Here is a 60,948-nt window from a genome sequence, read left to right on the forward strand (position 1 = left end):
GGCAGCAGCTAGAGAGAAGGGAGATAGCTCAAAATACTCAGGGGGACTTGGTGAGTAAGAAAAGCCAGGTTTGGGAGATTTCTTTTTTTTTAGCTCTTGGGGGCCGGAATACCCCTTTAACCCTTTAGTGACCACCAATATGGCTTTCTACAGCGGTCACTAATGGGCTCTATTTTGCTGCCATCAGCTTTTTATGGCGATGGCAGAGAATAGAGCAGGGGCACCAGTGAGACCCCACCCCCTCCCCCTAGCTACCGGAGGTAGCTGAGGGGTCGGGGAAGTGTATGGGGTCCATCCCGGCTGCCCCCCGCACCAGCGATCACCGCTGCAGACTTTCATCTCCTCTCACCGTGAATCCACGGTGAGAGGAGATGAAAAAATGTCTCCCCCCACCCCCCAGATTAACTCCCTAGTGGCCCAGTAACTAACCCTCCCCGGGCGGCCATCACATCCAAGATGGCCGCCGCCATCACTGTGAACAGAGTATGTCTGTTCACAGTGATGGAAAAGTAAAATCAATCAAAGCCCCATTGTCCCATGTGGCAGTGATAGGGGACCACCCTGTGTGGCCCTGACACAAGCGATCAGCAGTATATACTATATACCACTGATCGCTTGTTCCATGTACTGAACGTCACTTTTTATCCCCTGTCACCATAAATCATCGGTGACAGGAAATAAAAAGTGACAGTGTGCCCCCACCCAAGTCGCCTCCACCCTCTAGTCGCCCCTGTCACCATAAATCATTGGTGACAGGGAATAAAAAGTGACAGTGTGCCCCCCCCTAGTTGCCACCTTTAACCACCTGTTAGACATAACCACCCCAGATTACCCGTAACTGCCCCAGATTACCTGTAACCGCCCCATATTACCCGTAACCACTCCAGATGCCTGCAACCACCTCAGATAGCCATAACCACCACAGGTTGCTCGTAACCAGCCCATATAGCCCGTAACCATCTCAGATTGTCCATAACCACCGCAGGTTGCCTGTGAGCGCCGCAAGTTTCCCGTAACCACCGCATGTTGCCCGTAACCACCACAGGTTGCCAATAACCACCCCAGATAGCCCGTCACCACCCCAGATAGCCATAACCACCACAGCTTGCTTGTAACCACCCCAGATAGCTTGTAACCACCTTAGATTGTCTGCAACCACAGCAGGTTGCCTGTGAGCACCCCATGTTGCCCGTAACCACCACAGCTTGCCCATAACAACTGCAGGTTGCCCGTGAGCGCCACAAGTTGCCTGTAACCACAGCAGGTTGCTTGTAACCACTGCAGGTTGCCTGTAACCACAGCATATTACTTGTAACCACAGCAGGTTGCTCACAACCACAGCAGGTTGCCTGTAACCACCCCAGGTTACCCGTAACCACCCCAGGTTGCTTGTGACCACAGCAGGTTGCCTGTAACCACCCCAGATTGTCTGTAACCACCACAGGTTGCCTGTAACCACCTCCAGATTGCCTGTAATCTCAATTTTTTTTTACAACTGCGCCATTCTAATAACAGTTACTAGCTGCGGTTTTGCTTCAGCAAAATGACACTCCTTCCCTTCTTAGCCCTGCTGTGTGCCCATACAGTGGCTTATGCCCACATATGGGGTACCATTGTACCCAGGAGAACCTGCAATACAGATTTTGGGGTGCCATCTCTCTTCTGTTCCGTGTGAAATTGAGAAATTTCAAACTAAACAAACATATTATTGGAAAAATTCTTGTTCTTGATTTTTACTGTCCAATTATGAATACTTTCCCCTAATATTCGTGGGGTCAAAATGCTCACCGCACCCCAAGATGAATTCATTGAGTGGTAAACTTTCCAAAATGGGATGACTTTTGGTGGGTTTCTAATCTATTGACACTACAGGGGCACTGCAAGCGCCCCTGGCGCTCGGAAACGTTTTCAGAAAAATCTGCACTGAAAATGCTAATTGGCGCTCCTTCTCTTCTGAGTCCCCCTGTGTGCCCATACAGTGGCTTATGCCCACATATGGGGTACTGTTGTACTTGGGAGTACCTGTGTTACAAATTTTGGGGTAATTTTTCTCTCATGTTCCTTGTGATAATTAGGAACTTTAATCTAAACAGATATATTATTGGAAAATTAAAATTTTCCAATTTTTTACGGCCTAATGGCAAATACTTTCCTCAAGCACATGTAGGTTCAAAATGCTCAGTATACCCCTAGATTAATTCTTTAAAGTGTCTAGATTCCAAAATGGGGTCACTTATGGTGGTTTCCAGTATACAAGCCTCCTAAATCAATTTAAAAAATGAACTGGTCCTTAAAAAAATCAGTTTTGGAAACTTTCATGAAATTTTTATAATTTGCTCTTACATTTCTAAGCTCTGAAACACCCTAAAAGTAAAATATGTTTATGAAATGAAGCCACAATAAAGAAGACATATTGTTAATGTGACTTAGTAACTAATTTATGTGCTATGACTTTTTTTTTTAAAGCAGAGAATTTCAGTTCAGAATTTCAGTTCGTAAAATGCAAATTTTTCATGATATTTTGATGTTTTTCACACACACAAAAAAACTAAAAACTAGCAAATTTTGCCAGTAACATAAAGTACTACATGTTATGAAAAAAAATATCAGAATCACTAGCATACGTTAAAGCATCACTGAGCTATAATCGCATAAAGTGAGACAGGTCAGATTTTAAAAACTAGCTGTAGCACTAAGGGGTTAAGGTTCTAAACTTGTATAGTCTGGAGAAAAAGCAGAAAAAGCAGGAAAAGGAGGGGCACATTAATAAAACCCTCAAACATTTGAAAGGGCTAAAAAAGGTTTAGAAGGGAAATGTTTTTTGTTTTTTTTTTTTTCATTACGAAACTGAACACTAGAGGACACTAAAAGAGTGCAATTGAGGTTGCAGACTGCTGACATTGCTAGATAGCTTTGAGGACAAGGAGACATGCATTTCATATATTCAGTTGTGCTCCCAGGATGTAGAGAAATGCTCCTCATCTGCAAGCTGGAAGGCCTCCTTATTCCTCCCTGCTCGATTGACACCTGGAAGCTTAGGGCCCTTTTACACAGAAAGATTATCTGACAGATTATCTGCCAAAGATTTGAAGCCAAAGCCAGGACTGGATTTGAAAAGGGGAGAAATCTCAGGCTTTCATGTATGACTTGATCTCTGTTTATAGTCTGTTCCTGGTTTTGACTTCAAATCTTTGGCAGATAATCTGTCAGATAATCTTTCTGTGTAAAAGGGCCCTAATGCTAAGTTTACACGAGGCGATTATTGGCCCGATCGTACGATTAACGATTTCGAAGTAACGATTTTTTTTTTTATAACGATCAGCGTTTAGACGGTACAATATATCGTACGGAAAAATCGTTTTGCGATCGTACGCCCGCAGCCCGGCCCGCCCGCAGCCGGCCCCCCCCACCCCGCTTAACCGCAGCCCCTGCGCAACCCCCGCCGCTCCGATCGCCCCCCGCCGCTCCGATCGCCCGCCCGCCGCCGCTCCGATCGCCCCCACCGCCACCGCTCCGATCGCCCCCACCGCCAAGAACATACGTTACCTGCTCCGCACAGCAGGTCTTCAGACACCCCCGACTCCCCTCTTCAGCGCACTGATTGGCTGAAGAGATGAGCCGGGAATTTCAAACGGCTCCCCTTCAGCCAATCAGTGCTGAAGAGGTGATTCTTTCTCTGCCAACAGTCTGCTAAAACCTATGCCTGTTTACAGGTGTACATTTTGGTAAATTCATCAGGGGCGGGATGTCACGCCCCCTATCCAATAAGCCCCACCTACTTGCACAAAATGACACTTGAGCAAAATTGTGTGACTTTTTTATATGCCAAACCACTGGCATACTTAGTTAATAAATCTCTCCTTATGTTTGCAAATACATGTTCATACACTGACTATCGGCCATATGGAGAAGAAGCAGTAATGTGAACGCATCCGTTCAAGGAAGACTTCACCTGTAAGTCAGTGAATCATATATTTTTGTATTTTGTAGAACATTATTTGGTAGGGGTGCCTCAAGGAAAATAAAATTTATCCAAGGGGTGCCCCAAAGTGGATAAGATTGAGTGAGACACCTGTCCATTCTTTCAACTCCTGTTGTATAGTGAGAAGAATGATCTAGCCTAAATGGAGCTGAAAACGTTATTGGAGACATAACTTTTACCCAAGGTTATAATAAATATACCCAAGGCTATAATTTTATGTTGTGACAAGTACATATAAATTATGACATGTAATAAAAGATTTAAGCATTCAACAAACATATAACTTTGTGAGAAAAAGTTACGTTGATCAAAATTTAAAAAGAAAAAATATTTCAAGCTAGTTTCACTTGTCTGTGAACCTGTTAAGTCAACTTCTCTGAAGGTGTGGCCTCTATTAAACATTGACACACCTCAGAATCATATGTGCTCTGTGTCTTCTGTTTCTTGCTATATAACCTGCAGTCATGTTCCTTATATTTGCTGCAAGAAAGTGCCCTTCTTTCCACTATCCACTATCTCTGGGGCCTTAGACCATTTTTTCTCGATCTTATCCACCTTGGGGCACCCCTTGGATAAATTTTATTTACCTTGGGACACCCCTACCAAATAATGTTCTACAAAATACAAAAATATATGATTCACTGACTTACAGGTGAAGTCTTCCTTGATCGGATGCATTCACATTACAGCTTCTTCTCCATATGGTCCAGACCACCATGCCAATTTTTTCCAGCTTCCATTCATCTCTTCAAACAAACATCTTAGGCTCCACCGTTTTTGGGCAACTTCCGTCATTTTTTCCTACCTATAGGGTCTTACAAAGTAGTAATTCTGCTGTTTGGTGTCATATGCAGTAAAGTGAGTAAGTATGTAGGATCCCCTGCTGTGCCTCCATATAATAGAAACATAGAAGATTGTAGAAAAAGACCACTGGGTCCATCTAGTCTGCCCTTTTAGTATTTTCTTTCTTATTATCTTAGGATAGATATATGTCTATCCAAGGCGTGTTTAAATTCTGTTATTGTAGATTTACCAACCACCTCTGCTGGAAGTTTGTTCCAGGTATCTACTACTCTTTCAGTAAAATAATATTTTCTCACATTGCTTCTGATCTTTCCCCCAACTAACCTCTCAGTGTGTCCTCTTGTTCTTGAGCTCAGTTTTTTTACTAAAAACACTCCCCTCTTGAACCTTATTTAGTCCTTTTAACATACTTAAAGGGAACCAATCACACAAAAATAGGCTATAAAGCTAAGGAAACGTGCTGGTAGATCAGCCAGCACGCTTCCTAACCATCCCCCTGTCCCCTCCGTCCCCTGTACATAGAGCCCGCAAAGTTAGTTTATTAGCTTAGCTTAGTAAAGACGTCGGCCAGGCCGACGTGCAATGCCCCCCCCCCCATGACGTCACCATGCGACGCTTTCTACACACGCCCAGAGGGGCGTGATTACAGCGCTGGAGCCGGCCCAGGACACGGACTACTTGAAGAAGATACCCGCCCACCGTGACTACTTGAAGAAGCCGCCCGCCCACCGTGACTACTTACATGGTACTTACAAGTCTTTCCTGATATGGTTTATGCCTCATACCCTCCACCATTTTTGTAGCCCGTCTTTGGACCTATTCTATTTTATCAATGTCCTTTTTTAGGTGAGGTCTCCAGAACTGAACACAGTATTCCAGATGTGGCCTCACCAGAGCTCTATACAGCGGGATCACAATCTCTCTCTTCCTACTGGTTATACCTCTAGCTATACACCCCAGCATACGATTTGCTTTCCCCACCGCCTGGTTGCACTGGTGATTCATTTTAAGGCTGTCTGATATCACTACCCCTAAATCCTTCTCTTCTGAAGTCTTTTCCAACACAGTACTGCCGATGTCATACTCGGATAGAGGATTCCTCCTCCCCAAGTGCATTATTTTACATTTGGAAACGTTGAACTTCAATTTCCACTGTTTGGACCACTTATCTAGCAAAGCTAAATCGTTTTCCATATTACTGACACCTCCAGGAATATCAACCCTATTGCACACTTTTGTGTCGTCAGCAAACAGACAAACTTTACCTACCAACCCTTCTCCTATGTCACTTACAAACATATTAAAAAGAATAGGACCCAGAACAGACCAATGCTCCCTGCTGTGCCCTTCCACATAATAATAATGGCCCTGCTGGGCCCTCCACATACTAGTAATGGCCCTACTGAGCCTTCCACATAGTAATAATGCACCCTGCTGTGCACCAACCCCACATAGTGATAATGCTCTCTGTTGTGCCCAACCCCACACACAGTGATTATTCAAAAAAAAAAAAAAAAAGATCCGTTTTGGTCCGTTTCTTTTTTACAATGGAAGTCAATGGAAAAATGGATCAAAACGGATGCACACAAATGCATCCATTTTTTTCATCCATTTTTTGCAAAAAAAAAAAAAAAGATTGCAAAAACGCAGTGTGAACCTAGCCTCAGGATGCTTAAAGGGAACATGCCCGCCAGAATGCAGTGGCAGCCCTGGAGAGTTCTCACTTTACCCAGTGTGCCATGGCACCCTATTTGGGAACCGTTGTCTTAGACAATGTCCCCTGGACCTGACAGGGGAGGAGAACAGCATTCTTGTACTGTTCTTACCCCCTTTTTTATGTTTGTTGAAAACATAAAGCTGAGAAGTACAGCATTGAAATGATGTTTTCCTCACCTGTCAGGACCTGGAGCTTCTGAGTGACGTGTTCTTATTAAAGATGCAAAGACACAAAAAAACATAAAAACACCCCCTAAGGGTTGGTTCATACTAAGGAATTCTCACGGATAATGTCCGCGGAATTCTGTCTGTCCGCACGCACGGCCGTGCGCCTATTCTATGGGCCGACGTATTCCACTACCCCCTTGTCTGTTGGCTCACCCCTAGATCAATTTGAACACAATGTACTGCGTGAGATCAAATCTTTGATCTATCCGCAGGCCGACAAAAATCTTACAGACGCTGAATATACAGCACTTAAAGTGACACTGTCACCCCCTTTGTGCATTCTGACATCTCTACACAGGTGTAATGGGTAAATTTAGCGTTTTTCATACCTTATTTCATATCATACGTCATGGCGCTTGTTCAAGTAAAAAGTGTCCTTTTATCAACTGCAGATTGTATTAAGTGGGCGTGGCCTCGCGGCATTAGCGCCACTTAGCCACAACTGCACCTTGACGCCCATTGGTTGGTCGCCTTAAAGGGGGTGGGGTCTGGACCTTTTGGCCAGCCTGTTTAAATGGGCTGTGAGGGGGCGGAGCCAACTGTGGCGTTGTGGGCGGGGCTAAGTGGCGCTAACGTCGCGAGGACCCGCCCACTTAACACAGAGGATGCGTGGTGATTAGACACGCGAAACAGGCTGTCGCCCATTCACTCATCTGTATCTATGTACCTGCATTTATGTGAAAAGCTATTTATTTTATGAAGGCGCGGTGTTGAGTGCCTCAACTTTCCAAACTCTTACAGTTTAGTATTCCGCTATCCGCCTAAAGAAGTGACATGTCAAAGCTGACAGCTGCATCTAATGGTGCGTTTACACAGAGAGATTTATCTGACAGATTTTTTAAGCCAGTCTTTCCTTTATGACTTGTTACCTGTTTATAGTCTGTTCCTGGCTTTGGCTTCAAAGATCTGTCAGATAAATCTCTCTGTGTAAACGCACCATTACTAGCTGTTTCAGCCCCATCCCTGGTGTCTAGTGGGGGAGATCGCCCCCACACGCGATGCAATCAGGGAGGTACGGTCCCTTCTGCCTAGTTGGCCCGGGCCGCAGTGTCTAAATGATGCCGATCCCGACTCGGTAATAGATTGCTTCTGGCTCCAGCAGCCTTAAAGGGGAGCTCCGGATAAGAAAAACTTGTTTTCTATTAAAAGTACATTAAAAGTTAAATATATGTGTCTATACAATGTATTACCGTATCTGTACGGTTCTGCCACACTGGTAGCTGATAGAAATAGGAAGTGAAGAATAATGGCATCTGTGCAAATCCACATTGTCCCCTGCTCCTTCTGCTATCCCCCCTTAGGAGACAAAAATTCCATGCCTCTGTCTCACATTGTGTGTGTTTACTGAGATCAGGCTGATGATGCAGACAGGGGGCAGGGCGGGATGTCCCAGGAGGCTTGGCTGGATCCCCCAATCCCCTGAGTTATTCACCATCTCTGACAAGCCAGAAGCAGGTGTTGCACTGATTTCTCTAACTGTGCAGAAGTGTGCAGTGAAATTAGGGCTGTGTTCACACATGTTAAAGTGTCATTGCAGTACTGCAGCGTATTCACAAAGATGATGCAGTAACACAAGTAAATGATGCTAAACGACAGAGAGGATCAGAGCCTTATTGTGGGGTTCAACTTCAAAGATAACAGATGCTTGATCATAATATGTGCGTGGAAATAAAAAGAAAAAAAAATTCTAAAAGTTATTTACTTTATTCCAATATCAGCGTTACAGGTCAAGAATACAGCGTGATGTGTGGTGTTACAGGTAGAGAATACAGTGCTGTGTGGTGTTACAGGTAGAGAATACAGCGTGCTGTGTGGTGGTACAGGTAGAGAATACAGTGCGCTGTGTGGTGTTACAGGTAGAGAATACAGCGTGGTGTGTGGTGTTACAGGTAGAGAATACAGCCTGCTGTGTGGTGTTACAGGTAGAGAATACAGCATGCTGTGTGGTGTTACAGGTAGAGAATAGAGCGCGCTGTGTGGTATTACAGGTAGAGAATACAGCGCGCTGTGTGGTGTTACAGGTAGAGAATACAGTGCTGTGTGGTGTTACAGGTAGAGAATACAGTGCTGTGTGGTGTTACAGGTAGAGAATACAGTGCTGTGTGGTGTTACAGGTAGAGAATACAGTGCTGTGTGGTGTTACAGGTAGAGAATACAGCGTGCTGTGTGGTGGTACAGGTAGAGAATACAGTGCGCTGTGTGGTGTTACAGGTAGAGAATGCAGCCTGCTGTGTGGCGTTACAGGTAGAGAATACAGCATGCTGTGTGGTGTTACAGGTAGAGAATACAGCGCGCTGTGTGGTGTTACAGGTAAAGAATACAGTGTGCTGTGTGGTGTTACAGGTAGAGAATACAGCGTGCTGTGTGGTGTCACAGGTAGAGAATACAGTGTGCTGTGTGGTGTTACAGGTAGAGAATACAGCATGCTATGTGGTGTTACAGGTAGAGAATACAGTGCTGTGTGGTGTTACAGGTAGAGAATACAGCGTGCTGTGTGGTGGTACAGGTAGAGAATACAGCGCGCTGTGTGGTGTTACAGGTAGAGAATACAGCCTGCTGTGTGGTGTTACAGGTAGAGAATACAGCATGCTGTGTGGTGTTACAGGTAGAGAATACAGCGCGCTGTGTGGTGTTACAGGTAGAGAATACAGTGCTGTGTGGTGTTACAGGTAGAGAATACAGCGTGCTGTGTGGTGTTACAAGTAGAGAATACAACACACTGTGTGGTGTTACAGGTAGAAAATACAGTGTGCTGTGTGGTGTTACAGGTAGAAAATACAGTGTGCTGTGTGGTGTTACAGGTAGAGAATACAGCGTGCTGTGTGGTGTTACAGGTACAGAATACAGCGTGCTGTGTGGTGTTACAGGTAGAGAATACAGCATGCTGTGTGGTGTTACAGGTAGAGAATACAGTGCGCTGTGCGGGTGGTACCACAATGAAATCATAAATTACTGCAAATAATTCAGTAAAACAATGAAACTGCAATGTGTGAACACAGCCTAGATGTTCTGCAACAGCTTTGGGTGGGGAATAGGCAGGGTGGGAGACTGTGATGAACAGCTGAGGGAAAGCATTGCATTCTGGAACCTTTAGTACTGTGTACAACTGATAAACCAGGAAGTGCAGAAACACAAAACAGAACAAAACCCCCCAAAACAAATTGATTTTTGGTAGTTTCAAAACTGGAATAGATAGGTAAGCAATGCTTTCTGCTTCTGCAGAAGTTTCATTTTTTTAACCTCTACCTGGAGTTCCCCTTTAAACAATCACTGATCTTAATGGGAGATCACTGCAGTGATAATAAAAGTCCCCCAGGGGGACAAAAAGTTAAATTAGGAAATTTTTTTCTTTAATAAAAAAAATCCCCTCCCCTAATAAAAAAAAAAATAAAAATAAAAATAAATAACAAAAAATTATATTTGGTATTGCCGCGTGCGTAATCACCCGAACTATTAAATTATCACATTCCTGATCTTGCAAGGTAAATGGCGTAAGCGCAAAACCCACCAAAATTCTAAATTGCTGGGTTTTTTTCACATAAAATCCAGAAAAATTGTAATAAAAAGTGATCAAAAAGTTGCATATATGCAGTCAAGGTACCGATAAAAAGTACAGATCCTAGCATAAAAAAATTACACCTCACACAGCCCCATAGACCAAAGGATAAGAGCATTATAAGCATAGTAATAGAGCAATTTGAAGAACTTTTTTTTTTTTTAAGGTTTTAATTTTTTAAAAGCCATCAAATAAAATAAAAGTTATACAAGTAACCTATTTTTGTAATTGTACCAACTTGAGGAACATAAATAACATGTTACTTTTACAATGGGGCAAAAGGTGTCAACACAACCTTTTGTGTTTTTTTTTTTCAATTTTACTGCATAAACACTTTTTTCCACTTGTGCAGCATATTTTATGAAAAAAGAAGTCAGAATGCAAAGTACAATTAGGGCTCATGTGGGTCTGGAGGTGTAATAATGGAAACGCCATGGCTTTTTAAACACAAGGAGGAGAAAATGAAATGGCAAAAAACGAAAATTGGCTCCATCCTTAAAGGGTTAATGTTCCCATTTAGAAGGGAAAAAATGATGAAAAAACAGTTGTAAGTCATCATTCAGCATCAGTTTTCCATAGACTTATATTATTAAAATGTGGTTGTTTTTCTGCATGTTAAAATTAAATGTTCTGAAACATATACAGTTAAACGGATGTAAAAACACATTGTGAACCTAGCCTTAGCTGGCAATTGAGAATGTGCAGAGCATTTATGTTTATGTTGCCAGACAATCTGACAGCTACCTGAATTCTTAAAGTTTACCATCAGAAGTAATATCCTATGACATTGGTACAAAAACTTTGCAAGTAGGAGTAAGAACTTGGTATGGAGATGTCATCACATGTTCTGATCTGCAGCTATGTGGCAGGTGTTAGGTGTGTCTGGTGTAACAATGGATCATATCACTAAAGGGCACTTGCTTATTATTGATTAATAACCATGAAAGGTTAAAGGTTACACATTAAAGAAAATATACAAATAAACCATTTGTCACACACACTTAACTATCAGGTGCCTTCAAGTGTCAAATGACGTCAATGTGCAGACAGACAGTATAGAGACAATTTACTAAGACCAGCATTTCACATACCAGTCTGAAGTAAAGCTGTGCTGAACAAAGATGTACCAAATGTGTTAAGAAAGACATGCCTTGGAAAATATTTGGTATATCTTTTTCTGCCCCTGCACCTTCAGATTGAAATTTACAACATGCAAACAAGGCTTGTGTAATACTATGCAACCTTTGTACACCATAAATCTGACATAGAAGCCTTTATACATTCCCCTCTATGTGCTCTCAGAGGAGGAAAGGCAAGGTGGCAAAGAAGATGATAAATGCTGCTAGAAGCCTCAGGAGAGGAAGAAATGGCAAAAAAGAGGAATAAAATCTTAAGATATACTGGTGAGAAGAAAAACTGCAGCATTACAAAAATAAGTAATGAGGAGAATACATTTATTGATAGAGATAAGGCGGTCACTGACCATCTCAGTGCCTACTTCTGCTCAGTATTTTCACAAGGAGTCCTCGGTAGGCTACGTTCACACAGAGCAAAAGGAGCGGATTACGCAAGGAAATATTTCCGCCTGAAATCAACTGACGCTGAATTCCGAGCAGAATATAAGCAGAATGCAAGCAGAATCCCTGCGTATTCTGCTAGGAAAGTGTTCAGCTCGTAATCAGCTCTTGACAAATTCAGCGCGGAATACTCGAGTAATCCGCGCTGAATCCGCATGCATTCAGCGCTGAAATTCAGCGAGTATTTGGTGAGTAAACTAGACTATACCAGAACATATACTAGAATCCTCCTCCCCCCCCTTTTCCCCATTTCCGCGCTGATTCAGCGAGTAATTTCCGCTTGTATTACGCTTGTATTCCGCGCTGAATCCGCGCTGAATCCGCGCTGAAACAGAAAATCAGAGCCCCATTGATTTGTATAGGCTTCCGCTAGCGGAAGAATGAACATGTTCATTCTTCTGGCGGAAAGCGGATTAGTTCAGTGCGGAAATTCCACTGTGTGAACTGCAGAGCAGAATTTCCATTCAACACAATGGAAATTAGCTCTGCACCTATTTTAACGGCTGAAATTTCAGCGCTGATTCAGCGCAGAAATTCAGCTGCTTTTGCTCAGTGGGAACGAGCCCGTAGGAAGAAACGCCCTTTATGAAGTGCATGGCTGAATAAAAAAGCCTCAATCCTGCAGATTCGGTGAGTGCCTTGTGGTCTGTGTGTCACATCACTATTTTCATAAGAAGGCTTTCACAATGACAACATGGGTGGACATTGCCCCCAGCTGTGAGGATTCAGTCTCAGTGTTTTCAAAGGCCAATGTTTCAGAGGAAGGTAACCATTTAAGTGCAAGGCTAAAAGGAGGTAGCCACACCTCCACATGTGACACATTGTTAGCCACGGCAGCGTGAAAACTGAATAGTGTGAACAAGTGCTAGTGTAATGCTCTTTGGGACTTCAAAACAAAGATAAGAGCTACTGCGGCTATCTTCGGAGGTTCCATAGAGAGTAAAAAGCGCAGTGGCTAAGCATGTATCCTGCCACTCTATTCACTCTGAAGACAACGGACCCATGGTCAACCCCTCATTGATTAGCCAGTTATCAATTATTCTGTGGATAGGTGAGAACTTTAAATGGGTACTCCGGCGCCGATAAAAAAAAACCCCAATGAATCATAAACATTGTTTTTACATTTACCATCTCTCCTGAGTCTGTCTCCGTTTGAATTTCCCGCTGTTTGCAGGTCCCTGAAACTCCAACAGATTTTTTTTGCACAAATTTCTGTTACTTAAAACAATTCTATTCACCTGAATGGCAGCAAACACATAGATTTCTTTAATCCCTATTAAAGATTGAAGAAATTAGCTATTTGAACCTAAATTATAATGCATGACTTTTGCCAAACTCTTGTTGCTGATCATAAGGAAAAAGTCTAGCCCTTTTCCATTTGTTTTGTCATGACTACCTTCTGTGATAAGGCAGTCTACTTTTTGACTACTTTACTTAAATTATAAGTTTTCGTCTTTGTACAGTTTGTCAATTCATGTTTTTTTTTCTTGGTAAGTAGCAACAAAGAGTATGTTAACAACAGTGCTATACAATGTTTGCAATGATCTAACTTGGCAACACAAAAGTAAAGAGTATATACAGTAGGAGAAAACTATCTACAGTCCACTTCAATGTCCATGCATGAAAATTGCTCTTGAATACCTGATGAACAGGTCTAGCTGCTTTGAAAAAAACACCTTGATTTAGTGTAATATTTTCCATTTCTTGCACCTTATATATATATACAGTATGTAAATATGCACAAATATGTGTTTTATTGTATATTATAATAATCCAAAAGAAAATAGCAATCTCAACATTTCTGAAAATTCACATGACATAAAGTATAAGTAATATAACAAAAATATATTTATTCTATGTAGAAATATATAAAACAAAGTGTAATAAAGTATAAATGTACCACAAAGTCAGCTAGAATAGCTAAAGAGCAAGAATCTATTAGTCATTTTTCCTTTCTTCCTAATCCTAAAGCGATGTAAAAGTATACCAAACACAACTCTAGGGGGAGATTTATGAAAGGGTGTAAATATACACCTGGTGTAAATTGCTCACAGCAACCAATCACAGCTCAGCTTTCTTAGTGGTGCTACTAGCTGCTGGAAAGAGAATACAACATGACTTAACTTTCTTTTGCACTTAGAATTACTAAACCCACAGGACTAGGTGAGTACAGAATTGTTAAACAGTAAAGAGGGGTATACACCTTCAATATCTCTCATGTCCTCCCCACATACATGAATGTTCCTCATGACTGCTCTGGTGGTGTCTTAGCTCTCCAAGAATAAAGGAGTCGAGCAGTGATTTTCTATCAAGCCCAACGTCTATCATCACCGACATCATCTGCCGGAGGAGTTTTGGGAGACCCACATACACTATATACTGATGGCCAAACCCATCAGTGGAGTAAGTGCATAGATTTTCAACCCACTATATATAATGCACAGTGGTCAATTTTGGGTGGTCTTCTCAAACCTTTTCTGTTTTATCTTGGGGACAATATTACATAAAAAGACTAAATGAAAATGTACAACAAAGGAAAACATACACATATCAAAAAAATCTCTGAGTAACCTACTATATACCACACATTTTTGGCACAGACAGAATTTTTCATCGAAAAATTGTCTTTCAAGCTCTTTCAGATAAAGAGCCCAATGGGTTGCTACTGGGACTCAGATCTTCTCAGCAACCCTTAAGGCACTATTACACTAAACGATTATTGGCAATGGCCACATTTGGACAATATCTGCCATATTCGGACAATATCAGCCGTTGTGGACGATAGTCGTCTTGTGTAATAGAAGGCAACAATCAGCCAACATGAATGATGACGCTGTCATTTGTCTTTCAACATGTTGAAAGACAAACGACTAAATTAACAACGATCTGCTGCCATCGCTCCGTGGAACAGGAGTGGCAGCAGCAGACCGCTGTTAAATGCTATGGGCTGCCCAGACGATCTAGCGATCACCTGGGCATCCCATCCCGGAGCTCCCTGCCTGCCCTGTACTCACCTGCTCACTGCCGACACGTGTGATAGCGCCGGCAGAGAGCAGGGAACAAAGAGCAAGTGAGTGCTGACAGTGCTCGTTTTCTTCTCTCCGTCGTCCCATGTAATAGGGGCCTTATATTTATTTAAATGGGTTCTAAGAAATCCTACAAGGATCAGAAAAAACACTAATGTGAGTGGTATATTATTATTTTCTTTGAGGAATGTGCTAAGTATTTATTTTTGGGTGGAGCACAAAATCTTCACAACAAAGAAAGAACAATTTACCTTCTACACAAGACCTTTGTTTTTAACTAGTTCATCCCAAACACAGCAGTTCTGTGCTACCAAACACATTCATTTTCAGGTCAGTTTGTGTCAGAAGCTTTTCTCATTCACTGTTCCGTCATCTAGCTGGACAACTGTCCTTTTTCTGCTTGATCCAGCCAAGTGTTTGGTATTAGGTTTTGCGCAGGTCCTTTGGTTTTCTCTTAACTCATTTTATCTAGTCTATCACAAGATCTGTGCTTTTTCTCTGTGTGTGAAATAGCTGTTGGCACAGTGTTCACACCCTTACTTGTGCCCTGAAACCTTGGACTGTGTATCCATGAATCGTTTACCGAGATGACGCTCCAATATCTGCCACGTGCTTGATTGACTTTTTCACCAGGATGCACTTTCCTTTTCTCCAATGCTGGTTTGCCCTCCTGGCTATATGCATTTGTTTCATTGTTTTTATACCTAGGTTGTGACAGATCAAGGAAGTACCTATGTTTGAATTGAGCTGAAGAGCTTGGACCTTCCACTGGACATAAAATATTGTTTCTCCCATGTATTTGGGAATTTTCATTCACATTATTACCTTCCTTACTTTGGCCACTCATGTAGTGGTTCTTCAGCTGCTTTTCTTCAGCACTGGAATATGTAGTCCCCACACAATCCATCACCACAGGCTTACGCTGACAAGGAATATCAGATACAGATTTTCCATTATTATAAAGAATAGGTACGTCCGTAAATTTCTTCTTTTCCAAGTCTTTCATTTTCCATTCAGAAGTTGAATCACAGTCAAATTGTTCAGTTGACCTCTGTTTTAATTTTAGTTTTTCTTGTAACCTCATATCTGTGTGCTGCATGGTAGTAAAGGAAGATGAGAAGACATCAGAGTCCAAAGCCCCCTCTGCATCATCCCATAATAATGTTTTATCTGGAGCTGTCGATGCTGATGAGGAAACAGAAGAAAAAACAGTGGATACTGACCACAAAGGAACCATCTTATCCGATAGACCTACAGTCTCATTTATAAGTCCAGCTTCACTTTTTGCAGGTGAGGTCACATTTAAAGAAGGTTTCAGAAGAGACACATCTTCACTGTATATTCGGGTGCCATTATCTAGGAGGTCTTTTTCCTCAGGATAGTATCTGTTTTTTACCCAAATACCACTTGAGCAGAGAAAAAGTATGGTTGCAAAGTACAAAACACAGCCTCCTCCTAGTATTCCAAGTCCGACTGTACCAAAAGGATTGAGATATCCAATGGTGATCATCGCAACTGATGCAATGAGTGACAAGGTTGACCCGATGACAATGACTGCAATGAGGACATGCTTCAATTCTATCCTGGTCTGCTTACTGTCTCCTGGTGATGCCATGGCGGCAATAAGCTAATGTGTCCTCTAACTGAGAAAGTCTGTTACTTTATACACAAACCCAGAGAACTGCCTGACTCACACTGGTTTCACCGCCGTCTCCTCCTCCAATATGTAAAACAGTCTAAGCAAATATCAGGAAGGTCAGTACACGTAGAACAAGAAAGACAACTATGCACACTGTCTGCATATCTCTGACAAATGCATTCTTTACTTCTTTTTGTGTTTACCGGTATCCTTGTATTCGGGAAATCATATCTGAAGTATCTGTAATGTTTATCTCAAGGTTATCGATCGACAAATATATCTAACCACATTTATAATCGAACAATAACGCAGTCAATAGCTTGTATTTAATTTATTTAACATACTTTACTAACTGATTAAACAAAAATGAAAAATAAGCTCCTATATAATCACCAAAGACAATAGTTATTGTGATCTGTATTGTATCACGTGTGCTCCAATCACAAATAAAGGAATAATGGTAAATGAAAACCTTAGTGCACACTCATCTGTACACCAAAGATCACTAAAACATATTATGTTATCCATGATATCAAACAAAAACATATCTGCTTACTTTCAGAAATAGTACTTCTCTTCTCCTCTTCTCCACCATTCTTCTCCACTTCTCTACTTTCCATTTTACATGAATGGAGCAGAGTTGTAATACCATACACAATCTAAGAAGCAGCTATGTCAAGGGAAAACCCCTTTAGGTTATGTTCACACAGCGATTTCACAGCTCTGTTTTATGTCTAAAATGACAGACATCATTTAGCTGTCTGGCCTCCCCTTATGGTGTGTTTACATAGAGAGATTTATCTGACAGATTTGTGAAGCCAAAGCCAGATACAGACTATATACAGAGAACAGGTCATAAAGGAAAGACTGAGATTTTTCATCTTTGCAAATCCATTCCTGGCTTTGGCTTCAATAATCTGTCAGATAAATCTCTCTGTGTAAACGCACCCTTAGTGCTGGTACACTATTCTACTTTATGCTGAGTTTACACAAAGCGATAATTTGCCCAATCGAACGATTAAAGATTTCGAAATAACGGTGTGTTTTTTATAACGATCAGCGTTAGATTGAACGATATATCGTTTGGAAAAATCGTTATTGTGATCGTTTTAAGATCGCTTAAGCCTATCTCACACATAGGGTGAATCGGTGAAAGACTGTTTACAGAAATCGATCTGCAAATTTTTAGCGAACGATTTGAGAACATGTTGGAAGATCAAAATGAATGATTCTAGCCATTGCTGTAACATAACGACCTTTATTTGCCATTGAACAACAGCCATCCAACCTATTTCAACAGTCTGAGAACATAGCCTTTCTGTGTGTTCAATCTACTCCTGGTTTTGGTTGCAAAATACTGACCAAAATACTGAGCAAAAATATTGTATGAGAACATAGCCCTATAGTGTAGTGCTTGGGCTAAATAGAAAATAACAGACATGCTACTCTTACCTAACAACGTTCATCTGCGGTCCTACTGTGGCAGCTTCAAGGAGCTTGCTGAACCCTCATGCTAGAACGCTCAGAGGTAGGACAGCTCTGCAGTTAGTGATTAACTTAATGGGCTTTGACTGCCACAATTCTTTTTTGATAATGATAATCAATTGGAAACAGATTCTGCAGTATGGCATAAAGAAGAATCAATTTTTTAACATATATGTTAAACTAACACCAAAAAAGTGTGAACCTAGCCTTAGAGAAAAAAAATAATGTTCGCTTGACCCGCAGCTTTCTGTGTGAGGATCTCAGTGGTTCTAACCGATAACGCTTGGATGCTTATAAAACCAGGTTAAGAATCCCTTTAATTGTACGGGCCTGTTCACACTACGGAAGAAAGGCGGAAATTCTGAGCATAATACCTGTCGCAGACTCCACTTGGAATCCCACCTGCCTCACTGTTTCAATGTTGTGTATAGGTCGCATGGCCTGACTGCCGGAGGTCTCTTACCTTCCTCTGTGCAGTCAGGTCTTCAGTCTGCTAATAGAGTCTGCCACAGGCCACAGGCAGGCTCTATCAGAAGATCACAGATAACACTGATCCCTGCTATGCAGTACAGTGTCATAGCAGTGATCAGTGTATGGAATCAAATGTTTATATGTAAAAGTCCCCTAAAGAAACTTAAATAGAGTAAAAAAAAAGAAGGAAAATCAATTCTTTTTAAAAAATTACCCAAAGCCCCTCCCCCAATAAAAGTGAAAATTACCCCACTTTCCCATTTTATACATAAAACACAAAAAATAATAAAGTTATTTAACATATAATATACCGTAGCATGCGTAATCGTCCGCTCTATTAAATTAAAACATTATTATTCCCGCACAATGAACGACGTGAACAAAAAGCAGTTAAAAAAAGCGATCAATATGTCTGATCCAGAAAAAATCTTTACTAATTAAAACTAGAGATCATGGTGCAAAAACTGATGCCCCATATGACCCCGTAGGTGAAAAAATAAAAGCCATATAAGAGTCACAATAGGGCCATATTAAATATTCCTATTTGCAAAAAAAAGTTTTACTGCTAATAATCTATGGCAGATTGAAAGATGTCATTACAAAGTACACCTGCTCCTGAAAAAAAAGCCCTCACATGGACCTGTAGGTGAAAAAATAAAAAAGTTATGGGTCTTAGAAGGCGAGGAGGGTTGCGTATATATGATGTACATTTATGGTGGTGTCCATGTTGCTATGATTTGCTAAGTCACTTGATAAAAATCTTTTGACAAATGTTGCAGTTTAATGCAACATTTATGTTGCAATTAATGTTTTTTCTTCAAAATTTGAGTGTCCCTTTAATCCAGGGATACGCACATACATTCTCCATCCTGCTCCATCCTACTTGGGCGCATTGTGCAAGTGATGGATCTGAGTAGCAGTCAGACGTCCAACTTTATGACTCTGCAATATGTAACGGACTCCCAACTCCCAAGCATAATAAGTTAAACCAAAGAACTCAAAATAAAGACACAACACATAGTAATCAGGTGTCAAAGGGTCCAAATTTTATTTAAAATTACATGTCACCGAAAATGGTAGTCCCCCGACTCACGAAGAGTCACCCTCCAGCACTCAGGCGAGGAAAAAACCCCTGTGGGGGAAACCTCGAGGGAGCCATGGCTGGAGAGTTGCCCCTCCCCTGGGCTTAGAGGGTAATAACATAATATAAGTATAATAAACTGGTTGTGAGAGAGATGTGGCTGCAGTATCTGTCACCTTATGGATGGCTAGGCGGATGTATCTCTTCTCTCACAGATCCAGGTCCACTTCTCAGGAAGGTGGAGACTCGATGAAGGGATAGTCTAAAGAAGACCACCCCTTTTCCCCTGCTAGAACCTCCAAATTACATCAAGGGTAGGGGGCAGTAGTCAAGCTCAAGGTCCTCTGGCGCATCCAAGATGGCACTGATCAGGGCGCGGTGCATTGCTTTATGGAACCTTCTTTATGACATAAGCGCTTGTCATCACAGTGCACGGTTGCCATGGTTACTGCAGGAAAACACATCTGAAGTATTAACCCCTTAATGACTGACAATGTGCTTTACTGCAGAGGTCACTAAACACACTTGTGGCCAAGCAAACAGCTAATGGTTAGGCCACACTAAAAAGACTAAATAATATGGTTTGATGTGGCCCATAGCAACCAATGACAGGTCAGCTTTTGTTTCTCAAATTACTCTGGTCAAATAAAAGCTCAACTGTGATTGGTTGCCATGCGCAACTAATTGTGTGTCTACACAGAGAGATTTATCTGACAGATTTTTTAAGCCAAAGCCAGGAATGGATTAGAGAAATCTCAGTCTTTCCTATATGATCTGTTCCTTGTCTACAGCCTGTACCTTGCTTTGGCTTGAAAAATCTGTCAGATAAATCTCTTTGTCTAAACTTTAGACAGTCTAACTTGCTCATAGTAACCAATGAAAGCTCAGCTTTAATTTTATAAGAGCTTGTTAAGATATGAAAGGTGAGCTGTGATTGGTTGCTATGAGCTGTCTCTGGCAGATTAAAAAAGCTGCTCCATTGCTGTAAAGCTTATGATGATGATGATGATGGTGATGACTGAAAACACATGACAGCTTCCCCATAATGCTTTGCAGTTAGCCCTTCCTCCAAACCTCCCAACTTTTTGGAGGGATACTTGTGGTTCACAGACATTTCTATACACTACAATTCCCAGCATTTCCTGTCACTGTTTAGAATCCTCTGGTATACGGTTATATACGGCGGATTTGATAAGATGAAGGACACTGCTGACAATCTCATGTAATGGTATGTTAAAAGGGCGGCCAAAGAGTATTATTAATAAAGCTGTTGAAATCAATATAAAAGGAGGGGATCCCTACCTGGGTATGTTCACATTCAATAAATCAGGCGGAATTCTGACAGCCTCAGCGTGCCATAGCCTGTCTATGGGAGAGCGCGTGATCCTCCGCTGCGGCCACTCTCTGCTCAAAGAAGTGACATGTCACTTCTTTGAGCACCGGAATTCCACCTGATTTACTGAGTGTGAACATAACCTTTCATAGGAAATCGGTGATCACCCAATTAGTTGATCACTGGAGAAACTGCATTGATTGTAAGTAAAATAGTCCACAGTATCAAAGAGATACTCCAGCAAAAAGAAAAAATCTTTTAAATCAACTGGTGCCAGAAATTTGTAATTTGCTATAAAAAAAAAAAATCTCTAGACTTGTGTTGTGGGTCAGGGAACTACAGCAAATAATACGAGTTAACATATCAATAAACACCTCCGGGATAGCCATCGTTCTTTTTTAATGTTAGGTTTTTTCTCTTTTTATGAATTGTTTTAAAATACATGTATTTAATAAAGATTGAATTTTCTTGCTACGTAAGTTCAGCATTTTTTTCTTTTTGGTGTAAATTGTAAGCAAAGCTGTAGTAGCAGCAGAGAGGCTGCATGCAAACAGTTGACCACAAGGTATATGATAGGATATAGGATGTTGCATTAAGACAAAAGTGTGTATGATTCCCATAACTGTAGGGCTGTCTGAGAGTCATTTTTGTGCAGCTTTGTGTGATCTGCAGCTTTGATTGGTACCATGTTTGCATATATGACTTTGGCTTTTCTTTTTTTGGTGCAAACACTGTATACTGTGCGAGCTCGGGAAGGTGATAATTCCTTTTTTTTGTTTTATTATAGTAGTTGGAGATAGTAGTTGTATGGCTGCCATACAGTATAGTATGTTGGGGGTAGTAGTTGTATGGCTGACATACAGTATAGTATGTTGGGGATAGTAGTATGGCTGACATACAGTATAGTATGTTGGGGATAGTAGTATGGCTGACATACAGTATAGTATGTTGGGGATAGTAGTATGGCTGACATACAGTATAGTATGTTGGGGATAGTAGTATGGCTGACATACAGTATAGTATGTTGGGGATAGTAGTATGGCTGGCATACAGTATAGTATGTTGCGGGTAGTAGTTGTATGGCTGACACACAGTATAGTATGTTGGGGATAGTAGTTGTATGGCTGACATACAGTATAGTATGTTAGGGATAGTAGTATGGCTGACATACAGTATAATATGTTGGGGGTAGTAGTTGTATGGCTGACACACAGTATAGTATGTTGGGGGTAGTAGTTGTATGGCTGACATACAGTATAGTATGTTGGGGATAGTAGTATGGCTGACATACAGTATAGTATGTTGGGGGTAGTAGTTGTATGGCTGACACACAGTATAGTATGTTGGGGGTAGTAGTTCTATGGCTGACACACAGTATAGTATGTTGGGGATAGTAGTATGGCTGACATACAGTATAGTATGTTGGGGGTAGTAGTTGTATGGCTGACACACAGTATAGTATGTTGGGGGTATTAGTTGTATGGCTGACACACAGTATAGTATGTTGGGGATAGTAGTATGGCTGACATACAGTATAGTATGTTGGGGGTAGTAGTTGTATGGCTGACACACAGTATAGTATGTTGGGGATAGTAGTTGTATGGCTGACACACAGTATAGTATGTTGGGGGTAGTAGTTGTATGGCTGGCACACAGTATAGTATGTTGGGGTAGTAGTTGTATGGCTGACATACAGTATAGTATGTTGGGGATAGTAGTATGGCTGACATACAGTATAGTATGTTGGGGATAGTAGTATGGCTGACATACAGTATAGTATGTTGGGGATAGTAGTATGGCTGACATACAGTATAGTATGTTGGGGATAGTAGTATGGCTGACATACAGTATAGTATGTTGGGGATAGTAGTATGGCTGGCATACAGTATAGTATGTTGGGGGTAGTAGTTGTATGGCTGACACACAGTATAGTATGTTGGGGATAGTAGTTGTATGGCTGACATACAGTATAGTATGTTAGGGATAGTAGTATGGCTGACATACAGTATAATATGTTGGGGGTAGTAGTTGTATGGCTGACACACAGTATAGTATGTTGGGGGTAGTAGTTGTATGGCTGACATACAGTATAGTATGTTGGGGATAGTAGTATGGCTGACATACAGTATAGTATGTTGGGGGTAGTAGTTGTATGGCTGACACACAGTATAGTATGTTGGGGGTAGTAGTTCTATGGCTGACACACAGTATAGTATGTTGGGGATAGTAGTATGGCTGACATACAGTATAGTATGTTGGGGGTAGTAGTTGTATGGCTGACACACAGTATAGTATGTTGGGGGTATTAGTTGTATGGCTGACACACAGTATAGTATGTTGGGGATAGTAGTATGGCTGACATACAGTATAGTATGTTGGGGGTAGTAGTTGTATGGCTGACACACAGTATAGTATGTTGGGGATAGTAGTTGTATGGCTGACACACAGTATAGTATGTTGGGGGTAGTAGTTGTATGGCTGGCACACAGTATAGTATGTTGGGGTAGTAGTTGTATGGCTGACATACAGTATAGTATGTTGGGGATAGTAGTATGGCTGACATACAGTATAGTATGTTGGGGGTAGTAGTTGTATGGCTGACACACAGTATAGTATGTTGGGGGTATTAGTTGTATGGCTAGCACACAGTATAGTATGTTGGGGGTAGTAGTTGTATGGCTGACACACAGTATAGTATGTTGGGGGTAGTAGTTGTATGGCTGACACACAGTATAGTATGTGGGGGGTATTAGTTGTATGGCTGACACACAGTATAGTATGTGGGGGGTATTAGTTGTATGGCTGACACACAGTATAGTATGTTGGGGGTAGTAGTTGTATGGCTGATACACAGTATAATATGTGGGGGGCATTAATTGTATGGCTGACACACAGTATAGTATGTTGGGGGTAGTAGTTGTATGGCTGACACACAGTATAATATGTGGGGGGTATTAGTTGTATGGCTGACACACAGTATAGTATGTTGGGGATAGTTGTATGGCTGACACACAGTATAATATGTTGGGGGTAGTAGTTGTATGGCTGACACACAGTATAGTATGTTGGGGTAGTAGTTGTATGGCTGACACACAGTATAGTATGTTGGGGTAGTAGTTGCATGGCTGACATACAGTATAGTATGTTGGGGATAGTAGTATGGCTGACACACAGTATAGTATGTTGGGGGTAGTAGTTGTATGGCTGACACACAGTATAGTATGTTGGGGTAGTAGTTGTATGGCTGACACACAGTATTATATGTGGGGGGTATTAGTTGTATGGCTGACACACAGTATAATATGTGGGGGGTATTAGTTGTATGGCTGACACACAGTATAGTATGTGGGGGGTATTAGTTGTATGGCTGACACACAGTATAGTATGTTGGGGGTAGTAGTTGTATGGCTGACACACAGTATAGTATGTTGGGTGTAGTAGTTGTATGGCTGACACACAGTATAGTATGTTGGGGGTAGTAGTTGTATGGCTGACACACAGTATAGTATGTTGGGGGTAGTAGTTGTATGGCTGACACACCATAAAGTATGTTGGGGTAGTAGTTGTATGGCTGACACATAGCACTAGCATAGTCAATTAAAGATAGTAGTTGTATCGCTGACACATAGCCATACAACTACTATACTAGTACAATATACTATACGAGTGCTATGTGTCAGCCATACAACTACTATCCCCAATATACTATACTAGTGCTGTGTCAGCCATACTACTACTATCCCCAATATACTATACTAGTGCTATGTGTCAGCCATACAACTACTATCCCCAATATACTATACTAGTGCTATGTGTCAGCCATACAACTACTATCCCCAATATACTATACTAGTGCTATGTGTCAGCCATACAACTACTATGCCCAATATACTATACTAGTGCTATGTGTCAGCCATACAACTACTATGCCCAATATACTATACTAGTGCTATGTGTCAGCCATACAACTACTATGCCCAATATACTATACTAGTGCTATGTGTCAGCCATACAACTACTATCCCCAATATACTATACTAGTGCTATGTGTCAGCCATACAACTACTATCCCCAATATACTATACTAGTGCTATGTGTCAGCCATACAACTACTATCCCCAATATACTATACTAGTGCTATGTGTCAGCCATACTACTACTATCCCCAATATACTATACTAGTGCTATGTGTCAGCCATACAACTACTATGCCCAATATACTATACTGACACATTGCCCTAGTACAGTATATTGGGGATAGTAGTTGTGGAGTTGTCGGTACCTCTCTGTGCAGTCCTGCTTCCGCAGCAGAACCCTTTATCAGTGCAGGAGCCGATAGGGTTAAAACCTGAAGACAGGACAAATGTGCTTTATCAGCTCCTGCACTGATAACCTCCGATCTCCGTACTGAAGCTGCCGGCAAGTTGCGGGACTCCGAGGTTATTCAGTGCAGAAAGACAGCAGAGCGTATCGGGCGGCCCCCACAGCTTGCAGAAGAGTGTAGCTGAGGGGGGATCAGCCAGTGAGTAGTGTGGGGTTAACCCCCGACCATGCTGTCCCTGTGCAGGGGGCGCCATGCATGGGTAAGTAGATTACCCATCCATGGAGCTTCCTCCTGACAGACTGGTGTCCGGAGCCCTGTGCGACCGCACTGGTCGCACATAGCAAAGGCCGGCCTGCTCGGGGGGCCCTTTAACCAGTGGGCCCGGTGCCCGTGCAACTTTTGCCCTCTGGTTTTAAGCTGCCCTGATACCCTTCTCTTAAAGCTATTCACAGGATAAAAAGCCTTATAGAGAATTAATGGAGCACTGTCCCCTCTGTTTATTTAAGGGGGACACTTTTCCCACATTCTCGTGACCACTGGGACCCCTACCAATCAGCTTAATATCCCCCACCCTATGGATTTTAGAGGGAGCACCGGCACTAGTGTCAGACTGGGATACCTTCGGCCCAAATGGGAATTTGATTCTTAAGGCCCATTCTACATACACCAGATTTAAAAGGACCAAACCTTTTACATTACTATAGTAACTTTGCACAGAGCTGTGTATGTGATCAGCTATGCTGCTCACTGCTAGTAACTTGTCAGTCACTCTATGCAAACAGCATAACGTGCCACTTCAGTTTCTTGAAAGGAATAGTCCCATGAAATGAACAAATCTCAAGTAGGCAGGGGGTTGCCGGTATATCCGTGTGCCCCTGTAGTTCTTCCTTAACGAGGATGTACCACCAGGTACATCCTCTTTAATGTGACACAGGGATAGAACGGCGCTGTCACGGGCAAGCCGATGCCGCGGTCCGTTTTTCGATCCGCGACCCGGTTCCCATGTACAGTGCCATTCTATCCACAGGTCCCGGGCCGGTGCTCAAGCACTGGAGGCGGGCCGGCCCGCACCCAGTGGGAGGGAATTCCCTCCACTGTATGACGCGGCTCTATTGATATCCAATAGCTACCGGCCTCCTGCAGCTCCTCCAGCTGCAATGTCACATACTCAGCTGATGGATCAACTGCTCAGCCAATCACTGACTGGGGACAGACACTGCTGTAGTCATTGACTGGCTGAGAAGGCAATCCATCAGCCGAGTATGTGAGATTGTAGCTAAAGGAGCTGGGGCTGTGACAGTGGGCAGTGGGCAGTGAGTGACTGGGTGAAAGGCATGTGTAGCACTGCTGGGGGATTGTATGTTGTCCTGGAGCTGCTAGGTAGGGAGGCCCACCTCCTGCTCACCTCCACTAAGGAGTAGGGCCCACCGGGGGATTCCCCTGCTCCCCTGTGGGCCAGTCTGAGCCTGCAGGGACCAGAGGCACCCCAAAGAATGCGACACTACAGCGGTAAATCTGCCTGGAGGGACCTGCAGGCCGCTTCATATCACAGGACCTGTGGCCAAAAGGATCACAGGTAACCTCAATCTTCCTTTGATCCTATCAGGAACAGGAAAAATACTGGGGGAAACGGGGTTGTGGGAAGTGCTCTTTTAACTTCTGTGTGTTTCCTGTTCCTGATAGGGTCAAAGGTGACGTCCTCCATGTGTGGTGTGAGGATGCTGTGAAAATAGGACCTGCCTTTATATGGACCATTTTGTGGTCTGGGCTTTAATCACCTTAAGAAGTGCTTGGTTTGTGATTGCTGGCGGCACATCTGCCGGCCACCCACAATCACAGATCAAACATTACAGTGTCACCCATGGCTGTGTGGACGGGACCTTATCTTTATGGGTCTGTATCAAGGTTTTGAGATAACCCCACTGGATGAGCTTCTCGCACTTCATCCAGTCTTTTGTCCATGTGTTCATCACAGATAATTTCTTAGACCCTGAGGATTATGGCCTATGATCAGTTTACCAAGCAGCCACTTACACTACTGAACTGTTTATTTATCCCCACACAATTTTTTGCTGTTTATGTATAAAAAAATGTAATCCAATATAATGTGTTAAGATTTATTCTCCTACAGTTATTACTGCTTGCTAATCAGGAGGATTATAGAAAGTTTGGAAATTCTGTGTTTCAACAGCGGATGTATGTGAGCCAATTTAAAAAAAAAATAGAAGGTGTCATCCATTGACGGTAAGCAGCACTACTTGTGTGTCAACATGGTGACCTGAGTAAGGAGGTCAAAACCAAGGCCTAAAGGAAAAGAAGTGATAAATACATGCAGGTTACGGCTCTTGTTGCTTAAGTCAAGCACAAATGTCTTCCTGCTTTCAGAGAAAACATTCCAACAATGGAAAGCAAGTTGCTGCTTTTTATTTATTTAATTACAGTATTTATGACTCATACTGTATCGGATTTCCTATATCTTTGTGAGTACATTATCCATGAATGTAAAGAATTCTATGTTGGTATTAATGGGGTTTTCCAGGCGAAAATGACTGATGGCCTCCCATAGGGTCCTATTACACGGATTGATAACTGCACAAATCAGGCTGATATCGCCCTGTGTAATAAAGACAACATCATTGGCCGCCAACCGCACATCACTACATGTAATAGGTAGCACGGGCAACGGCTAATGATTGTGTATAAAATAATAAAGCTATTACTTACGTGTCCAGGCTCCCCCGGTGTCCTCAGGCCTTGTCTCTGGGATTCCCCGGTCTTTGCATCTGCAGCTCTCACTTCTGGTCCCGTCTCTGAAGTTACAGGCCACTCAACCAATCACTGGGCGAGACGAGACAGTGCCATGGCCAGTAATTTGCTGAGTGGCCTGTTACTTCAGAGACAGGATCAAAAGTGAAAGCTACAGCTGCGGAGACCAGGGAATCCCACAGACACAGGGCAATGTAATCAAGTAAGTATATATCTTTATTATATCTTTATTATTTTACACCAAAGCAAGGGCTGTATGGATGTCGCTAATGATGTCTGCGTAGCCCTTGCTGCATGATAATCGAGCCGCGTAATAGGCTCTGTAAGCAGGCACGGATCTAGCAGAGCTCTCAATATAAAAGTTATTAAATTTTATTAACCCATAGCTGCACCAGGACGTTACTGAACGTCCTCGTGCCGCTATGGGAGTTCAGAGGGGGGGCGTTTTAATAACACAAAATCCCCTCCCCTAATAAAAGTCTGAATCACCCCCTTTCCCCATTTTATAAATAAAAATAAATAAATAAACAAACATGTTTGCTATCGCTGCGTGCGTAATCGCCCGAACTATTAATTAATCACATTCCTGATCTCACACGGTAAATGGCGTCAGCGCAAAAAAATCCCAAAGTGCAATATTGCGCATTTTTGGTCGCATCAAATCCAGAATAATTGTAATAAAAAGCGATCAAAAAGTCGTATATGCGCAATCAAGGTACCGATAGAAAGATCACATCATGGCGCAAAAAATGACACCTCACACAGACCCATAGACCACAGGATAAAAGCGCTATAAGCCTGGGAATGGAGCGATTTTAAGGAACATATATTTTCTTTAAAAGGTTTTAATTTTTTACAAGCCATCAAATCAAATAAAAGTTATACATGTTACATATCGTTGTAATCGTAACAACTTAAGGAACATATATAACAAGTCAGTTTTACCCTAGGGCGAACGGAGTAAAAACAAACACCCCCCCCCCCCCCCAAATAAAAAAAAAACAACATTTTTTTTTTTTCAATTTCACCACACATATAATTTTTTTCTGGTTTCCCGACACATTTTAGGCAAAAATTACATCTGCCATAGCAAAGTACAATTAGTTGTGCAAAAAATAAGGGCTCATTTGGGTCTCTAGGTGGAAAAATGCAGGCGCTATGGCCTTATATACACAAGGAGGGAAAAACGAAAGCACAAAAATGAAAACTGGCTGTGTCCCCTAAGGGTTAAAAATCTTAATTTAGTGGTTTAGTGCACTGGGGGCAGTTCTACAGAAATGCAATGGGTGTAATTATACAATGTTTTACATTGGCCTGTATGTCTAATACACACTCGTGTAAGGGTCAACCTTATTCTGGTTCTAATAAACATTTTAGGCCATAAGATACTAGTTGAGGCTGGTTACAAAAAGTTTAGCTTAATTCGAGGTATTGTACTGAAATATGCTAAAAGCAAAGATATCCTCTAAGAAGCATAATAGATGTAACAACTGCACCTGTGCCCATTTATAGTCACAAGCAGGGATGGTCCGATGCTCGTATGAACCCGAACCCTCGGCATCAGATTCCGGCTGTCTGGCCGCTCCGTGCAGCGGGTGGATACAGCGGGAGGAACGCCTGGAAAAATGGTATACAGCCTACGGCTATGGCTGTATCCCAGTTTTCCAGGCGGTCCTCCCGCTGTATCCACCCTCTCCACGGAGCGGGCAGACAGAGGGAATCATTGCCGAGAGTTCGGGTTCGTACGTAACATTTATGCTGCATGCTTGGCTGAAACATGTATACATAAGGTATATAATAAACACTGCCCCAGAAACTAGATACAAGGATATTTCTGCCTAAATCTATCACAAGGTCTGATCTGAAGGTGATGTGCAGGAGTTGCTTTGGCTGGAGGAAGAAAAAAGTTGGAATTTTGTGGCGCACACTTGTCCTAGAGGTTGAGCCTGTAAGCTTCAGGAATACATGTATGGGCTTCAGGTGGGTTAATAGGGTGATTTTATTAGTAAAATTTGGCACAATTTGCTATAAAATTTTACCAATAAATCACAGTGAACCCATCTGAAGCACATACATGTATTTCTAAAGCTTACGAGCTCATCCTCTAGGATAAGTGTGCGCCACAAAATTACAACTTTTTTCTTCCTCCAGCACAAAGAAGTTTTGCACAACATCCTCCTAACATTTTACACCGGGATTTCAGACAGGGGGAGGCAGAAACTTGATTTATTATTCTGCTACTGACGGGGCTGTATACCAAGCTCGACCACTCCAGAAGTGAGTGTATTTTTGGAACTAAAAATCATTTTGGTACCGCATAATAACAGCAAAGATAGCGCTCTCTAGTGTGCTTTTTTTGTTTCCACTATTACACATGATAAGGTCTGGGTAAACTACCCTGGCCCAGACCTTGTGATATATTTCCTATAAAGATGGTAACATCTCCTACTTCAGGGTAGGCTACAGGTCCTCTTTAAAGGGAACAAATCAGCCCAATTGGGCTGATATGGTTCCAAGGAGCGCTGTATAAAGCTCCTGCAACAGCTGCGGCACATATCGGCCGCGGTTGCAACAGGAGCTTTATACCGGAGAAAAAAAAGAGTTGTACTCTCCGGCCGCGTGACTGACACGGGCGGGGAAGTAGTCATCTGGGCAACTACCCGCCCATATCTAGTCACCGCACTTTGCCTGTCAGTGCACTCCGAGGGGATGATTGACAGGCAGAGATGCCCATTACTGGCCTCTATGCCTATCAATCATCCTGGGGAGCACGCTGACAGGCAGAACTCTTTTTTCTCCCGTAGAAAGCTCCTGCTGCAGCCGCGGACGGTAAACTGGGCTGACTGGTTCCCTTTAAATGGCAAAATGACAGCTTCCACTCCTGTTGGATCAGCTCCCCTACAATGTGATCACAGGGTGCTTATCGGTTTCCATGTTCAAATTTATCCCAAAATGGCACTGATAAAAGATACAGATCACAGTGTAAATGATGTTGCAAGTTTTGTTTTCAATTTTATCCCACAAATTATTTGATTTATTATATAAATTTAAATTTTTTTAATAGATTTTATGGTGACATGAAAGGAGGCATTGCAAAGTGCAACTGAAAAAAAGCCTTCATAAAATGGAAAAGTAAAAATTACAGTTTTTAGACAGCAAGGGCCTATTCACACTGAGCAAAATTGACAGCTATAGGGGTCATTTATAGCATATCATGTGGTTACGCCATATGTCCAAGATGGGGATACCTCTGGGTCCATTCATACATACAGGATCTGCAGATTTGATGTTGCAGGTTCGAAGCTGCAGTAATCAGTGTAACTAAATGACTGAACACAGCATCAAATCAGCAGCTTCAAATCAGCGACATCAAATCCTAGATGTCTGAATGAACTTTTAAAGAGAAGTCCAGGCAAAATAATTTTAGGATATGTTATTGCTCAACAAAAGTTATGAAAATTACTAATAGACTCTTACTATAGTGCATTTCCCCTGCATTTACTACAGCATGGGGTCTCTGTAAAGTTGGTGATGTCACGTCACATAAACTGCTGTGCCGGTGCAGCGGTTGGACAGGATGGAGCAGCAGAGTCGGCAGTCTATGTGATTTGACATAACCAACTTTACAGAGAAATGAACACGCCATGCTGTAGTAAGTGCAGGGAAAATGCACTATAGGTGCATTTCCCAAAGAAGTGTCTATTAGTAATTTTCAGAACTTTTGTTGGGCAATAACATACCTTAAAGGGAACCTGGCAACCTGCCCCCGGATACTTACCCTTTCTGGCGAGTCCCGCTCCTGAAGCCGGTCCCGGGATGAAGATATCAGCGCCCGAAGCCGTGCACGCGTGTTGCAGAGTCCGATGCCCATAGAGAATGACGGCTCCATTCATTCCCTATGGGAAACGGACTCATCTCAGGTAATTTGAATACAGCGCGCGCACGGCTTTGGGCGCTGATATATTCGTCCCGGGACCGGCTTCAGGAGCGGGACTCGCCAGAAATGGTAAGTATCCGGGGGCTGCACCGCGGGCTCTGTGCCTGCGTCCCCGGTGACAGGTTCCCTTTAAGATTATTTTGCCCGGACTTCCCCTAATGTACAATAAATCAAATAAAAAAATAACAATCAGAAAACAGAAACCGGTAAGCAATAAAAAAAAAAATCTAGGCAACACCTTCACTTGAATGGAAAGCTATACTATATGGAATACTATACTATACTATGAAAAGGCTGCAATGTTTTGCATTCCAGTCAACTTTAACACTGCAGATTACTTCCGGTAGCTTGGCATGTGTATTCTGTACAATATCTATGCATGTAAACCATGGATAACAGATAGTGTGATATAAGATAACGCTTCTTGGATGAAAACATAACAAAAACAAACAATCCGGGAATAATGCCCTATATAAAGATGGCTGAACCTGGGCATGTCACGTGATGTTTTAGCGCTCGATCCAATGTTAGCACGGCAGTAGCAGAGGTCTGTGATTCAAATGAAGTGCCCGCCCCTCTGGGGTCTTGCTGGTGGAGCGGATCATCAGTGAGGCTGTCCATACTGTGCCTGTTTTTTAAAGTGTGTCAGAAGGACATTTCTGACAGGGAAGTTTTACGTTATGGTATATTAGCTGTGTATTTGCGCCTAATTCTGGCGTAAAATCATCCTTCTTCCGGGCATTTGTTTTACTTGCTCGCATTTTGCCGAAGAACAGAGCAGGCGCTGTAAGGACACTCCCGTCTTGGCCAACTGCGTTTTTATTTAAAACTACCGGGCGCGAAAAGAACGCGGAGCTTGAAGTGCTGGTTCGCGTATCCTGAGGTGAGTGCCCCCATAACTTAGCGCTGTGTGGTTGTGCTGCGCCCTCTCGGGTGACACGTTACCCAGCACTGACAGCACAGGCGCTGGTAATGGCTGCTCCCTATAATGCCACAGCGTCTGCCTGTGTACAAGTGTAATAGATTTCCCCTTCCTGTCCTATTGCTTAGTCCCGGGACAGCTGAGTGATAAGCAGTAGGGTGGCCATCACTGCTCCCACAGCTAAGAGCACCCATCTTTCCCGGACTCCTGAAGGGCAGGTCTATTAGTCGTTTATGTATTTTCTAGGTGCAGAGTTGATGTATAGGGCACGTGTCTTGTGTGTCGCCCAGCAGTCACCATATTTATGCATGCTCACTGTAAGGATATGCTCACATGGTAGGGAAGCCCACTCCCATTGAAGGTAATGACATGTCACTTCCCATCTGTGCAGTTATGCTGTGATGCTCCCATTGACATCAATGGCAGCTGCAGACCCCCCCCCCCTTAAAGGCTCTGTTACATGGGGTGATTATTGGCCAAACTAGTCTGTTATCCTGTTTGTAGTCGGCTCAGTAATTGGCAAATTGTGGAAATTATAAATCACTTGTTGACAATACTCAGTCTGTGTAATAAGGTACTGTATGTGTGTGGCCAACAAATTATAAAAGCATAGGGCTGCATAAACAATCCAGCAAACATTTGTGCAGCCTTGCCCGTCTGTCAACCTATATTATTGCAACAGTAAAGATCTAGGCAATCGGTGCTCATATTGGGTAGGGGTTGGAAAGTGTATTACGGGCTCTATGGGCGATTATCTGCCTAACAGGCCAATATCACCCTGTACATCAGCCTGCACAGTAAAGCTAACAATCAGGTGACAAATTAGCAAATGCAGATGATGCAGTTATTGTCCTTAAAACCAACTTTTACGCTTGCAGCCCTGTGTCAAATTGGTGTGTCTAGAGTGTCTTTGCCCTAGGCTTGCAACACCCCTCCATCTTTACTCCTCGCCCTCTTCATCACTGGGAAAGCCCCTGGGCAGGACTTTTCCTATTCATCACCTGAACACTGCACAGGTGCCTTAACGAGCCAGCTCATGTGCAGTGTTCAGACAGGGGATTAATAGGAGAAATTGTTCTTGGGGCATTTCTAATAATGAGGATGGGCGGAGCAAGCCTAGGGCACAGATGCTCTAGGCCATGCCAATTTGACACAGAGCTGCAAGTTTAAAGTGACTGTACCACCAGGCCCAGGCTGAAGCACTGGAGGCGGGCCGACCCACCCCCAGTGGGAAGAAACCCCAGCCCCTCCATGACGTGACTCCAGTAGAATCAATGGAACCCTATCATAGAGGGGCTGGGGTTTCCTCCCACTAAGGGTGGGTCGGCCCGCCTCTAGTGCTTCAGCCTGGGCCTGGTGGTACAGTCTCTTTAAAAGTTGTTTTTTAGGACAATAACTGCATCACCTGCCAAATGGACCCCAGGACAGATCTTGCATTAATCACTGCAGATCATTGCAGCTATCTGAAGGTACAAGTGGTTTGTGGGTACAGAGTCGCTTTAAAATGGCAGCGTATCTACCACAAGCTTGTTTCCAGCGTACAGCACAGTTCTGATGCATGCCACCAGAGGGGGGAAACACTAGAGATGGGCCAGCCTATCCCTGCATCGTGGAGGGGTGAGGGATTCCTCCCACTGGGGGTGGGCCCGCCTCCACTGCTTTAGCCCGGCCGGTGCCTGGGAATAGATCGGCACCATACGCAGTAACTGGGTCGCGGTTCAAAGAGGCACCGCGGCACTATTCATGTGCAAAACTTAAAGCGAATGTACTGATGGTACATTCGCTTTAACATATCCTTACACTGAGTTTGCCATATGGATAATAACTGTAGATTTTATAAAGCCTGGCATAACCCCATTTATTACTGCTTATAAACATTATTTCCCAGTAGAATATTGTCTCACACGTGAATTCTTTTGAAAGGTACATGTGCAGAAATAATGCAGCAAACTAGCATCACATGACTATGGCAGCCACTCATGGTTTGGGCCATTATATGACTGTGTATAATATATATATATATATATATATATATATATATATATATATATATATATATATATATATATATATATATATTAAAAAAAAAAATTATTTATTTTTTTGGCTGTAAATATGTTGCAAGCCACATCAGGATTGTTGCCTTACATATGTATATACTAATGCATTCCATATGTACTTAACATATTTTATTCTCTTACAGGCACAGCGAGCAGAAAGATGCACATAAAGTCAATTATCATTGAGGGTTTTAAATCCTATGCTCAGAGAACAGAGATCAATGGCTTTGATCCACTTTTCAATGCCATAACGGGACTCAATGGCAGTGGCAAGTCAAATATCCTGGATTCTATCTGCTTCCTTCTTGGCATCTCTAATCTTACCCAGGTAAATTTTATAGACATTTACATACAAACTCCCCCCACTTTGCTCTATGTACTTTGTGACCTTTTCCACATGACCACATTTTAAAGGGTAACTATGAGCAGGTTAGGAAAAAGAAAAAGATGCGTTCTCCAGCTCTCTTTAAAAATGTAAATGCTTTGTAACACCCCTTTGGGCTGACCTCTGTAGGCAGGGTGTGTGGTAATGTAGCTCTCACCTCACTATAGCGCAGTGCCTCCACCCAAATCTTGATTGTAGCTCTTCAGGTATGCAGTAAATTGTTAATGTTATTGCCAGGGATTGATTTGGGAAAACCCCTGCCCAGCTTCAGTACACACTCACTCCAGAGAAGGAGTAACAGGATAACAGATTTATTAGGGGAAAGGGAGACCACAGGGAGATAACTGTCTGGGTAAGGTAATAAACAGGTAGGGAACAGATGACAAATCAGCATAAGGGAAAACCCTAGTAGGGAAACAGTAGTAATAGTACAATAGGCAGTAGTGTATCCCAACTATTAACACCCCACACAGTCTCTGGTTAAAGACCAAATAGCACACTCCTATCTTCCCCTATGACTCACTGATACAGTCTGCTGGCCAGCTATAAGATGAGTCTGTCAGTTGGGGCCCAGGTACTCAGGAGCTTGTTGCACGTGGATGTGGTGGTGCACTTACTGTCTTGACTATAACTCCAGCAGGGGTGATGATGGCAGGAGTCTGTGCTGGCTGTGGGGTCACAGGCAGAATCCTCCTGTCAGCAGGACCTGGATGCTCTGTGCAGATGATACAGGTGCTGTTCTCTCTGTCTCTATTCTCACTGCAGGATGTAGTCTCTTGGTTGCAGCAGCCCCTTTCTCTTGTCTGCCTGTAAGTAGAATTTACTCTCTGCAGGGGGTATGCCACAGTCTCTTTAGACCATGCTGCTCTTTCCAAGATGTCTGCAGGCTCTCCCCCCTTCTCTAGCCTTCTCCCACAAGTCCCTGCTCAGCCCAGCCCCTTTCCCCCATGCTCCATCTCCCATAGGCTGAGGGAACAGACAGGCTCTAGTGTTCATGGGATATGTAGTCCAACTCCCCTTAGAACCAGTGTCTGAAGCTGTGAATCCCTGTCCATAGCTAACAGTACAATCTTCCTCTGTAGCAGGGGTTACAGCTTTATTTGTTGTGCTTGTTAAAATGCTGACATGTTTGGGGCATCTTGCCCTTATTCATGGCTCTGTCTGGTTACTGCATCATGTGAATGGTGTGGGACAAGAAAGTGTCCTCCAGCAAAAGATGAGGCTAAATGAAAGCCAGAGCTCCCTGATGTGTGAGCAGATGGAGGCTGTTGAGTGCACTGCACTATGGCATTACCATACTCAGTCACTGGTGTGGTCCCACATTGCTTTCGTCTTCCTCATGCTGGCGCACAAGTGACATTACAGGCGCCGACATGAAGAGAGAGAAGGAAACAATGTGGGACCACAGCGGTGACTCTGACTATGGTAGTGCAGGGCTCCAGATGGCGACCAAAATGGTCGCCAATGCGACTGATATTTTGCAAATGGCGCCCAGATTTATTAATCTGGGCGCCATTTGCGACTGGCCCCGGCGGCGGCGCGCTGTCTCTTTAAGATGCGCGGCTGCCGGGGGTGTCCCGTCCTATCCCCGGCAGCGCGGCGCATCAGTGAGTTGCCTGGGGCCCTGACTTCCGGCACAGGAAGCGCACGTCAGAGACGCTTCCTGTGTCAGAAGTCACAGCCCCGGCGTACAGGGAGCTCACTGACGCGCCGCGCTGCCGGGGATAGGACGGGACACCCCCGGCAGCCGCGCATCAGCCGGGGACAGCGCCTGAAGAAGAAGAGGATCGCCGGGGGAGCGGGTTGTCAGGTGAGTTTGTGTGTTTTGTTTTTTTTTTAAATACTGCTTAGCATAGAGGAGGAAGGGGGGGGGGGCATCTATAATGGGGGGAAGAGAAGGGGGGGCATATATAATGGGGGGAGAGGGGGGGCCATCTTCAAGGGGGGGAGAGGGGGCTAGCTATAAGGGGAGGGGGTATCTATAAGGGGGGGAGAAGAGGGGGCATCTATAATGGGGGGGAGAGGGGGCATCTATAATGGGGGGGGGGGAGGAGGGGGCATCTATAATGGGGGGGGAGGAGGGGGTATCTATAAGGGGGGGAGAAGAGGGCATCTATAATGGGGGGGGAGGAGGGGGCATCTATAATGGGGGGAGGAGGGGGCATCTATAATGGGGGGAGGAGGGGGCACCTATAAGGGGAGGGGGCATCTATAATGGGGGGAGGAGGGGGCACCTATAAGGGGAGGGGGTATCTATAAGGGGGGGAGAAGAGGGGGCATCTATAATGGGGGGGAGAGGGGGCATCTATAATGGGGGGGGGAGGAGGGGGCATCTATAATGGGGGGGAGGAGGGGGTATCTATAAGGGGGGGAGAAGAGGGCATCTATAATGGGGGGGAGGAGGGGGCATCTATAATGGGGGGGAGGAGGGGGCATCTATAATGGGGGGAGGAGGGGGCATCTATAATGGGGGGAGGAGGGGGTCATCTATAAGGGGAGGGGGTATCTATAAGGGGGGGAGAAGAGGGGGGTATCTATAAGGGGGGGAGAAGAGGGGGTATCTATAAGGGGGGGAGAAGAGGGGGCATCTATAATGGGGGGGAGGAGGGGGGCATCTATAATGGGGGGGAGGAGGAGGCATCTATAATGGGGGGAGGAGGGGGCATCTATAAGGGGAGGGGGCCATCTATAAGTGTAGGGCAAACTGGCTGCAGACACTGGGAGATAGATATATGCACCATTATTATTATTATCAGGGCCCCTCAGGTGTCTGTATTGTAGGGGGTCACTTGCATTAGTCACTAGGTGAGAGATATATCTATCTATATACACATCTTGTGGGGGGGGGTCACTATGGCTGCAGTCATAAGTCTAGCTCATTATGTATAGACTGTTGCAAGCTTTTAAAGGGAACCTGTCACCCCCGGTGCCAGGGTGACAGGCTCCCAACCCCCCGTTAGAACCCCCTATACTCGCCTCATCGCACCGGGTCCCACTTCTGAAGATGGTCGGGTCACGGAGATCTCAGCCGCTGCAGCCCGGCGCGCACACTGAGAGATGAGTCCAACACTCATAGAGAATGAAGGAGCGCTGGACTCTCCCGTCATTCTCTATGAGCGTTGGACTCATCTCTCAGCGCACGCCGGGCTGCAGCGGCTGAGATCTCCGTGACCCGACCATCTTCAGAAGCGGGACCCGGCGCGATGAGGTGAGTATAGGGGGGTTGGGAGCCTGTCACCCCGTCACCGGGGGTGACAGGTTCCCTTTAAGTTCAAGTTCAGAAGAGTAAGCCTCATTAAAAGGCTAGCCAAGTGAGGCTGAAGTACTGAGTCAGACTGTATATGGTTGTCAAGTTGCAAGTTTCCATGTTGAACATTTTCAAACTAAGAAAAGAAAGGATCTAAAGGAGGAGGAGGAGGAGGAGGCTGCCGCGGCCTCTGCACACAGTAAGTCCCATGTAACATAACATTAATTTTACATGGTTTAAAATGTTGGCGACCAAATATTCTATTTGGCGCCTAAATTTTTCAGGTTAGGAGCCAATGGCTCCTAGGTAAATTTTTTAGTCTGGAGCCCTGTAGTGCCGACCAGGGCGGGTTTGGGAGATGCGCTGCTAACCGTGTTTGGGTGGTGGTACTGGGCTCTGCATTGTGGCGCAGATGGGGCTGCTGGATGGTGTGGTGCACTGCAGACGGGGGGGGGGGGGGGGGGGTAGGGGCTGGCTGTTGAGAGAGCAGGGATATCCCTGCACATACAGCACATAGGAGTCATCTTCCAATCTGCAGCGCTCACAGCTCAGATAGGGAGATAGAAAAAATACCGCAAATACCGTCCTGGCAAAGATGAGGTCAGTTAACCGATGCAGAGACAGTATCGGTATTTTCACAATATATCGCTCAGCCCTACTGCTAATACTCTCCCTTTAACTGTACAGTACAGTTAGAAACAAGAAATGTTCAACAAAACCAGCAACTGTAGTACAGTAGTGCGCCGACTCTTCACTGACCCTTTACTGTATAGTGCAACCCCACCCTAGCAGTCTTATACAGTACTGTATGTAAAGCCTCACCAGTGCTAAACTCACCAGGTACAACCCACCATCCACGCTCCCAAAAACCCTCGGGATACTGAGCAAATTTTGAGTTCCGAATGCAACTTCCAAGTAAATTTTCATTCGAATACTTAAAAGTTCAAGTTCCTAAGCGAAGGTATTACTGTATATGTATCATGTGGAATCTGAAAGGAAGAATAAAGAATGTGCAGTGTAATGATTTCAGAGCGCTATACAAGTGATAGGTTTTGATTTTGTAATGTTCTGTTAGTTAAAGGGAACCAATCACCTAAAAAAATCGATATGAAGGCAATAATCTGTGCTAATACGCCCCCTAACATACTTTCCACACATATGTCTGTAACGTCTGTCTCTGCTCCATACACCCCAAAATCATACTTTGATCTTGTCCCCGCCGTATGCAAATCCAAGGAAGGTAGTCATGTGGGCGTTTGTACAGGCTGAGTAGTCACGGCCTCGGGGGGGGGGGGGGGGCAGGGTATCGCTGTAATCACGCCTCTATGGGCGTCATTCACTGCCCCCTGACACTGCATCATCATAGGGGGCGAGGCCTGGGGCACTGACATACACAGCACAGCGGCACCGTATCCCCACTGTACTGTGTATGTGTCATCTAGCATTGGCCTAATACAGCCAGCAGCACAAACCAAGCACCATTATTCCTGTGCTGCTAGCTCCTGCGGGGTTAACATCATTCAGTGAAGCTCCTATCGCCCCTCCGGCAATTACTGTTGCCCCCTCCTCTCTCCATCTCCGGCACAGCAGCGTCCACCAGAAGCACAAGTGGAAGCAGAGGAGGGGGACGCTGCTGTGAGAGAGAAGGGAGACAGAGTGCCGCGGCTTCAGAGCGATGATCTGCCGCCGGCCGGGGGAGGGAAGGTGAGGGGGAGAGGAGGGGGGCCGCTGCTGTCACGGAGATGGAGAGAGGAGGGGGCCACAGTAATTGCTGGAGGGGCGATAGGAGCTTCACTGAATTATGTTAACCCCGCAGGAGCTAGCAGCACAGGAATATTGGTGCTTGGTTTGTGCTGCTGGCTGTATTAGGCCAATGCTAGATGACACATACACAGTACAGCGAGGATACGGTGCCGCTGTGCTGTGCATGTCAGTGCCCCAGGCCTCGCCCCCTATGATGCAGTGTCAGGGGGCAGTGAATGACGCCCATAGAGGCGTGATTACAGCGATACCCCGCCCACCGAGGCCGTGACTACTCAGCCTGTACAAACGCCCACATGACTACCTTCCTGGGATTTGCATACGGCGGGGACAAGATCAAAGTATGATTTTGGGGTGTATGGAGCAGGGACAGAAGTTACAGACATGTGTGGAAAGTGTATTAGGGGGCGTATTAGCACAGATTATTGCCTTCATATCGTTTTTTTAGGTGATTGGTTCCCTTTAAACCTTGTCACATGAGTAAGGTAGATGGCAGACTGGTACATAGGGGTGTAAGACCCTGCCCGGGAGCACTTACAAGATACAAGGTGAGGTGAAGGAGACAGTGGCTAAGGGGGTTTTCTCTATTGGATACTGTTTTGCTGAGATATTCTCATTTAGAGGTATTGGTTCAAGGGGGAAAACTTCTGCAATAAGGTACTGTGTATTTGCTGTGTGACCTTTTTTGTTTTGTACAATTTTTAGAACTTTTATTGGTAACATTATACCCCCCCCCCCCCTCCTTTTTATTTTTTTTAAACCAGGTAAGAGCTTCCAACTTGCAAGATCTTGTTTATAAAAATGGTCAAGCTGGAATAACTAAAGCCACAGTATCTATCACATTTGAAAATCTTGACAAAAAGCAGAGCCCTCTAGGATTTGAAGCACATGATGAGATTACTGTGACAAGACAGGTTAGTAATATTTCATCATATACTGGCACAAGCTTTATTATTATTTTTATTATTTATTATTATTTTTATTATTTATTATTATTTTTATTATTTATTATTATTTTTATTATTTATTATTATTTTTATTATTTATTATTATTATTATTAATTATTATTATTATTATTATTATTATTATTTATTATTATTCCCTATCTAAAAAAAAAAAATTTCAGGTTGTCATTGGTGGCAGAAATAAATATTTAATCAATGGCGTCAATGCTAACAACACTCGTGTGCAAGATCTCTTCTGTTCTGTAGGTCTCAATGTGAATAATCCTCACTTTCTCATCATGCAGGTATGTACTGTAATGTGAGTGTTCATATTGGATGATTTTTTTTTTTTTTTTTAATTGAAATGTGCTTTTAATATTTATAATAGGAAAACTGCCATAATGCCCCCTCCCAAATCAATAAAACCTACAACCTTGTTGAACCCTGTACACTGCTAAAACCATCAGTCATATGACAGTGATCTTGTTAATGTATATAAATATTTTCCATTATGTTCTCTCTATGAAGTGTATTTCATACTACATTGCTGACAATTGTACCTATTTATTTAATTTTAGGGCAGGATAACAAAAGTTTTGAACATGAAGCCTCCAGAGGTAAATATATGGTTCTTTTATGGCACTATGGCGCTTTTTTGACCATTGTTGCAGCTGAACCACAACTACTTATTGGAAGCTGCAGCTTTTGTTCCAGTGAGTTGATATTCCTAGAACTACTTGAATGAAAAAAAAAAAAAAAAAAAAAAACTGAGGTCACTGGGGATAAGTAAAAACAATAAAACTAGAATGGATAAGGATTGCTACAACATACTTCCAAATATTTTTTCTTATTATAAACAGTGATGGCTAGGATATACTGTCACTTTCTATGATCAGTGGGGGTTTTGATTTTTGGGACCCCAGTAAGGTTAAGTGTGTTTTTTTTTTTTTTTTTTTTTTTTTAACTTGTTTTATTGAAAACTTGATCACAGAAGGAAATAGCGTTCAAAAGTCTAAAGAACACTTTTACAAAGTGCTCACAGTAATGTACCATGAAAAAGCGGCCCTTAGGTTACAGAAGGTACATCGGTAGAAAATCATGATGAATATAACAACGAAACAAAATTCAAACTATTGGTACATGCATGAGAGCCTATAGGCCAGAGGTTGTAGGCACACCCTTTTCCCCTGGGTAATATCCATTGAGTACATCCCCCTGAGCCCCAGAAAGTGACAGCTCCAAATACAAACAAACCAGGAATTCTACTGAAATGGAGAAGGCGATGACAGTAAGGGGAAAATTATTACAAAATTTCCATGTTTTAGTGCATTTCCTTGGATGGCCCCTATTCTACTTATTCATAAGGTATAATTGATGTTTCTACATTAACAATGTGGGTAAGTGGTCATCCATAGTAAAACCATTTACACACCAGAAATGACAATTAATACACCAATTAAGGGTAGAAAGAAATGTGCATGTAGAATATCAAATCAGGACTGCAATTGGGGGAAGCATAGACATGCAGAACCTTCATAAAGATCACCAATGGTACACACATTATACGCTATGCAAAAATAGGGACTGTTGTCAGATGACCTCAGGGAAATACCCATTGCCCCATAAGGACATTTCAGATAATACACCAGTGAATGGAAATATATTTTTCGCCAGCAGCCAGACTAATCTATCTAATTTGTGGAGGGGGAAAAGGGATTACAGACGGGGCGGTCAGTTTCCTGGAATCCCAGTAAACAATGGGCGTGTACTACGGCTGCTAGGTAGGGCCCTATTACACCAACAGATTATCTGACAGATTTTTGGGAGCCAAAGCCAGGAATGGACTACAAGCAGGGAAAGGTAATAAAGGAAAGACTGAGATTTCTCCTCTTTTTAAATCCATTCCTGACTTTGGCTGTTGGACTTTCTGCTGGTGTAATAGGGCCCTTAGGTAAGTCAGCTAGGAGAAGCCAATGACTAAGGGACGCAACTGGCCTGCCAGATAGCATACAAAGTTAGGGCCCTGTTACACGGAGAGCGATAATCAGCTGAGGTGGTCCTGTAACAGTAGGGAGGCTTCTCCTTCAGGCATGATAATCATAGACCTAGACTGCGGTGTGAGGGTGGTAGCAGTACATAGCAGTTTTTGGGGAAAATTATATATGGTGGTCTGCTAACTATGGCTGTCCAGATGTTGTAAGAATAGAACTGCATGTTTGCTGAATGTCATAATTAACACAACATAGCTGCTTCCTTCTAGACACAACCACTCCTGACCTCTTGTTTTTGTGTAGTATCGCAGCTCAGTTACAGTAATGCAGCAGAGTTGTAACACCAAGAAAGAAACAATGTTTTTCTAATCTTGGACAAGGCCTTTAAACTGATCAGTTCAATTCTGTTTCTCTATTCCCCAAATGTAACAAAATGGTAATCGGGCAGAGGAGCAAATGTAGATGAGAATCGAGCCTAATCCTGAGAATGACGGGGCCACAGAGATAATTTAGCGCTGCAAACCCTTACTGTTTTTTTGCTCTCACACCCTGTCCTCTTCACCTGTGAAGGGTATTGCATTGTGCTCCCATTCACTTGTGATCCCTTCATTCTTAGTATTGATGGTAGTCCCAGTGATCACTTCCTTAAGATCCTCAAAGAGTATTTCCAGGTAATAATTATTTATAGGCTGTTAGTAGATGACCCTGCCAATCAGATGTTCAGTGCCCAGACTACACTGACAGTGGAGCCACAAGCAGTTGGCTCTCTAGTCATGGTGCCAGGATACTGCAACCTTAACTCTGGTTCATTTCCAGTGGATGGGATATGACTTGTTTTGTTTCTCCCTGGAACACCCCTTTAAGTGATGGCTCTGATGGGAATGTCCTACTTAATAGTCTTTTTGTTTTTGATACCTGGAGTGTGAATGAGATATTTATGTACAGCATTTTTTGGTTAGTTCTTTTATAGTTAATGTATTACCTTTTATTATCACTTTACTAGTTCTACTTCATATTCCTGATAATACACTCTGTCCCTCATTAACTTTATGTAGATTCTAGCAATGATTGAAGAAGCTGCAGGCACCCGAATGTATGAATGTAAGAAATTGGCTGCTCAAAAAACTATTGAGAAAAAGGAAGCCAAGCTGAAGGAAATCCAGACGGTAACTGGTGGCATTTTTACTAGCCCTGGGCAGTATTAGTTGGATTTTGCAAATTGTTCCAGATTTATTCAGCTACGACCAAACCAGATGACACATTTACAACACACCTAAAATATGATTTGTCATGTCTCCTAGATTCTGGAGGAAGAGATCACTCCCACTATACACAAACTTAAGGAGGTAAGTCTACATTTAGTATTTAGTTACCCTCATACTTTATACAATCTATGATGCTAGTGTGTATTCAGTGATGGGGGAAATTCTGTTATGAGGAACAGCTTTTGTTTATATGACACAGAATAATGTAGAGTTTCTGTAAAGTTACTTCTTACTGCCATCTAGAAGAATTATAGCCTCAGTAGTTTTGTGAAAGGGGTTTAATTTATGTATAATTTCACAGACTCTTAAGGGTGTAATTGTTGTCGTTTTGTTTTGTTTTGCTTTTTTGAAGGAAAGGTCCTCATATTTAGAATACCAGAAGATCACAAGAGAAATTGAGCATCTGAGTCGTCTCTACGTGGCTTATCAATTTGTTTGCGCAGAGGAGACCAAAGTGCGTTCTGCAGAGGAACTGAAGGACATGCAGGACTCTGTTCAGAAACTTCAGGAGACAATGGCTGAGAATGAGCGGAAGGTGAAAGAACTGAGCAAAGAAATAGCGGAACTGGAGAAGAAGCGAGATCTGGTATGACTGATTTTTGTAGCAATGACAGCTAATGAGTTATGTAATATAGGCAGATGTTTTTGAAAGGGCAGCTACTATATCTGCTATATCTACTGCGTCTACTATATATACTTAAAATGTTACGAACTATGAGTTTGGCACTAAGAGGGTTGTCCGTTTTTTTTTTTCTGTGTGAACTCCCCACTGTTCTTTATCAACTGTGTGGGTTATTTGGCAGCAAGTGTTCCATTCTTTTTCAGGCTGGACTAGCGATTTCTCAGAAAAAAAATGTGTGTTTTGTTTCAGAAATGCAATGGTCAGATGTTAGCTGTAAGTCAGTGGTGAATAATGAAACCTTAATACCCTCAAAGATGAAACATAGTAACGTTTATACAGTGGTCCCTCAACATACGGTATTGGTTCCAGGACGACCATTGTATGTTGAGACCAAAACTCTATGGAAGACTGGTAATTGGTTCTAAAACCCCAATATATTCTTCCAAAATATGAAAAAAATTAAAATAAAGCAGATAACTAATATGGTCAAAGCAAGTCCTTATATCCAACAGAAAGAGCTACTAGAAGCTGTAAATTACTTTTTATGTAGAGGGCTGGAACATTTTTAGGGTTCTGTACAAATCACAGAGGGTGCCAGAAAAATAAAATGAAGCCGCCCTTACCTGGTGCCCAAAGGAGCAACTCATCCTGGCACAAGGAAAAGGCAGTACAGATCATGTAGTATCACATTCTCCTATAGAGAATCACTACTAGACAGCCAACCAGTGTTTGCACTTCAGTAATAGTGGGGTTTTACTTGTAAAATTGCAACTTTCATTGGTTGATCATTTAGTCATTCCCATGTGCCTGACTGTAGCATTGTATGTTGAGTCTGGTCTCAAGTTACGAGGGTCCAGAAACAACCATTGTATGTTGAAAATATTGTATCTTGATACCATTGTAAGTTGAGGGACCACTTTATTTTATTACATTACCTGTTTTGTTATGCATGTTTTAGGTTAACTGCTTGTTAGAATTCGATAAGTCTCCTGTGTGACTCATGACAATTGCATTTTAAAGGAAATTGGAGGTGCATTACGTACTTTAGAGGAAGGCCTTGCTGAAGCTCAAAGAGCTGACACTAAAGCACAAAGTGCCTTGGATCTGAAAAAGCAAAACATAAAAGGTGAAGAGAAGAAACGCAAAGAGTTGGTCAAGAGTATGGAAGAGGTATGGTAGGGGGGAGAAAACGGTTTCTGATCTGAATGTTTTTAAAGAGTGAACTTAATGTTTTAATCTCCCATTTAAAGGATGCCAAGGCTTTAATTAACAGAGAGAAGGAAATCAAGAAGATTACAGATAGCTTTAGCACCCTACAAGAAACCAGTCAGAAGGATACAGAGGCCTTTACTGCTGCACAGCAACACTTCAATGCAGTGTCTGCAGGTCTGTCCAGTAATGAGGACGGGGAGGAGGCTACATTGGCAGGACAGATGATGACTTGCAAGAATGATATTAGCAAAGCAGAAACTGAGGCCAAGCAGGTATGTTTCTTGGAACTTTTATTTTCCCTATAAGAATAGTAATATTTGGGGAATATAATTTAAAACACAAGTTGTTCTCCAGTCTGTTCTGCAAAATATCGTGTGGGGAGACAATACCCTGGCTGGGTTGTCAAGTTACCGCGGCAGCCCAGCGAATTCCATGGACAAGTTCTATTAGTTAGAAAAGTGCTCTTGCATGGAACTCGCTGGATGGTTGTATGGTTGTCTCGCTAACTGTTCAGCCCAGCAATGCTTTGAAGGTAGAATACAGTTTCTACAAAATGATGGGTGCCAATTGGTGCCATATACAATTCCCCCTGGACTATTTTTGAGATCAACTATTTTTTCCCGTTATTGGCATGCTATACTAGTTTATACCTATATGTAATTACATACTCAATTGCTTATTTAAATTCCTATGTACTCTTACCAATAGTTTAAACTCCTCTCCTGATAATCCTTTAGACATAATCATTTTTTCGTTAAATGTTCTGTAGATGGTTACATCTGGTTAATTCCACATTATTCCACTGTATTATGCACTTTTTGCAGATCAAACATTTCTGGTACACAGAAGAGTGCTTATTACAGATGATTATTACATATAATCTGAGGTGCTATATAAAAATGATATATATTATCTAAAAAAAATTGATCTGTTTGCAGGACCTAAAGGTTAGATAGAAGTAAATCTGACATATATATTCTTTTTATATTTTCCAGGCTCAGATGAAACTGAAACATGCACAGCAGGAACTAAAAACCAAGCAGGCTGAGGTAAAGAAGATGGACAGTGGATACAAGAAAGACAATGAGGCATATGAAGCCGTTAAGAAAAACAAGGAGAAACTTGAAGTGGAAATGAAGAAACTCAACTATGAAGGTATGAGAATCTGCCTAACAAACATAACATTTATAGTCATAGATGTAATATTTTTGGAATGCTATTAAGAATTATATAAATCCTTTCTTATGTAGATGGAAAAGAGGAGAAGCTTTTGGAAAAGCGCAGAGAGTTATCACGGAATGTTGGACGCCTTAGGGAGACCTATGAGTCGCTGATGGCTCGCTATTCCAACCTTCACTTTGAATACAGGTATGCCACAGCAGGGCAGTAATAGGTATGAAAGTTACCGGTTTCATTAAACATTTTGATGGCAGCAGTCAGGGGAGGTAAGGATTAGGTGTGCTGGATTTCAACTTAATGTGGGTGCTTGCATTATATTTAAGTATCAGGGGATGAGGAGAGCCATCAGGGGATGAGGAGAGCCATCAATGGCCAGTGATGTCGAGGCACGGTTGCTACTTTTCATCATACTGTATTATGTTTTTTCTTAAAAGGGATCCAGAAAAAGGTTGGGATAAAAACCGTGTGAAGGGTCTTGTGGCTAAACTGATCTCTGTGAAGGACATTTCTACTGCAACAGCTTTAGAAGTGGTAGCTGGAGGTCGGCTGTACAATGTTGTGGTTGATTCAGAGGTAACATTCACTTATATTGCAGAATCCATTTAAGGAAAATGTGTGTGGATAAATGGCACTTGAATTCGTTTCTGTACACTTTAGGTTACAGGTAAAAAATTGCTGGAAAAAGGAGAATTAAAGAGGAGACTCACAATCATTCCCCTCAATAAAATTTCAGTACGTCGTATTGGAGACGATACCATTAATGTGGCAAAAAATCTGGTATGTATTTGGTTAGTGCCTATTCAGGTGATAAAGTAGCGTTTTTTTTTTTGTTTTTTTTTAATTTATTTGTTTTTTTGGAAGGTTGGAGCCGACAATGTACACCTTGCCCTTACATTGGTTGGATATGAGTCAGAACTGCAAAAAGCCATGGAGTTTGTGTTTGGCACCACATTAGTTTGTGACACACTGGACAATGCTAAAAAAGTCACCTTTGACAAAAGAGTGTCAACTAAAACTGTGACTCTTGGAGGAGATATTTTTGATCCACAAGGAACTCTCAGTGGAGGTAACTTTTTTTTTTTTTCTGTAATGCATTGTACATAGTTGAACAAATCGCAGACTGTAAGAACACTAATTGTGTGTTTTTGTTCGATTTAAGACAATTGTGGGTTTTTTTTCCCCCTCTCCATGCAGGTGCCCGTTCCCAGGCCCCATCTGTATTATCCAAAGTACAAGAGATCAAGGATGTGCAGGATGAATTGAGAGCAAAGGAGGCAGAGCTACAGACAGTGGAAAAAGAACTGGCTTCCCTAAAGAATACAGCTGAAAGGTACCGAATATTATTCAGTCAAACGTGCAACCATTTAGAATTTGTACAATTCTCAAACAACCCTTCCCCATTAGGAAACATTTTAGGTTACAAAATGGTGGCGGTAAACAAACAGAATGTTGTCCTGTTCTTTGCTCTGCTGCCATCTCTTTCTCTGCTACCGCAAATTGGAGTACTGGTCCCCTGCCTATTGAGATCAAGGAAACAGAAAGGGTGACTCTGCACATACCCAAGAAGCTGAACACCCGTCTCAGCTTCTGGCATTTTTGCCCTTGTGGTTTAGTGTCCTCCCCAGCCTTTTCCCTCTCATACACCATAGGTCTTGGTGTACAAGGGTTCCTCACCTTCAGTCACTCCCTCCAGGTGTAGTCAGGCTACGTGATGATCATGAGCCCCCTAGTGTTACATTTGGGTAATGGAGCTACTGGTTCTGTGTGATGCCAAGGATTGTCTGGATACCTAACTGCAGGACAACCATTGCTCCTCCTGCAGCACAATGTCCTTTTCTCCACCTTATACAGCAAACTCTGCATTGGCCCCTTTTTGAAAGAGGTAGTAAACACTACCCTCCCCCATTTCCCCCATTTCCCCCATTTTTCAGAGTGACTTAGGGTCCTATTCCACGGGCCGCTGCTGCTTGTCAAATCGTCAGTCGCAACCCCCCCCGCCGCTCACCGCTATTCAACCGTAGCGATGCGCGGTGGGGGAACGATGATTTTAGGTCTGGCCCTAAATGAACGATCAGCCGATGACTCGATCATCGGCTGATCGTTCTCTCTATTTCACCGAACGATAATCGGCCGAATTGGGCCAAATGGGGCCGATCCGGCCCATTATCGTTACTGTGGAGTAGGGCCCTTACTGATGCTGCTACGCTGGTGGCTACATTACCCCCTCCATAGATGGTGCAATGCTGATATGCAAATGACACACTTCTCTTCTGGCATAGTACTAGTGTTCTTTAAGTTCGCTCTTCTGTTATGGAGAATGCTTGACATTGCAAAATAGGCATATTACCCCCTTTCGGTGGAGCACTGGTGTTATGCCATTGTTGTGCCTTTTGGAACTCCTTACATTGATACGCCATGTGAAAATGAAATAAAGTAATTCTGTTCTGCCGGTTGTTTTCTTTTACTGTGGCTATGCATACATCTTACATTTTCAGTCTTCCATAACAGGTATAGTTGTTCCATACGGATAGTCCCTACAAACACACGCCTCTAAACATTTCTGCCCTCTTCTCTCTCTTCAGAGGCTTGCTAGTCTGTCCCCCCTTTTTCTGGCTAGTGGGCTTCTGATCCTGAATTTGACTTAAGGGCCTTTTACACAAGCCGATTATTGTGCAAAAAATCGTCAAACCATTTGAATTTAAGTGATAATCTTCTGGTGTAAACGCGGCAACTATCAAACTACAAACAAAAATTTGTTTGCATGTCATTGATCGCATCTTTTGAGCTGACCTCAAAATCATCATTAATCGTTCTCGGGTCTTTCAGTGTAAACACAATTCCAAATTTTTAAATGTACAAACGCAATTACATTAACGCCTTTTCAAAGTGATTTATCTTTTCGTCTAAATACCTATAGTTTAAAGAAAAAAATCACATGTCATGCGATAAATATGTGCCTTGAAAAGGACCTTAGACACTTACATCTCCCCCAGAGGGCTGTCACCATAGTATGTGTGTTTTGTTTTGTGTGTCTTTGTGGCCATTTCAGACACATTACAGTTTCTGCATACTACTGCCGTGCAAGATTTTTATTTTATTTTTTTTTTTTGTAGAAAGCAGCTATGTTTTTCTAATTATGGATAACCCTTCATTAAATGATATGTAGCTTTAGTCACGTCTTGGCGTTTTGTCTTTTTTTTTTTTTTTTTTTTAACAGGTATCGACAGTTGAAACAGCAGTGGGAGATGAAGTCTGAGGAAGCTGATCTCCTTCAAACTAAATTACAGCAGAGCTCCTATCATAAACAGCAAGAAGAACTGGAACAACTTAAGCAAACTATTGGTTAGAATCTTTTTATTTGTTTCCAGTTTCCAGTTCAAAACTAGCAGACCCATGACACTTTTCTCTTTGAGCATTAGGCTGCGTTCACACTACGTATATTTCAGTCAGTATTGCAACCAAAACCAGGAGTGGATTAAAAACACAAAGGATCTGTTCACACAATGGTGAAATCGACTGGATGGCCGCCATATAACAGTAAATAACTGTCATTATTTCAATACAACAGCCATTGTTCTAAAATAACAGCAAATATTTGCCATTTAATGGCAGCCATCCACTCAATTTCAACATTGTGTGAACAGATCCTTTCTGTGTTTTTAATCCACTCCTGGTTTTGGTTGCAATACTGACTGAAATATACATATACTGACTGAAATATACGTAGTGTGAACGCAGCCTTAGAATGTAGTGTGGGGAATTTTCAAATGATACATTATGTGATGGTCACCAGATTGCATTGTGCAGCAGTAGGCACAGTGTTCAGAGGGTACTTTGTGGCTATCCATGTATAAAACTAGGATGCAATTCCACAGTAAAATCCCTTTGGAATCTCAGCACACCTCCATCTTACTGGTTATTTATTGCACCAGGTAACATATAGTAAAAAGCTAACATTTTATTCTGTGCAGATGTACTCAATGAAGGTATCGGATTGAGCCAGAAACATGTCATATTAAACTGTTAGCCTTTATTTGCAGGACTAAATATTTAACTGTTTTAATAAATGTAAATGTCTGGCTTTTTCCAATGATAGATGAAAGTGAAGAAACTCTGAAGAAAACTAAGGAGGTCCAAAAGAAAGCCGAAGAAAAATATAAAGTGCTTGAGCACAAGATGAAAAATGCAGAAGCTGAACGAGAGAAAGAACTGAAGGAAGCACAGGAAAAACTAGATGCCGCAAAGAAAAAAGCAGATGCTTCAAATAAGAAGATGAAAGAAAAGCAACAAGTTGGTGTCACATTCTGAAATATATTTCAAAGAAGGGTACTGGTTTGGGTTATTGATGCTTACAAAACCAGTTATTCCTCTTTTACTAACCTTCCTGGCAGGCCCCTTTCTCATCCGGTTTCAAGAAGTGTACTCTAGAAGTATATTGCAACATTCCCATTGACTTTAGTTGTCTACTGGTTGCATTTTTTTTGTGTAGTGAACCATGCTTTCCCATTTAAAATAAACATTTCGAAAATTGAGCTAACTTAGTTGCTAATAGACTGTGTTCCGCCTGTTACAACCATTGGGCTCATAGTAGGTACATCATGGTATGCATTGGGATATCCCTTTGCTGGCATCCTCCTGATGCATGCCAGTGATGTACTTAGAAAATGTGATATGCGTGCGACCTTACAGCCCTTTATCCAAATTCTTGGGGTTCTATGGTGATTGAAGTTCTATTTTGTGCTAGTGAGCTTGGATATGCAATAATCCATTTTTTGAGCAACTGATATTTAGGGACTTGTACAGTTGCCGAAATGTTTTGAAGATGTGGGAAAACTCTTAGTTCCCCAGCTAAAATTTTACTAATTGTGTTCATATTGTAGGAAGTTGATGCTCTTGTTTTGGAGCTTGAGGAACTGAAAAGAGAGCAGACAAGTTATCAACAGCAAATTGAAGCTGTGGATGAAGCCATGAAAAGCTACCAGGAACAAGTAGATAGCATGGCAGCAGAGGTTGCTAAAAACAAGGCTAGTATTATTTATTGGCTTATTGTCTGATTGAAAGCACTATTGTGTGTGTGTGTGTGTGTGTGTGTGTGTGTGTGTTATTATATTATATAAAATATTCATTTTTTCCCCCCAGGAAATAGTGAAGAAAGCTCAAGAAGAGCTGGCTAAACAAAAGGAAATAATCCTGAGCCATGACAAAGAAATTAAGAGCAAATCAACTGAAGCCGGCAAGATGAGGGAAAGCAACAATGATACCCAGCTCAAAATAAAAGAGCTAGAGCATAATATCAGCAAGCACAAGAAAGACAGTGCTGATGCTGCTGCCAGGGTAAGAGGGGGATGCTACTATTAATATACAGCAGTAAGTGTTCGGCTGGGTTCACACTACGTTTTTCTGTCCATTTATTTCACAAGTTAAAAAGAAAAAAGATGCAAAAACAGATGCTGCTGTCACGGGTGTAGAGTTAGCTGCCAACTCAGAGCTAGTTTTGAATGGGGCTGGGGAAAAATGTTTGAACCATTATTGAACTTTCATATCAATTTTCTAAATGTTCCTCATTACTATAGTTTGTTCTTTTGAATCTCATATATATATATATATATATATATATATATATATATATATATATAATGAAATATAAACACTTTCACATAGTTACAAAGGGGGAAGCCTGTCCTCCATATATCCGCAATAAAGCACTGTCCCTATTAGATAGGGATAGCCTATCGATACGTCTCAATTTTATCTGGCATTGTTAGCAGTTTTCCTTTGTGTATGGTGATTATTTATTATCTATTTGTGCTATGCCTGGGGAGGGGGTAAGTGAGAAAATAACACACTTCCCTGGCTTTTTCGTTCATACTCCATTGCTCTGTTCCTCTCTGTGTGTCCACCTCTGGGTTTTGAGATGTGATGTTACAGGCCCATTCAGCCATGCTGTGGCAGAGGCAGGACACCACTACAGCCGCTGAGTGGGCCTGCTATGTTACGTCCCTGAACATGAAAGCATCAGCTCAACAAAGACCAGGGAGGCAGAGTATAGGTGGGAGGTAAGCGTAATTTTTTTTTTCCACTTACACCCTCCCTTGGCATAGCACAAAAAGAATTCCTGGTTGGACAACCCCATTAAACATACTGAAAAGGAAACCATAAAATGGATGTTAAAACACTGCGTGAACCCAGCCTTATGTGCTCTTTAGTAGAATCAATTTGATAAAAATGTTTTATTGCCAGAGCAACATGGAAAGTTTTTGACCACATATGTGATGGTACTTTTTTGCATTAAGGTTGGAAAAATGCTTAATGACTATGAATGGATTTCAACTGAGAAGCATCTTTTTGGCCAAGAAAACACAGCCTATGACTTCAAAACCAACAACCCTAAAGCTGCAGGACAGAGACTACAGAAACTGCAAGAAATGAAGGAGAAGCTGGGCCGGAATGTTAACATGAGAGCAATGAATATGTTAACACAAGCAGAAGAGAGGGTAAGACCTGGTGTGTGTTTTTTTTTTTTTTTTTTTTTATCTACATGTTTAATATTTAAGTTTTTTATTTTTCAAAAAACAAACATTTACCGGCAAGGCAAGACGCGGACCTTGAGAAGTCCCAAAATACAATAACACATAAGTAGAGAACAGGGCAAATATGTATTACAGTGCAACAGTGCAAACCAAGGTGAAGTAGTTGGTTCAAGCAGTAACAACTAAGGTGCCTAACTTGGGCAGTGGTAAACGAAAACCAGAGAAATATGAAAAAGCACCTGACACAAGTGGGAATGGGACCTGTGGGTCATGAAGGTGCCCGGGAAACTACACAACAATGAGAGAGAATCTACTTAGTGCCATGAACACTACAGAGATAGACAAGGGAATACAGACAACACACTCAAGGGGGGAGAGAAAAGTGGAGATGTCCATGAACATGTTTGGTAGAGTGAAAGGTTTCTCAAACCAAGGACTAAAACTTAATAAGAGAAAGAGGAAGTGAGAATTGCGGCGGCATACAGACACCTGTTGTAAATGAAAGGAACGGGAAGAAGGAAGGGAGAGGGAGAGGAGCTCACCCAGGAAACCTAGTACACAAAACGGGCCTGAGTTCCTCAGGAGGTGACGCTACTGTAAGTGTCCGTGTTCTGAAAAGACAACCAAGAGCCCCAGGTAGCAGTGTACTTCTTGACCTCTATCTGGGTGCGCGCAATCAGATTTTCCATCTGGTGGATCTGGTTAATCTTGGCGAACCACTCATCCAGGGAGGTCCGAGGACTTCCACCTCCTAGGAATTACCGTCTTAGCAACCTGGAGGAGATGGCGAGCCAGAGATTTCTTAAAGCGGGTTTGGGCGGGTGGAAACATAAACAGGAGTACTGCCTCAGGGGTGCCTGGAATAGAAAGCCTGTAATTTCGCGGATAAGCTGTAGTACAGTGTTCCAGAAGCTCCGCAGCTTCGGGCAACCCTGCCAGATATGTGTCATGTTGCCACCTGCATTCCCACACCGCCAACACTCATCTGGGACCGCCGGATACCACGTATGTAGTGCCTCCGGGACCCTATAACAGCGAGAGATTATTTTGTAACTGGTTTCTTGGGCTTCACACGCTATCACAGCCTTGTGGGAGAGGAAGAAGGCCTTCTGCCACTGCTTCAGGGAGAATTGCTTCCCCAGCTCCTCCTCCCATGCAGAGCAATAAGAGGGCAGCTGTTGGGAGCGAGGAGATAGTAACATGCTGTAAATAAGAGAGATAGCGTGAGAGGGGCATGTAGGTGCCATACAGAGTCGTTCAAAATCGGATAAAGTTTTATCTCCATGTTTAAAAGGCCATAGCACCTGCATATTTTCACCTACAGACCCATATGAGCTTTTTATTTATTTTTTTGTACCTTGCAATGACGGACTTATTTTCACCACACCACTAGAACACAGATCCTGTTTTAATGACATTTAAATGCTGCAGAATGGGGTGACCCTCTCTCTGTACAATCTTAGGGACCTATTGGTGTACGGGAGTTAAGTAGTCTGTGTCATTTTAAATAGCTTCCCTGCATGTAAATACACTTGTAAATCACTAAATTTACCAAAAAAGGCTCAGCCGCACAATTACTCATTCTGATATCTTAAAGTGTCACTGTCGTTTAAAATTTTTATTGCAGAAATCAATAGTCCAGGCGATTTAAAGAAACTTTGTAATTGGGTTTATTAGCCGAAAAAAGAATTTTATCATGAAAAAGCAGTTTGAAGCTCTCCCCCCTGTCTTCATGGTTTTCCTATGGAGAGAGAAAGTAAAGGCAGCAAAAAACAGGACAACAAAGAGTTAATTTACATTCACATTGTGGGCTCTCTTCTGATAGGCACCATGGACCTCTCTGACCACTAATTAGGGCTCTGAATAGCTCCCTGCTGAGCAAACCTTTGTTCTCGCTCTCAGGTGTCTCGCTCCTTCCCCCTCCCCCTTCTCCTCTTCATAGACCAGACAGGATCCGACTGATGAAAAAACAGTCGAGATTTTCTGATTCTGAGGAGTGGATGACAGAAAGGAGAGGAGGGGGGAACCTGGGAAAAGCCTTTTTACATGCAGATAATGGCAGATTTGTCCAATAAACCAAATTACAAAGTTTCTTAAAATCGCCTGGGCTATTGATTTCTGCAAAAAAAAAAAATTTAACGACAGTGAGGTTTGGAGCAGATCTGGGATTAAAATTAATGAAGCTGAGAAGGGTCAGACTTTCTTTAAAAAAAAAATAAAAAATCTATATAGTTATTAATTGCAAATGACCCATGTTGTTAAGTAGTAGCACCAAAGAGAATCTATCAAAGGTGCTGAGAAACTTTTAGCTCGTGCTAGTTGGGCCCCCAGAAGGTAAAGTTTGTATGGAAGGCTGTGAGGAGCTTGTAAGCAGCTTATTACCTCTATTATGGTTATAGGGCTTTCTCTGCAATGTAACATGTACCTCAGCACAGGACCTTTACAGGTGCCAGTGAGTCTTAATCTCCAGCAACATTGCTTTGGTTGGCAGACCAGACAGTAAATGGTCTTACCCTGCATGACCTAGGATAATTTGTAGCCATATACTGTACCACTTCATTTGAGTATGCTGGATTGTTTTATTTACTTACCGTATTTTCCGGAGTATAAGACTACTTTTTAACCCTGAAAAATCTTGGCAGAAGTCGTGGGTCGTCTTATACGCCGGGTATGGTCGCCCCATACGGTGGGGAGGCTCAAAAATGGCCCGCATCCCCACCGTATGGGGCGACCATTTAAAAAAACAAACAAAAAAACAGTTAACTCTGCCACCGAACGTCTTCTCTGCTCCCGTTCCCAGCGCAGCCAGTGTGACGTGCACTGGCTGCGCCGGGGATGCCCGAAGCTCTCCCGAGCAGCCGAGCGTCTAATCGGGGACACTTGGCTGTTCGGGAGAGCTTCGGAAGAATGACTGAGGGTTCGGAAGTACCCAAAGCCTCTGTCATTCTTCCGAGCAGCCGAGTGTCTCCGATTTGAGGGCTCGGGAGAGTTTCGGGCATCCCCAGCGCACCCAGTGTACGTCACACTGGCTGCGCCGGCAGCCGAGAAGGAGACGCGCAGAGGTCTGGAACGAGCCCGGGTGAGTTAACTGTTATTTTTCATTAATTTAGCTGCAGTTAACATTTTCCGGTGTATAAGGCGAGCCCCTGAAAATCTGATTAAAAGTCATGGGTCGTCTTATACGCCGGAAAATATGGTATTTGTAAGCAGACATTGCTTTAAAATCTGGAAATGGACATAATGCTCAGTTTTATTTCTACAGTACAATGACCTGATGAAAAAGAAAAGAATAGTGGAGAATGACAAGTCAAAGATTTTGGATACTATTAAAGAACTTGATCAGAAGAAGAATGAGGCTTTGAATATTGCATGGCAAAAGGTAACCAGCGCTCATGGTCTAAGCTCCCTTTTGACTTGGGTTAGGTTATGTCAGTAGTTTGTGCTGGTGCAGATGTCCTCCATAGTGATGTAACTATTAATCTTCTATTTTCTAGGTGAATCAAGACTTTGGTTCTATCTTCTCAACACTTTTACCAGGAGCAAATGCTATGCTGGCCCCTCCAGAAGGGCAGGGTGTACTAGATGGACTGGAGTTCAAAGTTGCTTTGGGCAGCACATGGAAAGAGAACTTGACAGAACTAAGTGGGGGACAACGGTAAATATCTTTGCAATTTGAAGGACAACTCCATGGCCGACGTGGAGCAGCATGTGACTATGCCCTGCCCCCAGTGTTCTCAATAGGCACATAAAGGCTCAGTGGTGAACACAAGGGGATGGGGCATGGTCACATACTCTTCCATGTTGGCATCTTATGGACAGAATAACCACAGAGCAGGGCAGCACAGCCTGGAGGAGGGGAGTCTTGATTTTAGCTCTATGAGGTACACAGGGAGCTGCTGTCAGTAAGTGCTTGTGAGTACACTCACGAATACTGTACACTGAATTATTTTACTATAAAGTGGCCAATCCCTTTAAGTGCTGTGCTTCTTTATTCCTGCGATAAACTGTTTGATTATACTCTGAGTGGCACAAGTGGTGGTGTACAAATTCACAGAATATACATTAAGCCCCCCCAAATGGCCTGATCACCATTAAGGTTTTTAATTTGACCGTTTCAGATCACTTGTGGCGCTGTCTCTCATTCTTGCCATGCTGCTCTTTAAACCTGCTCCAATTTATATTTTGGATGAAGTTGATGCTGCCTTGGACCTTTCTCATACCCAAAACATTGGTCAGATGCTTCGTACGCACTTTAGACATTCACAGGTATGTGGAACATCATAAATTACTTTTAGGGGAACTTCTCAACTGTGTCTTTACGTACCCTGACTACTTAGAAGACTGTCTTCATTTTTCTGGTGCAGGGTGCAAAATGTCCTGTCCTCCAATCTGATGTGTTCCAGAAATCTGTCCAATTGCACGTTTTCATCAACAGTTTAGTCAATTGTACTTTTGGACAGAAATGTAACTGAAACATCTCATCACTTTCATGATACCTGAACAGTCATCAGGGGGAAACCTGGTGGCTTCTTCCTGCCTAGCATTGTTAAAAGATAACTCTCCCTATATTCAAGAGAAAGATCTATCAATCAAGACTTGTGGGTGTGGGAAAAGCCGTGGGGGGCAGCCCCAATAACTTGTTGTAATCTTTACGTTGCCTGATCCGCAAGTTCCCTTAAGATAATTGAGCTTTCACTGAATGACAGATGTGTCTTAAACACATGCTTATTGGCCAGACATTCTGAGATCTGTTTAAAGTGTTGATCTGGTGTAAAATCCTAACACTGGAGGGAATTTATTAAAGGTACGTCTGGTATACATCAGCATAAATGCACAGATTTTTGCACAAACCAAGCAAATGGGGCTTGGCCAAGTGAGAAGGGGGTGTCACTTCCTGCCACACTTAATTTATGCCTGCTAGCAAGTGTAAATCATGCAAAAACCAAACCAGCTCAGCTTTGTAGACTTCTGTGATGTCATATGACAGCCTCAGATGCACCAGATTTACTTGTATTCAGGTCTAACAAAGCCCTGCCCCTTTGCTCCACAGCAGATTTACTGAGAGGTACATGGTTTTTACAACAACTTCTTTGTGTAAATTGTGCCAAACAGATTGATTGCCTCCCTTTTTGTATGTGAACCATCTTCCATGTTTTTGAGCCAGGGTACATTTAATTGCATAAAGCTAGGTCAGAGGAGGGGTCTGACCAGTGGGATATTTATCAGCCTAGATATCAGTGATCCCATTAATGAAAAATGGTTGCACAAAAGATTTAATTTCATGCAAAGGGATATACACCAGGATTTGTTGGGCTACTAGTTCCTATTTTTTCATTTATCTAAATTTGACTTTTTGTTGCTGTTTACATGACTAACAAATTTTAAACCCTTGAAGTTCATAGTTGTATCGCTTAAAGATGGAATGTTTAACAACGCCAATGTCCTGTTCAAGACAAAGTTTGTGGATGGAGTGTCTACAGTTGCCCGGTTTGCACAGAATCAGAATGGAGGAGCTTCCACAGGCCAGAGACTAGACAAGAGCAAATCAAAAGAAAAAAGAAACCGCATGCAAGTGGATGCATGAGTTATTTTTATCAGATACTAATGTACTATACAGTCAGACTGGATCTTTCCATAACATTTCCACAGTATTTATCTTGATGTTTGTCCTTTTTTTTTCCTTCTAGAATGTGATTTATTTCCTTACTGTATATATTTTCCTGTGATGAGGTCAAATATTTTGTTTAATGCATCACAAAATGATGGACGCACTTAACTTAAATGCTCGTTATTTTGTATCCACTATAGAGCAGCGTTGGCCAATATTTTGTGATATTTCCTATTTCCTGTACTGTGTATAAATAAACTCTTTGGAATAAAAAAAATTACTTTGTTTCAAATCTGAGTTGTGTGTAATGAGATGTACACTAAAGGGAATCTGTCATATAAGTCTTATATCCAGCTGTGCTTCAGGAGCTCAGGAAAGCCTCTTTGCGTGTTCTGGGAGTGCTGCAGGTTGTAACATACGGCCATGGAGAGAAAGGAGCACTGCACCTCACACCTATAGCTGACACTAATGCCTTTCAGCTACATTTAAAAACCAACGCCAGGATGTTGGTATATAATTTGATCAAAGCATATTGCTTCATGTACCACGTGCAGGTCCCCTGGTTCACATGAGTCCCTACACTAAATCAACACACTGATCAGGTGGGTCCATAGTGTGCATATGCCCTAAGCTTGGGTTTCCATGAACCCAAACTATCGGCATTTGATTCCCATAGACTGGAGAAGAGGGATGCAGCCCTAGGGCTGTCTGGAAAACAACTTATAGCTGTATCCATGCTTTCCAGGCAGCCCTTTTCACATTGCGGGAATCAAATGCCGATATTTTGGGTTCACGTGAACCTGATCTTAATGTAAGTTCACTCATTTCCAATTTTCGGTCATAAAAATGTGTGCAGCCACATCTTTATGTGTGAATATACCCTAACAAGCATTGCTATTTATCATCTTTGTATTTATAGATAATTATAGTGATTCTGTCATCCCAGTTTTTTGTGACTGAGGCAGGGCCTAGTGCCTTTTTCTTATAGTGCATTCCCTGGGTGATCCAGCAGTGACATGCTGCCCTGACTACCTCCCTAGTGATGGGGCAAAGCTCTTAGAAAATACCTCTGACTGATCATAGAGAACTGTGCAGCAGTTATCTCCATCCTTTTGCCTGGTACTGATCTGTGTAATAGGGATAAGACAGGAGAGGAAGCCGAATACTGTGTACCTGGCCTGTTTCAGGTCCTTTCCATTTCATGTTTGTCATTTGTCACGTGCTAGAGTTGTCAATGAGGGAACATTAAATTTCTATGACATGGTCACTAAGATGTGTTTAAGCTATTGACCTGTT

General features: G+C 42.6%; 1 protein-coding gene across 3 annotated transcripts; it reads left to right on the top strand.

The window, feature by feature from the left end:
* Positions 1–32,499: 32,499 nt before the first annotated feature.
* SMC2 (structural maintenance of chromosomes 2) lies at positions 32,500–59,915 on the top strand. 3 transcript variants are annotated; one of them, XM_069962133.1, is made up of 25 exons: positions 32,500–32,808; positions 35,051–35,235; positions 41,065–41,214; positions 41,428–41,550; positions 41,824–41,862; positions 44,292–44,402; positions 44,538–44,582; positions 44,854–45,087; positions 46,144–46,293; positions 46,374–46,607; positions 47,331–47,490; positions 47,586–47,703; positions 47,949–48,087; positions 48,172–48,291; positions 48,376–48,580; positions 48,709–48,844; positions 50,732–50,856; positions 51,611–51,804; positions 52,395–52,538; positions 52,654–52,848; positions 53,808–54,008; positions 57,307–57,423; positions 57,539–57,699; positions 58,163–58,310; positions 59,440–59,915. In XM_069962133.1, exons 2-25 carry the CDS (start codon positions 35,068–35,070, stop codon positions 59,626–59,628), a joined length of 3,606 nt encoding a protein of 1,201 aa, XP_069818234.1. In that variant the 5' UTR covers positions 32,500–32,808; positions 35,051–35,067; the 3' UTR covers positions 59,629–59,915. The 3 variants fall into 3 exon arrangements, with proteins under 3 accessions (XP_069818234.1, XP_069818236.1, XP_069818235.1); XM_069962134.1 differs by lacking the exons at positions 32,500–32,808; positions 35,051–35,235 and adding exons at positions 40,595–40,641; positions 40,749–40,848; XM_069962135.1 differs by lacking the exons at positions 32,500–32,808; positions 35,051–35,235 and adding an exon at positions 40,518–40,641.
* Positions 59,916–60,948: the final 1,033 nt, after the last annotated feature.

The sequence above is a fragment of the Dendropsophus ebraccatus genome, chromosome 3 (genome assembly GCF_027789765.1).
Source record: "Dendropsophus ebraccatus isolate aDenEbr1 chromosome 3, aDenEbr1.pat, whole genome shotgun sequence".
NCBI classification, from domain to species: domain Eukaryota; kingdom Metazoa; phylum Chordata; class Amphibia; order Anura; family Hylidae; genus Dendropsophus; species Dendropsophus ebraccatus.

Excerpts from the sequence above, each read along its gene's own strand:
- SMC2 (XM_069962133.1), top strand. The coding sequence starts at position 35,068 with ATGCACATAAAGTCAATTATCATTGAGGGTTTTAAATCCTATGCTCAG. Across the intron at positions 35,236-41,064 it reads GCATCTCTAATCTTACCCAG|GTAAGAGCTTCCAACTTGCA; the intron begins GTAAATTTTATA and ends TTTTTAAACCAG. Across the intron at positions 48,292-48,375 it reads TTAATGTGGCAAAAAATCTG|GTTGGAGCCGACAATGTACA; the intron begins GTATGTATTTGG and ends TTTTTTTGGAAG.